Genomic DNA, 72089 nt, shown 5'->3' on the forward strand with positions numbered 1-72089 from the left:
TCCTGGGTAATTAAAACATCTGTGATAACAAAAGGGCTGTAAGAAGAAAAAGAAGAAAACTTGCCGCACTGAATAATACAGGAACACAGAACATTTATGGAATTACAGGGGGTATTCTTGTGAGGAAATTATTGAATCTCCAAGGAACAGCCCTTGTAACTTTCACTTAATAAATTTTAGTCAGGGTCAATGCAGAGAAATCGTTCTGCATGTGGTCGCTCCTCTGTGTCCTTACTGCCTGCCTTCGGGTGCTTGGTCAGCTGACTCATATGCGGCATGCAAAAGCCACAACTGTCTCTGCCACTGTAATGCTTGCAGTCGTGAACATTGCAACATCTGCTTGTGACAAGTAAATCAGATGGCTGTTGGAGCAGGCAGCCACCACATGCACCAATTTCCACACACATGTGCACACACGCAAACAAACACATACACAGTGTGCCTCACAAGCATGGTAGTCTTAAGTTCATGTAATAACAAGACATGTTGGGAAATAGATTCTCCACCCCCCGCCCTCCCGGGGGAAAAATGGAGATGTACTGAGCCACTTCAGAATGGATTCAAGGAGAATTTGTCTATACCCAGCTTGCTTTCCCTTCTCTCATTAAGTGTGGCATGGAGACAGTGGATGGGGAGACATTTTTCTTCCTTTTTCATAACACTAGAACCTGGAGCCATCCAAAGAAGGTGACTGGTGGAATATTTAGGACAGATGAACAAATATGCTTCTTCACACAGCACATAGTGGAATCAGCTGAGGAATCCACCATCACAAGAAGTTATGATGACCAGGGAGATAAGATTCAGCAAAAGTCTAGTTTTCAGAAGTTCACTTTGAAGCTCATTCCAAACCATGGTTGATATCAGATCACAACAGTTGATACCAGTCATGCATATTTTCATGCATGCTTTTTCAAAAGTATATATCAATATGTGCATTTATGTAATGTTCACTTTTTATTAAATTATCTGCACATATTTTTCAAATATATTTCAAACACATTTTTATACTAACCAATGCCATAGTTCTTTGGACAGTTCATAAAATTTTAAACCCCATATGCAACATAATGAAAACAATAAAATATTTAATAAAAATTAAAGCAATTTAAAACTGATAAAAGCAATGAACAAAAGTATAAAGACCTGATCAACAATGAGAAAAGCTATCCTATGGGAGGAAAGGAAGAGAGAATCCATGGCACAGACTCATGTGTCTGTGGCCAACTTTCTTTTTTCAGTTGACTTTCTTGTTGGTTTTGATCAGCTATCACACCAACTCCAGGGCAAGCATCATGTTTTCCCCATTATGCGGGCATAACTGGAGAGCAAGAGGCTTTGAATCCACCATTTTTAAAGTTTTTGTCTGATACTGCTGTCTGAGCAGCAGCCATGACAGAGACTGTCACAGCAACATTCAGGAGACAACTGGGGACCTCTTCCTCCATCTGTAGACCTCCTTTTTCCTTCCTCCTTCTCTGTTACTTAGCTGCACAGAAACTTAGGACTCCATGAATGAGATTCAAAGCCACTCAGCTCACCCACAGATGGCCACACAGCTACAAAAGCTTCTGTTGCCATTATGAAATATACCCAAAACCTTAACTAAAGCTACCGTTCTCTTAGCCGGGCTTTTGGCATGTAATACTTCTTGATGCAACATAAAAATTAAAGGGATAGCAACAATCATAATTAAAATAGGAAGTTCCAGCTTTTGGAATAATTGCCAAAAGGTCAAGAAGAAAAGCTTTCTTGGCACAAAGCCTTAATAGCTTCTAATCCAACCCAAGTTCATAGGTTTGATGCAAGGATGCAATTGTGGGGAATCTATTCAGTACAAGAAGTAGCATTTCCCTCATCTTTTAACAACCTCCTATGGCCTCAAAATAAGATAAAATTGTTTTAAAAGTTGGGCCAAGTCTGGAAGTTATGACTTTTAATCTTCTGGTCATCAGCCAACAGTGTATCAATCTTAATAAGGCTGAGTTCTCACTAGCTGGCAGCAGTCCAACACATATGAAGGGGCACTAGGTTGGAGAAGACTGATTTAGGCAGCAAGTGGGGGCTCATATGATCGAATGCTTCTCTCTAAGAAACACAACAAAAACAAACATGTCAGGATCAAGAAAAGACTAGGATCAAGAAAAGACACAGGAATGCTGTTCTGTGATGGACACAGGAACATACGGAAAATATTTATTTATTTATATTCCCCCCCCCCTTCTTTTTTTGGTAGAAAATCAAGACAACTTACACAGTCCTCTTGTGAGTAGGTTAGGCTTAGGGTCAACAATTGGCCCAAAGTCAGTGAGCTTCATGACGAAGCAGGGGCCATAACATGGATTTCTCAAGTCCCAGTCCAACATTCTAATCTCCTTTCCACAATGGTAAATTCCACCAGCAGTCTGAAATAGTACAGCCCAGAAGACAGCTTACGAGAGCTGGGATGGGCAAAAAGCAGATCATCAAATGTTTTGGCCTTCAGCTTAGACCATTCATGACCTTTTCTCATGCTGACAAAGGTTTCCGGGAGTTGAAGTCCAATATTTCAGGACATCAGGTTTTTGCCCAGCACTACAACAGAACTCTCATCAGCCTGGCAAGCTGGTGCCTCTCCCCATCTCCATTTTTGTTCCTGTTGACAATGACATCACATTTCTATCTGCTGCTCTCAGTGTCTGTTTTACATGCAGAGTGGCATCATTACGAATATCTCTGGTAACCTCCTGAGTGGACTATTGTAACACACTTTATGTGGAGCTGTCCTTGAAGATGATCCATATACTTCAGTTGGTTCTCAATAGAGCAGCCAGGAAGTTCACAGGGACTGGTAGATGCTCATATGACACTGGTCCTTTATCATCTGCACTGGCTACCAATTGAAAATCAGGCCCAATTTAAGGTGTCGGTGATGGCTGTTGTTCAGTTTAGGACCTTTGCATCTCCATCCTTATATGCCTGCCCATCCCCTAAGATCTGGGTCAGAGGTCCTTCTTTGGGAGCCCTCTTTGAAGGAGATCATGAATATGGAATATGCTCCCCAGAGAGATTTAATTGTTGTTTTAATTGGATTTTATTTGATGATGTAATGCGGTGCTTTTTACTGTACTACTGTCCTGTGACTTCTGTGAGAGGATGGATAAAAAGCATTTAATAAAATTTAATAATAAATATTTTAATTGTCCTTATTTTGAATCATATCCTTGTTTAACACAGTCCAATACTGTGTCTATGGTGTGGCAGTGACTCTGCAAGAGCTCATCTTTCTCAACCTTGGTACTCAGGAACCATCAACTCGTATGCCCACTGGCGATTCAACCAGATTTTGCATTCAAAGCATGAGATATGGATCCTAATGTAGTTAACAAACATGTCAAACCTGTATACTTTTAAAATAAATACTAAAAAGATGGACTGAACACAAAATGCGTAGGATATTGGTCATCCATTACGAGTTACTGGCCTTAGCTCTAGATGGCCAAAAATTGGCCATCAGAAAAATGCAGATCATACACTCTCCACACATTCCTTATAACTAAACAGGCATCTGTTATTGAGTCATTTGTATAGAAATTCCAGTTTTTAGACTTCCCAATGTCATGCCTTCCATGTGTTTGGACTACAGTTTCAGCATTCCTGGCCACTGGCCATGCTGACATGGCACTGATGAAACATCTGGGGTCATGATGGAAGAGCAAGACTGCTTTATAATCTTTATTGGATCCACATTCAGAAGAGTTCTGTGATATTATCCCCATTTTCTATATCATGGACTAAGAATGAGAAATTGGGATCTGTCCAAGATCACATAATGTGCTCAGTGGCAGAGGACAAATGTACACCCTTCTATCCTTCTACATAACCACATTGCTTCTAGTCCAACATAAATTAAATGCTTGTTATGACCATTTCTGCAAATCTACGGCTTGGCTGATCATTGGCTTCTGTTAATCCATACCTAACTATCCAATGAGTTCTGCACTGCAGTTTGCTTGTCTGTTGTTTGTGCAACAATGCACAACTAAACCAGACTTCTCAATGGCACAATCACCACTGCTGATTCCAACATCTGCATGAAGTGCATTGCTGGGAGTCAAGAGATCCGTGAACATCCAGCGTTGCTGTGGCACATGACTAGATGTGAACATGGCAAGAGCAGACACTCACTGGTGCCATAGTTCCAGTGCATCTGTTGTCTTTGCTGTGAGCTAAGCCTCTACTGCAACAAAAGCAGAGGGCAGCCAGAACCCGAAGACAGACAGCTCTGAAAGATGAAGCAGGAAAACCTCTGAAAGAACTCCAGCCTATGGAGACCCCAACTTATGGAGGAGGCAAAGCCTAGGGAGGGGTATGTGGATAGCCAGAGGAGTGTTCACCCCTTTTTTAGGGTAAATCCTCTAGGAGCATTCCACTAGAGGGCACTCCTGTACGAGTCTTTAAATGTCTCACTGGGGCCTGGGCAAAGATAAGGTGAGACTTCCCTGTCCCTGTCCAGACTCTGAAACAGTCTTCAGAGCTCTACTGTATAAAAATAGCATACCAACCACGCAGGCTGACCTGTGCAACATATGCAGTGTTGACAAAATCAAAGACTCTTGGAATCATTGTACTGTTCCTCTTTTTCACTTTAAAAAGAGCACTTCTCAAAGCTACAAGATATCATAATAATAGCAGCAGGAAGTAAGGAGGAGCAGGAGTACTGAGACCACTGGAAACAAAAAGAACAATAACAACCATCACAAACAACAACATAGAAAAAATGGGAAAGTGGCAAATAGAAAGGAAAAAAATCATCTAGATCCTAATATACCTTTTATCAAAATACTATATTTTCTTCTATTTACAATCTGTATATTTTACCGAGTGGCCATTCTCCTTTTTGCCATTAGAAGGGAATGCAAGTTGTCATGAGGAATTTGAAGCAAGTAGCATTGTCTTTGCAGTAGTGCAGCCACTAATCTAATAACAATCATGAGGACTAAAAATGTGAGTGATAAAACAGGAAACTAAGGTTGCAGGAAGCAAAATTTTCCATGATTGTGCTTTTGTAGCAAATCTGCATACAAGGAAAATCCGCACCGTGTTTATAATCCCAGATAAATCCTTCAAAACAGATGAATGAAGAATGATGTGGGAAGGCCAGAACCTGATGTCAGAGACCATGAACTTTTTCTTTCACCCTGTAATAATACTGGCCAAGACCAATGTTGCTGTTTAACAATACATGAGCAGGCCTGTACTTTTGATGATAAAGCAATTGCCAAGTGCAAGCTGGTTTATTTATAGTAAGGCAGAATCTGCCACCAAAGTCTGGATGAATGATTTCAGATTTTCAATGTGATGTTGCTCCACCATGAACAATTGCATTTTTACAGGGGCTATATTTTCAAGTCCATTTCAGAATCATTCTCAAGTGCTGTAATTCAGGTTGCTACACCAAACAGAGTGAATTCTGCTTGCTGTGAAAGAAACAATGGTTAGCTACTGTAGAAAAAGCCAAGAAGAAATCTCATAGAAAAGAAAATGCAGATCTTTCATTAAACAGCTGTCCTTCCTGCTCAAGTGTTTCTTGATCAAGCTTCACTCCTCTCACTACTAAATAGCTTAAATGCAACACTTCAGTCACTACATCAAAAACTATCTCAACAACTTAAATTTCCCCAAACTACCAAGAAGTCTTTAAAAACATCAATATACTCTTACTGAGTGATGAAACAAATTGTATAAAAAGGTTTGCCATTTGCCAGCTTTTACTCAGGATACATACATATTTAAATATGATTTGATGTGCAGATTTTCTTTAGAAAAAATAGGTAGAACAGACATATCAAAGAAGACATGTGCAACTGACAGGGGCCAGAACTACATAGCTATTAAATTATGTATCCTCCAAAAGTAGCAAGGACATTTACCCCTTGGGACCTTTACAATTGGTATTATTGTACTCTACATTGCTGATATATGCACAAATAGACTACTGCAAGGAACAGAGCAACATGACTAGATGTAACCATACATGCATTTGTATTGCACTACTCTTTGTGTGATGCTTTGCTGCTGCACATTACCTGCAGGTTAGTGAGACACCACACAAAAAGCATCTTGATGCTTTGCCTTTTCCAGAGTTTTTCCAGTTCCTGGCTCAGTCTTTTATCCATTGCCGCACTGTGATTTACCGATCCATAAAGGAAGTAGTTGGCTGAATTGGGAGAACAACTAGATTTGCCATATTTTGCTAAACTTGTGAAAGGTTGCATTATTTTCATGTTCTATCCAAAGGTATTTAAATAGGAGGCATACACTTCTGTGGACAACTGGTATTTTCAATAATATTCTCCTACAAGTTAGTATCAGCTCTATGAGAATATATTAAATGTATGGATTATAGGGACTAGAATGCCCCAGTTCATAACTACAATTAACCACTATTAATTAAAGGCTGAAAGATAAATGAGCCATGAGATCCATTTATTCCTAGACTGGGAATATTTAAATTCACAGTAGGATGCTAGCCCATTTTTCACTGCACTGAAGGGCTGACACTGCAAGAGATGATGGCAGAACAGCAGGGATCACATTTTCAGTTATTGGAATTAGCAAAGAGCTGCAAGTGTGATGTAGCCTTCACATTTAGAATAATTTGATTGTTTGGGCATGCAGCTTCACAAGTTTTTACTAATGTAGTTTATCTTAGCTACCTCATTTTTCTCCTTCTTCAATCACAATCATCCTGAAAATAGCTTACCATGTTTTACAGAAAATGCATAACTGAGATCCAAAGAGCTAAACTGGCTGAATGCTGGGTATTGTAGTCAAACACATCCAGGTCAGTATGCAGTGTTTACGCTGCTACTAATTCCTTGCAGGAGCCCAAAATCAAGTAAAAATGCTCATTGCTCATTGCTGGAATGCCAGTAGCCATTGGATAAAACCCGCTGAACAGAGGGCAGAATAACCAGCTGAAACACCCTCTGAATAGTTAAACCATGTAGGGAGTCAAGATGTTGAATTTGGTTTCATTTTTGCTTGCTTTCTTTACCTGTTTTAGTCACAGCAAAAAGATGCATGTAATTATATGAGATGAAGGTCTGCCTTAAACCTTGTAGTTCTCTTCTCTCTAAAGTATGGTCAGATGCACTCACTTTGCAACAAATATGGCACCTTCCAGTAATGGTACTGTTATGTAATATTTGAAAATTCTTGCCACGCATGTAAGCCATGCTTATCTACATTGTGCTGCCTTTGTCTTTTCTTTATCTACAGACAGAGGACTACATCAGTGCCACTTGCATTTATTGCACTAACTACACCACCGAATGATCTGAATACACTAAAGCTATTTTAAAAAATAAAAGAATCAGGACCCTGTTTGGTCAAGACAAGTGCAGGCTGGAGCGATGAACGGTTCCTAAAACATAACAGAGATATAAGAGCTATGATGACTTAAGGGACATGGAAAAGAGGTACCTAGGGAGTTTGTGAGAAGGCACAACTCATGGAGATCTGAGCCCTCAACCAACTTCCACCAGTGAGGGCTTTTGTTGTGTTTGTTTGTTGTTTCATTTTAATGTTTGTTTCATTTTCATTGTAGGGTGTCTTTATAGGGTTGCAACAGAGGATCAAAACCTATTTGAATCTGATGCATGTTGCATGCATCTTCAAATGCTAATTCCTCCCATTCTCAACAACTCCCATCATCTCCATGGCTTGTTACTTTCTTATTCTATTCTTTCTTAGATCCAAGAATAAATAAAACCAAGTAGTTATTTTGTGCCAGACCTAGAAACTTTCGTTGGATTGGTGGTCCTGCCAATATTTAAGGAGGTGCCTTGAGTGATGTACGTTCTGAAGTTGTTGTTGTTTTAAGAATGCCTAGAATATTTGGGTGTGGATTCAGAGAATCCTGAAACCTTTTATATTCCTTTATGAACTGGTATAATTTATTAACTAGAACTAATGAAATGCATTTCTACCCCACTGGTTCTTCAAGAGGTCAACATCTGGATGTAAGTGTTGATAGGCCTTTCAACCTCCACTAGAAAGAAAGGCACATGGTTGTCAGAGAAGACAGCAGCAGCAGATGTTTGGAGGACGGCAGTGAAAGCAAATAGATGCAGCTGCAATATCCAGCACTGGCAGCCTTGTACTGGACCACACATCATCCCCCTGCCTTTTTCTTTTTTATCACTACTTTGGATAGATTTGCTGCTCAGGTAACTTGCCATACCCACCACCTTAACCCTAGAGGTACACTGAAGAAATTAAGCTAGTGGAAATGTCTACATCCTTGGCAGCAGACACTTCAGTGCGCCATACACCATTTGGTTTAAATCACTCCCTCTCCCTCTCTCTCTCTCTCTGAGTGTGTATTTAAAGATGACCACTTCCAACACTGTTGCAAGGAAAGTTGTGGCTCTGGGGAGGGGGGAGAGGGAGTGGGATAAACAGCACATGGGCAAAGAAGAGAGCAATAGACCATAGTTCAGGGAAACAGGGCAGTGCCAGAGAGGGAAGTCTTGGGAAACCATTTAGGCTTGGCAAATTCACTGGCAAGATAGCCCTCAACAACTAAAGCTGGCCTATCCATTGACCACTTCTTCTGCTTACTGTCAATGGAACAGTGCAATGAGGTAAACTATTCTATACGGAGAACTCCAGTGGATGGAAAGCAGTGAGGGCATGTCTTCTCGAATGATGGCTTTTCATCACCAGTGTTGCTGTGTTATTTTTAACAGCATGAGCTAGCATAATTACAGCCATCAGCTAAAGGAGAACAAGGGTCATTGGCTCAGAGTGAGAAAAGGACCACTTTGAGCATATGGGCCCTGTAGTGGAGCATATGGATCCATCCCCCAAATATGTGGCCATCCATATGCTTGTAAATCCCACTCAAAAGAAAATCCTTTTCCTTCTTCCCTGTGGCTTTGACTAGGTCATGAATCAGCTGCTGTCCAACATCTTGTGCCATTGGGCACATTTGCTTTTAATTAATACTGTGAGTTTCAACACAGTGTGTGGAGAATTCCAGGTAGAAGCTGGACAGATGGCTGTTCCCAGTTAGTCAGGTAGTGACTGAAGCCGGGTGTCCTTCTTCTTGTCCTTCTTCAGTCTGGAACAGACACTTTGCCTCATATCAGCTGCATTGCTCTACCTTCCATGGCTTTCACTTCCATAGGAAACATAGTGCTTCATTCTCTTGACCTATGGTGTTGACCTGCAAGCCCTGCAGGGAACATCAACAAGCTGTTAACATTGCCTGGATGTGGCATCCAACCAGCTAGCAGAGCGCCTTTACCCTCTTCCTACTACAGCCCCTCTCTTATGCTTCATCAGCCTTGACTGACCCCATCTGCCCACAGATACCTAGCATATGTTACAGGCCTGCTGCTTCCCTGCTAGAGATGGTTCCTTGCAGCTCTTTTTCTGCCATACAAGAGCAGGCTGGTTAGAAGCCAGAGACTTTTGATCACTGAAGTGTAGACAAGAGCATAAGATAAAAGAGTGGCAGAAAGCTTTCTGTCTTCTCTGCTGCACTTGATTATTTCTTGGTTTAAGAAAAGTATTAGAAAACTAAGGCATTGCACTAGGGTGTGATCATAAACCCAATTGGACTTGATCTTCCCCTCTCTTTTACAACTTCTAAGTGTGTGAGTTGATACAACTGCAGTCCACATTTTTGCATCCTTGCAAGTGGCAGTAACAGAGTGGAAAGAAGCCTGGGGCCTGAAGACATTACACTGAGCATTTTGTAACAGTAGAAGTTACAGGATAGGGAAGAGCAGATTCAGGGTTTCTGTCTTCAGGTCAGCCAGCAATACATCATCTTAGTCTCATTGAAATAAATGAGTAAGTATGGTTTGTTGGCTGAGCGTAGCGTGCCTAGCTACAGCATGAATGTGGCGAGGCAGGGATGAATTCCCACATTGGTTATGATATGGCAGCTTTCCAAACTCTGTAAGAGCAGGGGTTTGCAGTGGCAACCAAATTAGTCCCAGGGCAAAAGAAATCTTGGTGACTACTCCCTTTCAACCAGGTCTTCTGTTTGCCAGAGTAGGATTCTGGATTCTGCAGGCATTTGGAAGGGGTCCCTTCTGAGTGAAAGCAATAGTGAAGTGGTGAAATGAAGTAGTGCAGAGAGGACATGGCTGGCTGGCTGAACACTGAACAGGAGCACTACAACATTTTGCTGCAGGTTCCACAGTTCTTTTCAATAGTATCTGTCTTTCATATGTACCAGATGGAACATAATACTTTGTAAAGCATTTGCAGAACACACCTTACTACCTCTAGGTCCAACGTCCTTACTGAAACTAAGCCTAAACTTAGTATGAACTTAGAAGAAGTATATATCTTTTCCCTATTTATCATCAGCACCTTTGTATAGGCGCCTCTGAGTCAAATTTTATATTGTATTCAACTTGTGGCAGGTTCTATGTACCTTGATTAGGGATTGAATAAGGTAAAGATCCAAATATAGCCAGGACATGCATCTGCTTACCAGCTATGTCTCTACCAGGCAACATCTCAAAAATATCAAAAGTCAGCATCTCAAAAATAGAAAAATACTTTTCAGCTTGCCTGTGATGGTTTGCATCCCCCCACCTTTAAAAAAATATATAAGTAAACTCTAATGCACCCAGGACTAGTTACTATACTGGACAAGATGGAGTGGATGGATCATTCATATGATTCAGTAAATCAGTTACTATATTACTATGTTTTGAACATGTTCATTCTGTTTCCAAGAAAACTACAGATAAGGGGAGGAAGATAAATCTGTTTTAAAAAATGGAAAGGGACCAAGAAAAACAAAATTTCCCTAGTCTTTCAGCAAAAGACTGGTGAGGCTGTAAAGGGAGCAGACCCAGTGGCTCCCTGAAGTCTAAGCACTTCTCCAAGCTTTACTGATGTTTTCTGTTGTTCTCCCTCCCACGCCCTCATCCACACACACAAGATTTCCTCAAGTGAGACTAAGAAACTTAGCTTCCCCGAGATTGTCTTCATGATGCAGCATTGTCATAAAGCCAACCAGAATGAGGATAATGTATCTTTCCCTCAGTAAAGGGCAGAGTGAGCAACTTGCATAGGATCAGAGGCCATTTTCAGCTGAGGAGCCCCAGTGCAGATTGTAGTCCACACAACACTGTAGGGTGCTCTCTAAACACATCTGACTGCCACCAAATTTTGATGGCAAACTGCTACACTACAGAGGTTAAATTTAGCTTGTTTTCAAATTTAATGCAACCCTTTGAGTGCTCTGTTGTGGCTATGAAGTGCCCAAAGGACCAAGTTTCCAAGCAAATTAAATTTGGCCATTTGGATACTCCTTAGCCACTACATACAACATTTTGTGGGGGGCAATGGGGCAGCAGGAGAGGGCAGGAGTACATGCATCCCACAGAACACTTGTTGCCACCCCCTGATGTGGGGCAAAGAGAGGCTCCATCAAGTGCTATAGCTTCCACAGGAGGCCTGTGAAACAAACGGTGGCAGTGAAAAATAGCAGGGTTGAGGCAGGGAAACCATCCCTCTGCAAAACTCACCAAAGGGAAAAAAATCAACTGGTTTTGGACTTTTAAGATATATTTTTGTTTTCCATGTTGTCTGCAACATGAGTTGCAGAAAAGCAAGCTAAAAATTCTCAGAGAAATAAAAGTTGTTTCGAGAAGGGTTGTTTAACATTGAACCTGGAAGAATTCAGAATGATGACAGCTGGTAACTCAAAAGCAGAACAATACTCTTCTCATTGTAACTGAATTCAGTGGTGATTTTTATACATCATTCCCATAAACCACATTGCCATCCTTCTGCATCAGGTAACTTCAGAATACAATTGACTTCTGCTAAATCTCAGTGTGAACCAGTTTGCCTTTGTAATATACCACGAAGCTAGCAGAAATCGAATCAGAGATATTGCACAGGTACCATACTGTTAGGAGCAAGTGACTTATTTGCTATCTAGCGGCAGGGTGGGTGAGACTAGTTTTTTCTCTCCCACCAGGCATTGTAACTTGAGAGGAACATTCCACAGCTATGTGCACAAGTACATGCATAGAATATATATAATATCCTTCATTAGCAGGTGACTAGGGAAATATTGTCAGCCTTACCTTATTTTATAAGAGTCAAACATCTACATACTGAAATAGCTTAATGATTACATTGTATTTCCTGACTTATGGGAAGTATCAAGAGTAGCAGTTCCCCTCACCCTGACAGCTAGTCAATTGAATTGCATATGCTTCTGTGAAAAGAACATGCCTGCTAGAAGACTCGTATTATTCTGCACTTTGGACACAGTCTGTAATATCAATCACAATCCATTACCAGTCAGAAAGCATGACAATGCCAAGGACTTCTATTTAAGGAAGAGGGTGAGGAAGATTGCCAATAGCTGGCTATTTCCATTTCCCCAGTTAGAGGCTGAACAGAGGGTTACTGAGCAGTGATATGCACAAGCAAGTTAAGATGAACTCTCGGATTTAGCTGATGGAGTGGGAAGGAATTCATCTTTTGTTCTAGGTGCATAAAATGGTATTGGTGAGCCTGAATTCATGTGGAGCTGAGTTTAACACACAGCTTGCAACTAAATCTGCGTATATTGTCTGTATGTTCACTTAAGGTTCAATTCCCTTCAAATTCATTTTTATTAAGAATGGCAGTTAGATACATAGAAGATGCGCACTTCCAATGAGGACTTGGAATGGGTCTTCCAAATCCAGTGTGCCAACCAGGTCTTTTCTATATGCAGTCATGCTGGCATTTTGCAACATTTTTGCATCCTTAACTTTAGAAAAGGTAACCATTCATATTTCTATAGTCTTCCAGGTCAATGCCAATATATGTAGCCATATCAGATAACCCCATTACATTAGTTTTCTTCTCCATCTAGTACAGCCTTCCCCAACCTGATGCCTTATATGATTTTATAACAGTTGTTTTAACTTTCTCAGTGAGCTGCTCAGAGAAACTTCAGGCTATGGGGCAGCATACAACTGTAACAAACAAACAAACAAACTTTCTAGATCGCAAGTCCTTTAGCATGCTAGTTGGTGATTATGGGAGTCGTGGTCCAACACTGCTGGAAAGCACATGGTTGTCAAGGAATGCATAAATTAGAATGCAAAAATTCTGTGCATTCTAGAATGCATAAATTAATACAGGCCTCTTACCTAAAGCCTAACTGGGTATGTTTTATTAACTTGCCCTGATGCATGTTTACTCAAAAGCAAGTCCTACTGAGATCAACAGAACTTATGTCCAGTAATAGAACATATTGCTTGCCCTTTTTGCTCCCTGCTCCTGGAACACTCATTTGTCAGGTGTGGGCTGCTCTGTAGGGCATGTTTTGGGTTTAGTGGATCTTGCTGTCAAGTGTATTCAAGAAAAAGTATGAGCTGTGAAATTCAACCAGTCATATCTGTGCACCCCCAAGGCAAGCTGGCCTTTATAATAGTTCACCCTATTAAGTCCTTGGATCACTTAATCCTGCTCTCTGTGTCTGAAAGACAAGCCCCCTCCCTACAGTCCTCTCCTCTACCCAAGGCCAAAACAAAAATACCAACTAAATGTTATGCCAAAAATGGAAAGGGGGGAGGAAGAAAAAAAATGACCAGTTCAGCGTCACCACTTTTAGAAGATTCTAATTAGGAAGCTGCCAGTGCCAGCCTCATGGCAGGAAGCCCATATAATTAACGCTGGCACAGTGCAAAAGCTTTCTCCAAAGCGGTAGGAGAGGCTGCTGAACTGGCACAGTGTTCCCTCCAGTTTTTGGTGGAGGAGCCAGAACAGATGTCTAAAGGTTTTCTCTCCCTCTCCCTCCTCCTCACTCTCTCAGCCCCCTCACTGTTGCATGACATTATGCCAGAAGGCGACAAGTGCCAAGGCAAAGGTTACAGAAGGGTCAAAGAAACATTCTTGATGGGAGAAAACATTGCTTCAGTATGATGCTTAGCTGGGATCTGGAATGGTCGAAGGTGGTGAGAGTGAGAAAAACACAAGAGATGGCCTTATACAACGTCTGTTCATTGGTCTATCCAGCTCAGCATTGTCAATATTGGATGTCACTGGCTCTTTCCTAGCTGTGAGGTCAAAGCTGGTACTGTTAGTCTTGAGATGGGTACATCTCTCCCAGGCTGTGAAAATGCCATTTCTCTTGCATTCTCTCTTATAGAAACAGAACTGAAAGCAAATTCTCACCCATGGGGCATTTTTAAGTTTTATAGTGTTGCGAAAATCCCTCCATCCCTTATGCATTTCCCCCCATGGACCCCCCAGTGTCCTTTTAATTCTGCTTATTCCTGGTTTACATTTGGGGAAAACAAAATACAAGTTATATACTGTTTGCATTCTGCTCTAGGCTGTGTGATTTAGGATTTGCCATTTTGTTTTAAGCAAAAGCTTATTCTTAGGAGATGAAAGGCTTTTAAGTCCTTATGTGCACACCAGGACAGAGGTTTGGGATACATGGGAAAATGAAAGGGTTTCTAGGATGTTGGATGACATTTTGACCAAGAGCAACAGGGCAGACCCTGTCTACCTAGTTATTCTAAAGGGTGAGTCCTACTTACCTAGCTATTATTATATTGGGGTCTCTCAAGCCCAAATGGAGGGGAAGAACATACTGAAAATAAATGTGTGTTTTTAATTATAACTCCTGTTTCTAGAATATAATAGTACTAAAGTCAGACACTCCATTTCCCATTTGGCTGCCCTGCTGAGGCTCTTCTCCATTCCCAGAAGCCCTGACTTTTGTGGTAGGAAGTTCAGGGTCCTGGATGGAAGAAGGCCTTGGCTCAGGGAAGTCTTTTATTATTTTGGACTGGTTAGTCAGAGCTGTAAAAGAGTTACATTATCAGTGTGTGCATATGGTGGGCGGGGGAGCGCTGTGTCCTCTGCAGCCATCCACTAAATGGATCTGAACTGTCCACTCCACTCCACCATCCCAGACTCATGCTTATTAACTTATTTGCCCCCATGAAGTTGAAGTGGAACAGAGCACAATTCCTCCAGATCTGTTTCTCATTCACTTAGAGAAGAGCTCAGGAAGAACCACACTCCACTTCAGTTAACAGAATGAATATTTTTATTTCTCCACCATCACCACCATTTCTTTCTTTTCTCAAGCCAAGATTCAAGCAGGAAGCCGTCAACGAGCCCACTTTCCACTGAGGGCAGCCTGCGTCATGAGCCACCTCAGTTGGCTTCAGCAATCATGTTTCCAGGATCTGAAAGATGTTGCTGCAGCCCACCCACATCCTCACAGAAGCTCAGTCTCTCCTGAGGCTCTCTAGCCAGTCCTGGGGAGCATGCAGCAGGGCAGATGTGGGTGGGCCTTTGTGTTCTGGACCCCTCTGAATTAAGGAAATAGAACTTCAAAAGAGAAACAGCTGAGGCACCCTTGGAGGCTGCCTAGTTTGGTGGAAAAGATGGTTAGTGGCTTCTTGCACTCTCTCTCATTTCTTTTTTAAGAGGTATTGATTTTGGATGCAGGGGAGGAACTCTCTCAACCTCTATCCTGCCCACGGGTACCCACAGGGGTCAAGGGAGCCAAAAATAAGCCACAAAAGAACTCCCAATAGCAGACCTCTGGAGACCCAGCAACCATGCAAGGCTCCAGAGCCATAGGATTAATTATAACAATAATATAGGATAGAAACTTCTTTGTGTTGAGTTAAAGCATTTACCTTTTGCAGGGAAATAGATCAGAAATAGCCCCAGTTCAGAGTCTGGTCAACCTCAGAACACAAATCAGAGCTCCTGTTAAACAGTGTGCCACATTCGTTGTGATAGTGAAGCTCACTGCATGTCTGCAAAGGCATACATAGGTATCCCTTGAAATTAGTGGGAAAGATGTTGTAGAAACCACAAATGTAAAGGATCATCACTGAAGCAGTTCATAGATCTCCTGAAGTGAGTATGATAGGGATAAGTTATTGTGAAAATTGTTTTTTCCATCCTTGCGCATTTTCTTTATTTTTAGTTCATTATTTTCATATGGCTGATTTTGGCAATTATCCAAATTTGGCCAAGATTCAGGATTCTTCTGTGTTCCATCCCTTAGAAATGAAAGAAAGGAACACCTAAGTATTTTGCTTCATTTCAGTAATATCGCTGCAGGGAATATGCTGAAGGTAAACACAATGTAATCATTAATGCAGTCCTGCTCTAGCAAAATTAGGGCTGCCCCCAAAATCTGAGGATTGTTCAGAGATTGCTTCAATAGAGTTCACCTGTTTGGGAGATGCTGACCTTGATAAGAGCACCAACTAGCCAAAGCTGATTGACGCCTAGCTTTGCGACTTCACTGCATTCACTATGAGTTCACTGATTAGTTAGTATCACATATAAAATGAATCTAAGCAGTGTTGCCCTCAAGGTGATATTGTGAAGCTATTATACTTCACAAATGTGCCACAAACAATCTGGTGACTATATTTGTTTAGTATCAAGAGCATAGAGCCATTCTGGATCCTATCAGGGGCCAGTCTTGTCCATGGGAAACCCACAAGCAGGACATGAGTACATATATTCGCCATATATTTAGCGAAACTGTATGCTTTGCTTTGTCCCCAAGGCACCTGCATCTTGAATATCATGCTGCATGAGTAGCACTTGCACTCTCCCTTATTCAAGGTGCAGTTGACACAAGAAATACAATGTTTTGTTCTTGTAAATGTGGCCATTTGTGCTCTAGGCCTGGTATACAGCATTTGTGCTCTAGGCCTGGTATACAGCAGTGAAAAATGCAAATTCTGTTTTGGGAACTATTAGGAAATAAAGCGAAAGTAAAACTAGAAGTGCTGTCTACATTTCTGGTCACTGCCAGGAAACTGGAAGTGCTGTCTACATTTCTGGTCACTGCCCCTTAAAAGAGGTGCTAAGAACCATTTTGCTTGATAAAACAGGAGGGTACAAATGAAATAAATAAATAAATAAATATTGTGGAGCTAGAAAAGGTGCAAGCAGAGGGCAACAAAATGGTCACAGGGCTGGAGCAATGTCCAGTGAGAACAGATTAACAAGCTCTGCAACATTTTGCTCAAAAAATGGTGGCTAAGTATGAAAAATGACAGAAGTGTATAAAATTATGTATGGTATAGATAGGGAAACTTTTCTTCTTCACATATACTAAAAACTGGGATCATCCAGTGAACTGAATGGTGAGAGATTCAGGATAGATAAAAGGAAGTAATTCCTCACACAGCATGTAGTTAAACTATGGAATTCACTTCCACAGGTTGTAGTGATGGCTGCCAATCTGAACAGCTTGAAGAGGGGATTAGACAATTTCATGGAGGCTCAGAGTATCGGTGCTATAAATTATGATAGCTATAGATTACCTCCAGTATCAGAGGCAGGATGTCTGAATGCCAATACTGGGGAACATGACCAGGATGGTGCGCTACTGCAGTCGGGTCCTGCTGATGAACTTCTCATGTGCATCTGAGCAAGATGAGCCTTTGACTGATGCAGCACATTTCTTCTTACATGCTTAGGTAGAGCTGCATCCACTGTGTAGCACAACTGCTCAGAAAGATTAAAGATGGCAGTGTCCTTCAGGCTGCATTCCCATCATGCCACGAAGCTGCAAAGTAGTGTCAGCACTGGGTAGCTGAAGGATGGCAGTTTCATCCTGTCCAGATGCCTAACCTATTATAATTCAAGGATTGAGGAATACAGAGTTTTGCCATGTGCAAAAGAAGAATGTCTTGCATCAAAGCCCAAATTTAATAAATCACTACCCATTCTTGCCAATGGCTAGCAATTTGAGGTTACTTTCCATGTAGTAACTAGGGCAGCATCCGTGACTCAGGAGGTGGTGCACTGATGACTCAGCGAATTTGGCAGTGCTCCTGCTTCTGACTACACCAATTCCCCTGTCTAGAATCAACTGACGGCATTGGGTAATGCTTTCCAATCAGGCTAATAGGCTAGCCATTGGTGTGTGTGGAGGGGCAGGGCTGATCACTGAATGACTATGGGCACATTTTTTTCAAGAGCTGACAGCTGCCAGAAAGTTAAACTGTTTGGGTTCATATAAAAAGCCAAGGGGTAGATCATAAACATTCCTATGATTTACTTATTTCCCCTGCTGGAATGAAACATCCTTCTGACTTATGCCAGCAAGGCCTGTGAGATGAAAAATAAGCATTCCTAAATTGATTTGAATTTATAGATATAGACAGATGACCATGGAAGGGGCCAGTCATCTACTGAGTCCTTATCTAGTAGTAAAGGCCATCCCGAGTCATCTTATCAACGTAGTCCCCTGCATCCAGGGAGCCACAGCACAGTTCAGATTCCCAGGTCAGAAACAAAGCTCCAAGTTCAGAGCTGGGCATCCGCTCTCCAATCCTGCTCCACCCACCTTCACAGTCACCACAGGAAGAACCACTCTGGCTGCTTCTCTGAGGTTGGAAGATTGACTTCAGAGAGGCAAATGAGAGAGAAGGAGACTGGGGCCACCAGAATATGATGTACTCTGAGGGTGCTCCAGCTTCCTTCCTTCCTGTTCCAAAGTGCCTCAGATAGGTGGCCATAGCCAGCTGCCTAGCTGAATTGCAGAACTGGACAAGCAGAAAGCAGAGTTGCATCTGCCATTTTCCATACTCTGCTCTGGATGCATGTCATCTTCCAAGTTTGGAGAGTTACAGTCATCAAGGGCATAATCAATAGGACTGTATCTTTACAGTGCTGTAGTTTTTAATGTTTACACTGCCCTGGTGCCATTTTAAGAAATAAAGTGGTGTATACATGTTGACAGTAAATAAATAGAACACTACATTGCAAAGCATCAGAATGGCAACAAGCCAAATGTCAGTACTTGGTGAAGTAGCTTAGGATCCTGAGCCTGTTGGCCTCACACTTTGTCAACTTATATGCTGCCTCGAGCGATTCCCATTGGAAAGGCATCTTACAAATATAAGAGGGAAGGAGGGAGGGAGATAGGAAAAATATTGCAGCCATTCAGTCAGAGGAAATTCAAAACCCTAAAGGAACACTGTGGTGAAGGTTAGAACAGCATCGTACAAGAGAGTCTGTGATCTCAACTTCTCTTTGTGTTTGAACAGATTGTTCCTGTTTCCCCATATCATGTAATGAGGAAGAGGAGGAGATACAACGTAAGCACAGGAGAAGAGCAATTTATAAAAATGTTGGTAGAATGGCTCCATGCCTACCTGGAGAGCAAACAAACTTCCAGCCAAAGCTGGGAGCCTCATGATTAAGACAGCAGAAATTATCACTTCTGGCTGAGCCTAATAAAAGTGCAGTACTGTGACTAATGGCAATATTTCTTACCCGAAGAACTTGTATTATCTATGCCAGATTATGCTAGGGAGTCAGGTGACCTCTCTTCTGCTCCTGGTACTGTTATCAAGCTGATGCAACACACCAAACAAGCAGAATGATTAAGCTTTGCCAAAATGCTATTTTTTATTTAGTTTAAGGGATTAAAATAACATTTTGCACAAATTATATGGATATTGTGAAGCTTTTCAAACACTGGGCATATTTTTGAATGTGTGTGTAACCCATAGTGTAATAAGCAGGATAAATGTTATCAATGAAGGTGAAGCAGGAGTCATCAGCAAGACAAATCAGACATGCCCTTCACACAAACACACAGACATGCACAAACACACCAGTACTTAAATTCCTGAAGAGGAGAGGCCAGAGAGAGCAGGGGAGGAGGCAGAGGCCCCTAAAATAAGCTGTCTTCTGATTGCCCCTCCAAATTTTAACAAATTATGAGTAAAGAAAGGAGTTAAAATTAATAGGGTAAGTTAGACATGACTAGCTTAAGTCCTACTTATGTCAATGGAACCAAAACTAGCTTAGCCGACCCATACCTTCTACTGCATCATGCAAATAAAACACTATAGCTAAAGGGGCAAAGAAAAAGGATAAAGGGACTATGCACTCTCTACCCTGCTGTAATTCAAGCAGCCAGAGAGAACAAGAGAGCAAGAAAGAGAGCATGAGAACCATTCCATGTGGTATGAATCTGTATCCTCCTGGGGCAAAGAACAATTATCTAGTGGCAAAGACCCATGGAATCAGCCCACCCACATAGTTGTAATATTCAGTGACATGGGACCACACCATAAGTGAGGCAGCTTCAGATGGCATGTGGTGTCTGGTAGGGTGGTGCTATGGCTCTTTGGTGTCAAGGTCATCAGACCATGCAACCTCAACATACAGAACTAAAGGACTGAGAATAAGGAGGTTTTACCATACTGACGGTAGGCAGCTATACCCATGTATTAGTAGTAACAAGCATGTAGTTAAGTGCATGGAAGATTGGGTAGTGCTGTGCACAGATCTGGATCCAGTGGGTGAGGAGTACAGTCATCTCCCAGCAAATAATTTACACACATGGCAGGTGAAATGATAGATAACTAGATAGTGATGAAGATGATAATGATGGTGGTGGTGGTGATGATGATGGATATGGATATCCTATGCCTGACACTGCATATATGAATAGGCAACTTTAGTATAATTGCATCTCAGAAACTGGCCTAAAGCAATGGTTCTTTTTCTCTTATTTTTAGCCTGTGTGTATTTAGTTCATAGGATATTTCACTACTGTCTCGCTGTTCTTCTTGCAATCACAAACATTAGTCAAGGTCAAAGCAGCCTGAGTAATCATTTCACATCCACTTAAGCACTAGATTCTGCATTTTCTTTTTTCATATGAGGTTTGCACAATCAGTCTGTAGTAAAGAGCAGAGCACTTTTAAATCACCCTGCTTTCAGGTTTCAGATTAGAAACCCATTGGTTTCAAATGTTCCAGGCTTAACCCCATTAAAGTAACGGGACTTAAACCTACCAAGCATCTTGGGGGACTGCTCCTCCCCAGGCTCACATTTTATTAAGAATGTCTACAATCTAGTCTTCTAGGATATTGTCACCTGCATAGCGGTAAATGATGTCCTCAAATTTCAGCCACCTGCCTTTTACAGTTTTCCTTCTACAAACCAAAACATGCCTAGGATGTAAAGCATCCCAGGAATCTGATTATTTTTGCCATTTAGTTATTTTTGTTACACCGCACAGTGTAAATGCACCAGGGTACAAAATGCCCCATGCTGTTTTCAGGTTACCACAGGCCATCTGTTCTGAGTTCCAGGACTTCTGAAACCTGAAATCCATCATTACACTGATTGGAAGCTGATGTGAGGAAGAGTCAAGTCAAATCATAGCCTTTCATAGGAACATTTCCATCATTAGAAATAGTTTTGTCTATGGGGAAAAAATGATCCCCAAAACAAACAATGATAGTATTCCAAAGTACGTATGTGTTTGCTTCTAGATCATACCAGTCAGTGTTGCTGTTCAGCTTATTTGGTTCAAAAATATTCTTTTTATCAGAATTTTTTTAAATGTCATCGGAAGATAAAGAAATGTTGCTGGTTACTTGATAAGCAAACATGTTGATTTAATGTGTATTCAAAACAAATATTTGCACCTTAAGGATTATGTTTTTTCTGGATGTTTGGGTAATTTAAAAATACTTTGTCATGAGGGAGAAACACAAGTAAAAGTGGCATTGTGGGATATTTTATGCCCCACTCCCAAATTGTTTAAATTCGGGCTGGATCCTGAACTACCCAATCCTAACTAGGTTTTGCCAAAACGGGATGAGAGTTAAGCCTGTTTTGAACATCCTCTTTGACTCCTAGGGAAGGAACAGGAGAAACAAAACATGGAATGAAATGGCTAACCTGAGCTCTAAAAGCCATACAGGAAGGTGGGGGGGGGGGGGGAGACCAACCTTTTCTTTAGCAAGAGTTGTATGATTGCCTTGAGCCAGTTGGCAAGTTGCTTCCAGCTGACTAAGGAACAACATCTTCCAATACTGCAAAAATATTATCTTAGCTTGTGTATTTTTATCTAGTTCAGCTGGTTTGCTAGGCAAAAATGTTGCTATTCCTTCAAAGGGATGTAAAGTCATGTCCTTATCTTTTGGCAGTGACAAGCGGTTATTGAGGAAGGGTTAGTGAAAGAGCATGGTAAATAAGAGGATATTCACGCATGCTGATAATTTGCCCTTGCACTGAGTAGTTGCCTAAAGGTCAAAGGGTACTGAATTTATTCAGCGCAAGGACCAAATTCCATTTTGAAGAAGCCCTTGGGGACAATTCCACTAGTGGACATGGCAGAAGGTAAAAAGGACCAAGGTCAATATACTAATATACAGCATATTTCAGTTGTAAAAATCTCACTGCCAATAGAATAGAAGCATTTCAACTATTTTTCAGAATTGCAGAAGCACTGCCCAAAAGCTGGGGAACCAGATGAAACGCACTCAGGGATAAGAACATGGGCTAAGGGAAGGACATCTGGTCAGCTGGTCTACCATCATGAGCTTTTGGACCCCTGCCTTAGTTGCCCTGGAAAAAATTGATATCCCCTGAGATATTTGTTTGTCTTCTTAAAGCTCATTCAGTTTCCTCTGGTTGCTCAGATGTTTTCACCCAAGGAACTGAATTTTATGCAAGAAAAAAAAATCATGGCAACTCCATGGAGCAGCATGGTTTTTTGCCCCAAGAAATGGATCCAGTCATTCAACCAAGTTTCACTCCTGAGTGCCAAAAGCACCACCCTTACAGGCATGTCAGAGACCTGCCATTCCTGCTGCTGCAGGGATGAATTTTAACTCAGTATTGATCCCAGGAATTTTAAAATCAATTTTAATTAAATGAAACATTTCTATCTTGCCTTCTTTTGTGTGGAACACAAACTGAACCACATGCATTTATATATGTACGTGCAGTGTCTGATCAGGCAAAATGGATCTTGGTTTCAATGCTCATGGGTCTCATTTGGAATGGCAGTGAGGAGAGAATACGGAACAGCACAGGTGAAAGGAACACCATGTGTTCCAGCCATTATCTTGGTTTCCTTCAATTTGCTCTCAATTGTTCCCCAAGTGCAGAATAATCACCTCTGCCTTTTCTTAACTGTGTGCATACAGTTTGAATAAAAGCTGATACTGACAAGACAAACTCCCTGCTGCAAAACAACTAACAAGAAATGGAAAGTTACACAGGGAGATATACTCATCTATTTAAAAAATAATCCTTCTTGAGATATGAAAGAGGGGATAAGTACCCAGGCATGGGTCTAACAGTAGTCTCATTTCCACTCAAAATACACCCATAAATATCAGCACACACTGGAAAATCTGCTTTTGCAGAACACAATGCTGCTACCTCACCTCCAATTGTTCATATTGCAAAAGAGGACATATTAGAAGTAAATACAATTTTATGCTGTTTACACCATTGCACTAACTGCCAGATGTAACATGCTGGATGTTCATAGTACATGTGATCCTGGTTCATTGCGTAACACAGTTCAGCAGGACATTCACAGAAGTGTTAATGTGTGCAAAGAGGTCATTGTGCAGGCTACTTTTTTAGCCTGAGGGCTCATTACATAAATGTCACTTTATTGGGCCTGGTTACCTGAAGGAGCTTCTGCTTCCATACGAGCCTACCTTCGCCTTAAGCTCTGGGACAGAGGCCCTACTCCAGGTGTCCTTCCTGAAGGAGATTAGGAGGCTGACTACCCAGAGAAGGGCCTTCTCTTTGGTGGCACCCCAATTGTGGAATTTGCTCCACATAGAGGTTCGCCTGGCACCATCACTTTATTTTTTTTTTTTTTTTTTTTTTTTGAGCCAGGCTAAAGCCTTTTTTATTTTCCTAATGTTTTCAGATCTGATACTTTTATTTGGGGTTTTCTTGTCACTTGGAAGTTTTAGGATGCTGTGTTTTGTTTTACATTGTTGTATTGTTAAACCATCCTGAGACTTTGGTAAGGGACAATCTAGAAAAGTTTTAAATAAACAAACACTACCTGCTGCCATTGGCCCATTTCAGCCATTCGTGTTCTCCATGCATTCAGTAAATGCATGCATACAGGAAGTTGGATCAAACCATTGGTTTGCCTAGCTCACTATTTTTCAGGCAGGGCATTTTCCGGTGCTATCTGGAGATGTCTGGACCTTCTGTATACAGACAGGTGTTCCAACATGGTGCTGCAGCCTCTCTGTAAGGGGGAAGGTAGCATCATAGCAGGAGCTTTCCACCAGCATTGCCATACACATATTTGCTAGAATGTCTTCTGGATTCCAAATTACATGGAATATGCAGATGCATGTGACATTTTAGGCATATGTATGACTGTCTATAACAGTGAGGGAGCCTATAACCCCACATATACTCTTCATGTTTTCTGGAGGAATGCCAAAATTTCTGTAAAGAAATTTGTTCAGGGACATTTCCAAACCTTCTTATTGAGATCTCAAGCAGTTGTCATCAGGAAAAACTTTCAGGCTACATCCAGATGCAGATTCTCATTCTTGGATTTCAATCCTAAACCCATAACATTTGATGAAGACCTCTTTAGGCTGAGATTAAATAGATAGTGAAGAGTGATTTGTTTTGTAAATGAAAGAGAAATGTGGATTCTTGGATTTATTTTGAGGCTGAAGTTTAGAGACCCATTATTTCATTTCCAGCTAGCTGTTCACAATAGTAACAGCTGCACAAATTAAGGCAAACCATGGTATCATTTTACAGTGCTGTGATGTAGGCTACTTCATGTGAGCTAAACAGCAGTATAAGGATTGTCTGAATGCTCCACTATATAGCCATGTTACAATTTAGCCGGTCACCACCACAAACCACCTCAAAGAGTCTTGAGAAATATTAAAAAATGACCGTTCCCATGAATTCTACCGAACCAGTAATTCACATGCTCACCATGCTGAAAGGGATGCATGAAAATGTCACTTAACATGGAATATTAATAATCAGTGTATAGGACATGAATTTATTTTAATCGTTTAACAATATTATAACAATCGTTATTGTAGGTGTTATGGTCTATTCATAAGAGTTTAAAAGATTGTTATACATTGCAAAAGTGGTAGAATGAGTATTATCCTTCCCATGTATTTGGGGAAACATGACTGAGAAGTGGGGTAATTCTCATAGGAATATGATAAGAGAACAAAGGTAGCAGGGCAGTTTTTGATGATACTTTTGTAAGAATCAACATATCAGTGGAGTAACATTGGATTAGTGTGGAATCAAGCTTTTCTGCAGGAGTCATCCCTAAATGGTTTGTGTAAATTTCACCCCTAGGATCTTTTGTTCTAAAACATTCCCCCAAATACACAGCTCCTTAAGTCAATGACATGGCATGCCTAAAATACAGTACTTTAACAAGTGGTAGGCTTTGTTTCCATAGTGGTTAGAACTAAGTTGGTCAAAAAAATTCACAGAGCAGCAGAACACATAAAATATCAAGCATCCAAGAGGCTAAATGACTCTTTCAGGGTATGGTATTCATCATCTCTTTAAATGTTTTTTAAAAACCAAACAAGTTTGCAATACACTGCATATTCCACTGTAGTTTTGACAAGTTAAGATTCTGTAAACTAGACCATGATTGGCTATGCTGTCATTCCTGAAGATGATGTTTTGAAAACAAAACCTACCCACCATGGAAAAAGGGATAAAAGGTTATGCTTTTCCCGGTGGAGCCATAAATAAGAAGAGATAAGGGTATAAAAGATGCTGAAAACATGCTCTTTTTGGGGGAACAACATGGTCTGTTTATTGTCCTGTCCTCCAAGGGCTCAGTCATGTGCCACTGACTCACAGGATGCTGATGCTGATGAGAATTAAGATGGGATTAGCATCCCCTCTCCCACTGTTTTTCCTCCCCTACTCCTATTTGTATTCTTTAATCACAAGAAAAATCCCGAGACTGATTACTGTGAATTTCTAACTCACGGATGACAGTGAGTTTCTAGTTTAGTTCACTTTGATGTGTTTGTAAAATCCTTGACTATTACAATCTCACAACCTGATTTAGATTTCCCCTAAATCACTCTCACCAGAAAAAAATCAGTTAAATTTACATTGCTTTGTTGTTTAATTTAGAGAGCAGTCAGGACAGGCCTGATCAGGAGAGATAGGCCTGATCAGAAGCACAGTCATATTATGAATGGAGGAGAATTTCAACATTATCAAATAATGTGGATAAGTATTACTGATAGCATGAGATGAATCTGTCAGTTTCAGCTGCTTATTTTTCCAGTCTTTATTTTGTTCATCCCAAACTTTGAACATCCACAAGCATTTTTGTGCACATTACTCCACATTCATGCATTTTTCTATGCTTTTTCATCTAATATATCTATTTTTGTATAGAGTTTTGGCTCCATGCATTTCAGTGGAAATTAAGTTCAACTCACTTCTAGCTAGATCAGACCCTACAGGTTAGGAAAGGCTTCAAAGTAATGTATAACATCATGCTGTTAAACAGCAGCTACAGCTTTTTTAAAGGTTAACTACTGAATAAATGTATTTTTCACTGGTCCAGTCATACAATTCCTTCAAAACCCACCTTTTCCATTAAATCTTTGGCACAACCTCCTGCGTCTTGTGCCTATCTGTAACTCAGCTTGTTTCTACTCCTATGTATGGATAGCTAAAACAATATATTGCTTCCCTGTTTATCACTTTCTCTGTCATTTCTTCTGTGCTGAGTTTTAGATTGTAAACTCTAGGGACAGGGACTCATCATCCTTTACTCTGTAAAGTTCTCTGCATACTTAATGGTTGTGCCATTTCTTGCAACACAGAGTATTGGCAGAGTCTCAGCCATTTAACCTTGATATATAAGCAATATGGAATCCCCAGTCCTTTTCCTGCTCTCTTTCATTAAGTATAGACAGACCAGAATAGTGATGCTTGCCATTTGTAACCAAGATTCTTATTGGAAAATGGGCAACAGGAACATTGCAATCTATGTCCACCTTTTCAGTTGCCACTAGACTAGCAAATCCCCTTTGGAGGAAGAAACTGCAAAGATGGAAGGACACAGGGCATACATGGGGCTGGAGCCATGGCTTGATTCCAGAACCAAATCCAGATGTGGTTTGGCAAGATCATGGCTACAGAATTTGCCCTGGTAAAGAGAGCTGTGATTGTGATTTTGGAGCTTCAGCGTACTTCTCTGATACCATTGCTGTTTAGTTTAAATGAACATTTACGAAAACAAATACCTTGTAAATGTGTGTGATTTAAACCTGTGGTTTCCACACAAGTTTACACAATCATAGCTTAAACCATGGCATGTTGTGAATAAATCATTACGCCAACACAGTGGGAGGTTTACTTGCCAAATAGTGTTAGGGTTGGCTAAGGCAATATTATCCAGAGATACTGTGGCCAACAATTAGGTTTTGTTCAAATAAGCTGTTTCCAAAACTTAAGGACATGAGGAATATGGTCCCAAAATTACTCTCTCTCTCTCTCTCTCTCTGTGTGTGTGTGTGTGTAATGAATAGTGCTTGACATTAAGGGATTACATTACCATAGGAAAATGAAATGCATTGGAAACTGGCTAAGGACAAACATGAAACATGAAATTTGCTAGGTTTATACTGGCTGGGCTGATTGAAAGTTGTGGGGAGGGGAAGAAGATATAAATATGAATGGAAAAAACCCCACAAATAGGATAGGATTTAAAACAAACATTGGGGAATACCTAAAAAAAGCAATCAAAAAGCAAATCAGCATGAGTTAAGCAAGTTAAAGGCAAACTCAACAGAAAGTGAAAAAGCAGTAAAGGCAAAAGACAGCAAACTTATAAAATGCAGAACTGGCTATTAAACACTGAAAAACACTTGACACTTCCTGTGTTTCCTACTAGTGATCTGACCTGGTTTTGCGCAAGTTAGAATAGCCCTTACTTTAATAAAGTGAAGATATCAGCAAACTTACACAGTTTTCAGAGAAGGTCACATTGTGCTCTGTATGAATGACGCTGTTCTCCCAGCACCAGCCTCTGCCATTGGTCCTTATTAGAGGGATGATCTCAGAAGATGGGGCTGAGATCCTGATGGTCTTGTTCAAAGCTGTGCCTATGGTGTCTCTCAGAACGCAATTTTATCCCTCATACTATTAAGCATATGCATGAAACTCCAGCAAGAGATAGTCTGGACTGCTGAGTTGCAATGCCAACAATATGCTAATGGCATCTAGCTCGCTCCATCCAAATCCAAGGAAGATTTCCCATTCCTATACTGGTGACACACCAGAGACAGACAAACGAATTCAAACTTAAGCTGGTTGTGAAAAGGCAGATGAGGCAACAAGGATTCAAATGGTGCAGAATGGGGCTGAACTTCCCCTGAAGACTCAGGCTACAGTTTGAGTGTACTCCTGGACTCAGTCTTGAACCTGGTTGTCCTCATCTTGGAAGTGGCCAGGAGTCCATCTGTACAGCTCAGTCTGAGACCACCACCCTCAGGGGCACCCTTGGTGGTGACATAAAGCAGGACCCTCCCAATGGCCCCTTCCAGGCTGTGCAACTCCTTGATGAAGAAGGCCAGGTTCATTTTCCCTTGGCTGAGTTTCTGCCAGAAAGAAAAGGGTTTTTTTTAATGATTATTATTTCAAGCAGGTGTGTTATGTGTAAGCATATCTGTTGGGTTGGATACAATTTTTATTCTATTGTTGTGTTTAAATTTGTATTTATCTTATTGTTTTAATCATTATGTATCCATCTGCACCAAGGTGAATGAATTTTTTCTTGGGAGAAAGATGGTGTACAAATTCTTACTATTATTTCATTACATTTCTATACCCCCTGTAGCTGAAGTTCTCTGGGCAATTCACAACATTTAAGTCACCTGTTCAGATTTCATCCCGACCCAACCCCACTTAGCTTCCAAGATTAGGCAGGATCGGTCATTTCAGGAAATACAGAAGCTATAAAGAAATAGATCAATATTAATGGGTTTTCAAAATTGGCACACCTTAGGATCCCCTTAATATGCATGCCAAGTTTCAGGTGTCATAGTTTCATGAAGTTAGCACTATAATATTGATGCACAGAAGGAGAGAGAGAGACATATCTTCTTTCATTATTATACATTTATTATACCTATAGTCACTGACTGTACCTGCAGTCAAATCTGGCTGTAGACACCATACATCAAAACCACATAGTAGCCATTCTCATACAATAGCATTGCTGCATGGAGGGTGGTGGTGGGCTGTGAATGACCGTTTAGTATATACTGGTGGGTCCTACTCAAAAACCTGAACTCCTCCAATAAACATGCTTTGGAATAAACACACATAACAGAAACCTATCCCTGTCCACTCAAAAGGAAATTCCATTTACACTGATTCCACTAAATAAGTGTAATAAATGAGACTTACTGCCATGTAAGTGCAAATAGCACCAGACTAGGGCTGCCTGCCAATGTAAGTGTAAGAACTATGGATCAGGCTCATAGTAGTAGCTCTCTTCCCTCTGCCATCTCTTTCTCTCTTGGTACTCCAGGAAGGATCCCAGGAGACACCACATGGAGGAAAGAGGCTCATTTCTTGGACAGCTACAATCACAACCCAACTTTGGCTTGCTGTGGTGGTCATGAAAACTGGCCAAACTGGTAGCGCAAACTGGTCTTGTGTTCTGAAGCACAGCAGAGAGGACAACAAAGCTAATCAGGCTTCCTCAACTCCTGCCTCAGCAGAGACCACTGAAGTAGGATTGGGTGCCTGGTCCATGCTCATGCTAAAGAGGGAGAGGTGAACTTTATAGCACTGAGGAGAGGAGCAGCAGGGCTCAGCTTATTCTCTTGCTGCAATTGCTCCTGAGGGGAAGCCCCTCACATATGCCAGTGGGAGAGTGTCAGTGAGCTGAATTCCAGTGCTGGCTTTGGGACACAGTCAGTCAGCTGCTCCCACTGCACCACCTATGCCCATGTGCTTGAGCGAAGCCCCTCATGCATGCAACCAGGGGAGCTGAGCTTCAGCTGGGTTGCAGTGCCAGCTTGGGGACAGTGTTGCAGTGCTGATTCCTCCTCTGCCCAACTCCACACAACAAGCCAGCTGATTCTTGCCCCACCTACTTATAGGAGGGCTTTCCTCAGGTATTGCGGTGGGGAGGGGGTCAGCTGAGAATCACATGCTACAGTTTCAAATAAGATCTTTAGGGCAGGGGACAAATAGAGCAGGGACACCTCTAAGAAAGGCTCAAAACACAGCTGCTAGTAGTGCTGTCTGGAGAGCCACTTCGTAGAAGCAGCAAAAGGCTCCTTTTGCCAAGTAACCTCTGGTTCTTGCCTTGATACCGTGATGACTTTTGCTTCCTAGGTTTGGATTGTTGTTTCTAAGGACATACCATGCTGAAATACGGTGATGGGGTTTGGATAACACAACAGACCAACAATGTTTTAAAAACCAACCATGGCTTGTTGTGTCTTATGAACCTGCCCAACCATTTTGAATATTGTTAGATGGTATATGGATCAGGCATATTCAGATCTAAACAACTAAGGATTCTAGCTAGATAGAAAAGAGAAGCTGGGAAAGGACAACTAAGGAGTCGACAGTTAAGCAGTTAGCTGGTAGAAAGAGAGGGAAAAGGTCTGCTGGTTGATGAGTGGTGTTATAGAAGAACCAGGAGAAAGCTGAGGAGAAAGGTTACTCCTTCAAGTAATGGGATAACCACAGGTGCTGGTGAAGATTTTGCCAGAAGAAAATTAAAGTTAAAACAGCACAGGGATAAAATGTTCAAGACTAAGAGCCAGAAATGCAATAAGAAGAACCTGGGAAGTCAGAAGACTGTGAGTATATCTGGCTGGGGTGGAGATTTAGAAAATTTGATCTGATATAAAATAATTAAACAAGATGCTTATAATGACAAAAGTATCTCTTGCATCCTTAAGAATTAGCACCAAGCAGTTTTAGAAAACCTCAAAATAAATATTGCTTAATGTATAAAATATTCCTTTAATAAATTAGCTTGCTTAATTGTTTGACTTCTCTAGGTTGGTGCCTATCTCATGTCTAAGCCTTTAGGCTACTAGGTGGTTTTAAAGTATTCTAAGATAATTAGTTGGAACAGAAAATGGCGGGGTTGTAGAATTCTGAGTTATAGTGGTAGAGAGTGCCTTGGGCTTGGAAATATAAACATCTGCTAAAAGTAAAAACCACAGGTGAGATAGTGCACTGAAGAAGTGGTTTCTTCATGGATAGTAGCAAAGCTGTGATAAAGAACCCACCACCACCGCACACACTCACTCACACACACTATTTTATTTATTTATTTATTTATTAAAGCATTTTTATGCCGCCCCATTCGCCAAAGCCTCGGGGCGGCTTACAACAATACATGCACAGGCTTGTGTTGCTAGTAGTATATTCTTCGGAATGCAGCCATAATTACTAGTGGAGCCCTTTAAGATCTTCTTGTGATCCTTGTCCAACTCCTTCTATTGCTAGGGTAATAATGAAGTTGTGTGGGACCTCTCAGTAGTGATAGAGAAATTATACAAGAACAAAACCCCCCTTCTTACAACTCTTTGAATAAAGGGCTAAGGTAGTGGATTTTCAGTTCTCAAGAGTTGGTACATTGTAGTTTTCTGTCCCTATTACTTTTCCTGTAAGGTTTTGCTGTTGCTTTTTATCTTGATTTTCATTATTATTTACTTGCATATTCTGTATTTTAAAACTGTGTTAAATACTACTTTGTATATGTTTTAAACCAAAATATGGGCTGCAATCACTCAAATAAGAAAAATAATTAACATTAATCTTAGGTAGACAGGATGATAACTAATCATCCTGGGTACCGGAGTGGATATGAGGACTAAAACTAGATATGACAGTGTCAGACATATTCATTATTTGTGTTTTCTCACTATTCACACATAAAGCAGGATGTTGAAATTAAAGGTAGTGAGAAAATGAGAATGATTCCATTTGCACGTCCTTATTTATGCATTGTTGAATCACTGTACAAACCAAACCTCGGTTATTCTTTTAAATTCACACTTCTCCAAATTTTTGCTGTGGGATTCTTCAATTTCAAAAAGTATACAAAAATGTACATGGTATGGTGCAATTCTAGGGATGTTTAGATAGAATAAAGGCCTCCAACTTCCAGCAAGGTATGGTGGGAGTTTAATGTCATTTTTTTCTTTTTAAATATGCATAGCATTGCACTCTTAATGAACATAATATTCAAAAAATATATTACATTAGGACAACTGCTTGCAAAAATGTCTATATTAGGCCAGGATGCATACAAAATTGTATGTATTAGGGAAAAGTGGGAAAATATATGAATATTCATGTGGATTTTAACAACCGATGCTCAAAGTTCAGGATGACTGAACTTAAAACTGAAAAAAATTCTCAAAGCTCAAGATGAATGAAATGTAAGTTTGGAATAATAAGAAAATAAGATAAACCAGCACTGACACATCCATCCATCCTTAATGGAAATCTGATGGTACATCAAAAGGAGAACAGAGGTGATGAGAGTCCAGGTCTATCCAAGCCCATTTTATATGGATACAGTGAAAATATGTGAACAACTATCACTGACCCAGTCACATCTGGTTTGCCCCTTAGTGGCCAAGATATGGATCAGATGCCAAAATATTTCTGTTTCCATTTTTTATTCTCCCAGTCCCTGAGAAAATGTTGACATGTGTGCAGTATTTTCCCTTAGCCAATGCCCTGAGACCAGTAGCTCATTGTTATGATAGGGAACTTTTGTAGCCACACTCTGAGGCACTCCAGGTCAGGGATACGGATTGACTGCCGAGGAGGAAGAACTTGCACTGTCAACTCTGTGGGTGGAAAATAAACGGGCTCGAACCCATTTGACTTCAAGCTGGGTCATAGCCTTGTAATTTCTGAGAAAAGTGCCATATATTAAGTGATTGCCAAAGTTCTTTCAGGACCAAATCTCTTCTGGATAGCTGCTTCATTTTTAAGTAGCTTGCTTGGAGTTTGTTTATTCTTCAACTTTGGCTGATTTAAAACAATCAAGAGTAGCACTGGGCTGTTATTGCTCTACCTTCGGTGCGTTTTATACCAGTACATTCTGGAGACAATTTTCAAAGCTCCTACACAGACAGAGATAAGTGTGTCTCTCAGTGAGACCACAGGCCCATTTAGTCAGCCCTCCCTCCGCCAGGATTTCATATGGCCAGGGTTGTCAAGACAGGCAAAGAAAGGTCAAGAAACTCCTCAGCTGCAAGTTAGTTTGTCAAACCTTCTTTATGGCAGCATGACTTTACATGTTAATGTGAGTGTTTGCCACTGTGTCAATAGCCCCTATTGTGAACATTTGTAACACAAGATTTATAGTAAAGTTTGCAACATTTTTTCCCAGGCATAATGAGCATTTATTCACCATTCCAAGTCTATAAGCAAAAGCTGTGACAAGTAATTATTGACACATTGTGTGGAAATAAAAGTGGTGGGCGAGCTGCTTTTTTCTGAATGCCAGCGTGGGTAGGGGGGAGGGTGGGCCTGCGTCAAAAGAGTGACAGCCTTGGTGCCCAACACTGTCAAAAGCAATGCTGAATTGCACCATTCCGTGCATCTGACTGTATTTATGCTCCCTGTCACCAGGTTATGACATGCCAAAACAGAAATTGTGCACCTTTTCTCATGCTAATACCTTGTAATGACAGCTTGTGGATCTGCAGGGCTGGGTTAGCACTCAAGTCAAGGTGTGACAGGTACTAGACCCCATTGTCTCTCTCCTCCACTAGCCAAGGGTTTGATATGCAGTGCTACTTATGAGAAGATTGCCATGCCAACCTCAAAAATATGGCAGATTCACACAATCCCTTTGGTGCATCAGTGAAGGACTCAAGGAAATCCAGTTTGGTTATGGTGAAGTAATCTTTGTATGCTTCACCATGTAGTCAGATTGAAACTTAGTCAGCATACTATTGAATATCTTCCAAAATAGAGCAGAGGAGGTCATGCATATGTACAATCTATCCTCACTTTGAACAAAACAGCAGCCTAGGTCATTGCTTAAAGCACTTTCAGATATCCTAAAAGGATTGTATGAATTAGTCCAATTAGCTCATAATTATTCAGATAACCTAACACAGTGACTCTGATGCACATAAAGGTGTTCTGAAATATACATGGATCATGAAGGGTTTTCTCCTCAGTCTTTTCCTCACTTCCTCTCTTGTGTAGAGTAACGAAAACTTCACTGACTGCCTTAAATAAGAACTCCTGATTACACCTAAATGCAATTAATTCCTGTGCAATGTGGTGTTACAGTATAATATCAGGGCCAGGGGCTAAATCTGGCCCTCCTAGTTTCCTCAGATGACCATGGCACCTTGCCCCAGCTGCACCCCTTCCTCCTAACTACTAATGTTTGGTAGTTTTCCAGCTTTGATCAAGGCTTTCTTTCCATTATGAATGAAGGTATAATGGAAGAAGAGCCATGCTAGATCTGACCAAGGGCCTATCTAGTCCAGCAGTGTGTTCAAATATGGGCCAACCAGCTGCCCATGGGAAACCCACAGGAGTGCTACAGTGGCTCCAACCCATGTTTCCCAGTATCTGTGTCCTGTGATCATCAAGGCTAATAGCTCTTGCTAGCCTTAATTCCTCCAATATTCTGTTAAAGCAGTCCAGATTGGTAGTCATTACTATGTCTTATAGAACTTAATTCCATACTTTAACTATATATTAAAGTTAAATCATATTGTGTGATGTAAAGAAGCTGAATCTCCTTGAAATTTTCACCAAAGAGCTTCATGGGTTGACCCAAGGTTCTAAAATTATAAAAGAAAAAGAAAAATGTCTTCCTATCTACTTTAAACATGCCATGCATAATTCTGTATGCTTACATCATGTCTTCCCAGATTTGCCTTTTTCCCCAACCCAAAAATAGGTTGAAACGTCTCTTGGTGGCTTAGTTACTGGTAGTAAGAACCTTAAGGTAATTATTGCTTCTTCTTTTTTCTTGAAGGTCCAACCCCCTGCTCAGTGCAAGACTCCATGTTGAACCATCCCTCTCTGATGGCTCTCCTTTAGTTTGGTTTAGCAGTCACTTATCTCTAAATCTTGAATGCTTCCAAATAACTAGACCAGAGTTAGTAACAAAGAAAAAGCAAACTGCAGAATGTATTATGGAAAAGAAAAGGAGCAGATTATCTAAGTAAACATTGGGAAAGTGCATTTGATTTGACATTTCACATAACAAAGTAACATGTTCATATTTATGACTTTGTTGTTTGTGTTTTCTACACATTATTTCACATGTTAGAGTGATATACATGTCTGTGTCAGTAAAAGTTTTCTAGTAAACAATTGCTTCTTGAAGATGCTAAAATTCCATTTATATTACACTAAGTATAAATAAGTTACTTCAGAACTCAATCTTGTGCACCATTTGGTTGCTGTTGCTGCTTCTGCTGCTGCTGCTGTTTTGGAAAAACAGAAAGTAATACAGATCAAAAACAAGGATTTGATGACAGAATTATATTGAGGAAACTTGCAAAAACAACTTTTTCTTTTTGTCAGCCTGTTTCAAGAGCACCATGTTAATTTCAAATTTAAACCATTCATCTTGTGTTCCTTGTACTTACATACATATATTGCTGAGAAACAGGAGTAGAAAAGTATTCCAGGGCATTTATTGCACCTACAGTTTACCCATCTAAGGCTGACTACACTTGGAGAAGGTTACAAGTCCAGCTACTTGCCTGAACCCATTTCAAGCAGTCCAGATTTCAAAGGTCAGCAGAAGCAGCACAGTAATCTTCCAAAAGTATCTTTTGCCTGATTTGTTGAACCTCCATCTTCCCTTTCTGTGGCAAAACCAGGAGGTCAGTTTGAATGCAATTTCTTTGGGTTTTGTTTCAGAAATATAATTCCTATTCCAAAACAGTTAGCCCATAATAAATATAATTTTCCTTCACTACCAACTCCATTTTTCTCAAAAAACTGTGGACTCTTAAAAAATAATAATTGCCCTCAGAAGGCATCAGAATTGCCCAGCCTCAAGACATCAGAATCATGAAAGACACAACAAACAAGTAGGGCAAGAGTGAAACCAATATGAAAAGAGTAGGTAAATGCTAACAAGTTCATAGTTCTAGGCTTAGAATGAGTTTTTCCATTTGATTTTGTCTTATTTATGCATTCTTAATCATTGGAGAATAAATACATTATCCATATGTGCTTCATATGCTAATCAGTTATTTAATCATGGTCTTAGATCTTCAATCTGGAGAATATAAAGAAACACAACCTGATCAAAACCAAAATGAACAAAAGTGTCCTATATATCTCTAGCCCAGCCACTGAGATAGATGTTCAGGGAGTGAAAGCAAAATCAGAACACAATCCTGTGAACTGTGCCTTCAATGCTTGCTAAGGCCCTGGACTCTGAGGCTTATTGGAATCCTATGTAATCCAGTTGAGATGCCTGCAAACCTGTTAGAACACCTCCCCTGACCACAATTTACTCAGAACTTGCTCTAACGTTGGGGCCTTCCTCTGAATGACAACTCCAAAGGGAGAGCTTTCTCTGTGGTGCCCCGCTACCTTTGGAACAACCTTCCCACTGTGGTCCACCTGGCTCCAATTTGTCATTTTTGGTGCCAGGTTAAGATGGCCCTTTATGCTGAGTCTTTTAATTATGTATTTGAATATCCAGGGGTGTTATGGGGATTACCTATCCCAGGTGTTTTATAGAGTCATTCTTTGTTATTGTTTTAGCTGTTAACAAACTTTTAAAATGTTGACATATTGTATTGTATTGTACTGTGCTGTTTTATGGTTTGGTGAAAACCATAAATAGCTTCAACTATCGAGTAGTATAAAAATTAAAATAAGTAAATAATAATAACAACGATAATGATGATGAAGAAGAACTACCTGTGGACTTGGAGGGTTACAGGCTTCCTGTGTAGGATACCAAGAGTGAGCTCTACCTACCCACAGCTCCTGTTCTATATTTCAACTTTCTAGCTAGGGCACCTCATAGCGTGAAAAGGGAGGCTGCAGAAGGCAGGACAGCTTGTATCATAGCCTTTTCAGTCTCTTTCCCCCACCCCAACCTCTTTAATGAAACTCTGAGGCTGAGTTCCCAACCACTTAGGGGCAGCTGTCTTTCCATGCTGGCTGTGAGGTGGAGAGAGGAGCTGTGGGAATCTGAAGCATCCTATGCCTCTTCCATTCCACCAAAGATGTGTAGGAACCATAGAATCAAGGTCAGTGAAAGGTTGATGATAAGGTTGAACAGAATAGGAAGGTAAGTCTTTTCATTAATATTACTCCAGGGTCCTAGCTTATGATGTTTGCCTTTCTCCAAATATTTGTTGGGTAAATACCTTTTACAATTTTTAAAGCCCTAAAATGTACTTTAGCATTCCTTTTGAACTTATTGAGGACTACGAAGTTGTATCACCATGATGAAAAATGTTCTGAGTGTCCCTATACCTTGGATAGGAGTGCAGTGGGGGAGCTGCCAATAAAATTGCTGTAAAGCACAGCAGCAACAATACCAGTAGTGCTAGCTAAGCCCCATCAAAAATTCAAGATTCTGTAAGTCTCCAACAAGTAATCAATGGACTGATATAAATCAGCTTTCGGCAGTTCTGAATTGCTCTCCTAAATAGCCCTCTTATTAAGTATTCATTTTACAATTCCAATAAGCATCCACTCTGCATTTAAAGCTGCCAGGGCCTCTATTCTCCCCTAAATGGAAGGAGGGAAACAGCATTGCTGTAAGAAGTAGTATTTGGAATTAGCTTTCAAAACTTGAAACTGAGCCTATGGCCAGTGTTTGTTAAATCAGTGGCATGACCCATTTCACCACAAACAAACCAAGGATCTTTGCCAAAGTTAGGCTTTTAAACCCCCTAAAAAGTCCCAAAAGAATGCCCAGCCAATTTGACTTTAAATAGTAATGTATTAGCAAGTTTGTTAAGATTACAACACAACCTACTGGAGTAGGGGTCGCCAACTCTGGCCCTGGAGATTGTCAAAAGGATGGTGTCATGAGGTTGTCACTTTTCACCCAGCTGCCTTACTGCCAACACAATTGCATATGGTAATTAAGGACATTTGTCTCCAAGGAGATTTGTCCATCCCGCCCACATCCATCTTTTCAATGCCAAATATGACGGCAGTTTCCTTTTTGCTCAGAGGCTTTTGGAGCTTCTCAGTCCTGGCTTCCCTCTCCCGGAACCCAGTTAAAAACGATGATATTGATGGATGGGAAAGGTCCCAGAAATGGCAGACATGAGATACACAAACACAGAGCTGAAGGACATCCCGCTTGTAATGTCTCTGCAGTAGGACAAATGCTTGGAGTCTATTGTTGAAGAAGATTGCTTTTCATCAAGCTGACAGGGTGCAGCTGCTTGGCTGCTTGGAAGCTGTTCTATTTCCTCTTGGACACAGTCTCTCCAGGGGGTTCCTGCATGCTGATCTGACATCGATAGCTGCACAGACTTAAGGCCAAGCAACATGCTTTCCAATTAATGGAGGGTTTTTTTCACATAATTATGACAAATGTGTCTATCTATTGTCAGTGACATCAATGGAGCTGGAGCAGTAAGAACCAGTCCAGCAGGAGACTGTCATTGTTAGCCAGAGTGATGGATGAGAATGACTTCTGGGTAGTAGCTAGCTATATTGCAAACTCAGTAGGGCTAGGGCCATTGCAGAGCCTAGGGAAAGAGGGGTAAGTGTGGAGGGAATGGGCAGAGCTATTCGTATTTGAAGAGCTGCCTCCTAGACAAAAAGCAGAGTCTGTCAGTATCTTGGTGAGCGGGAGCTACGTTTGCTATTGCCTTTTGATAAACTAAGTTGATATTTTACAGTAGCATTCAACTGCCTACACTCGTAGACATTCCATAAACGATTTTTTAATGGATTGTGCAAATGACTACTAGGCTAGTACAAAATATATGTTTATACAGTTTTTATTTACTTGAGATGTGTAGACATGCACAAGCACCCATAATTCTGCATTGCAGTCATTACAACTTCTGGTGCAACTGATGTGATGTTCTCTTCACTGTCTCCATGTATATGTTTTGTTGGGGGATCCCATATTTCCCTGGAACATTAGAAGCTGCCCCATTTCTAAGGCACTGCCTGCCTTGGGAGGTCAGGCAGTTCCCAACACTGTGCTGTTTTCAGCACCCGATAAAGACAATCATATTCTAAGAAGCCTTTTTCTGGCTGACCACCCACAGTCTCGAAATTATTTTGTTTTAAAATGCTTGAAAATATTGCTTTTTATTCTTTTATTTGTTTTAACCCTATACTGGCCTCTGTTCCAGAATCTGTTTGGATGGAAGTAAAATAGAAACACTGTAAATAAATAAAAATAAGTAAATACCAGGTCAGACTACTTTTTCTACCTAACCCAGAGCAGCAGTTTCCCAGGGTCTTAGGCAGAGGCCTTTCCCATTATCTTCTGCCTAATCCTCATATTTGGCATCTTCTGAGTGCATGGCCTGTATAACAACATTGAACTATGGTCCTTCTGTTGCTTTTATTTAGTATGCACTTTTTAATGATTTCCTTTTGTTGTGCATCTTGAAGCCAATCTGTACCCTCCTACCTGTCCATCTCCCCAGTTCCATTTTCCATGTTCCCATTGCTACTTCACGCCCAATGTTGTGCCTATGGAACACTCACAAGCACTTCGCTTTGGACAGTTGGCCATGCTGGAAAACAAAGCCCTGGCCTCCACTCCCTATCTTCTTCCTTTCTTTACTGCATGGGCCCAGAGGCATTTCTAAGGACAGACGTCCATGTGGTTCTGGTTTGGATTCTCTTTTAGAAGCACCTGTAATCATCACTGTACATATACCAAGATTGCTTCAGCTGATTGTTTGCAGGAAAGTGTATGGTCTTTTGCAAAGGATTCTAATTTATGCAAAGGCAATGGCAAAAAATGTACTTATCCAACCTATGGACATTTTTCACACTCCCAGTGATGTGCCACAGCATCTAATTAGATTTACCTGAAGCATCCATATAGAGGGTACCCATTGGACCTGTCGTTTTATCCTCAGCATTGTTAAAATATTATCATGCATCAGTTCCTCATACAGAAATTGTGAGAAAAGAAAAAAGTCCAAAATTCACAGTCAAGAAATTACCTTTCAAAGAAGAAGTGCTCTGTTCTGTTGGGTCATCAGAATGAGATCTCTAAAGCCTAGTGTTTACTGAGGAGTATAGTTAAAATACTTCAGCCTGATGGTGCACTGAATCAAGGTTAGCCCTTTTAGAAGATTAAAACAGAGACAGGTCAGTTAAGGGTTAACAACATCAAAGTTTGTGCACCTCTTTATGACTGCAAAACCAGTACAAAGCAAAGGAGGAGCAGAGAAAACAAAGGCTTCAAGGTGTCAGCAAAATAATAAAGGAACAACAACCAAATGAGGAGGATCAAAGATTCCCAACCCACAGCCCAGGCAAGGCACAAGGACATGCTTTGCTCAGCTCCATAGGATCACTCTTGAAAAAGTTCCCTTTGATGGTTGTGGGGGGAGGAATCAGGGGCACAACAGCAGCAGAATTCGAATGAGAGCCATTCCACCCTCTCAACTACCACTTCCTTGGAAGAAGGACGTTGAGCTATATGGAGTGGTTGGGAGACTTGGGCTTTTTAAGCAAATTCCGTGCATTGATTTCCCCCACTTCCTGCCTTTGCAGCAGTTTTCTGCACAGCTGTTTGGCTGCAGGGTGTCATTGTTCATTTGCTTTTTCTATTTTGAAAGGGTCGAGAAAGAGGATGAGACTAAGATCCCAAAACTGTAAGGAGTTAAGAATAATTGCTCCTTTGCACAGGACCCTCCATTTAGCTCCTTCTCTGCAGAGCATGCCTGACTTTTGTTTTGTGAAAACAGTCCCTGCATGTTGTCTGACATGTGCGATAGTCTGGGGGGCAGGAGGTCCCCTTAGGGGTATTGTATGCATTTTCAGCCTTCTTCAGCAACATCCAGTCCAGTTCTAACAACTGGAACTAGTGGCACATCCAGGCAAGGTACATCCAGCCAAGTTCCATGAGGACTAAATGAGTGTCAAAATGTGGATGTAGATATAGACCAGCATTTTCTCCTTGAGCTTTCTGTGCAGAAAGTCCTCTTCAACATGTGAACTGGCCTTGTGGGATTGAGGTCCAAATCTCAGCAGTGGTCAAGGCAGGGTAAAGCCACTGCCCCAGCCTGTAGATGCCAGGGAGTAGACGCAGCTCCTCAGAACAACCATTTCTTTTGAGACCTCCACGCTAGCCTTTCTTCCCACCTTAAGCTGGTCTGCTGATATGATGGGGGAAGCTGTTCTATCACCCTCTCTTAATGATTCACTTACTGGTCTCATTGGATTCTATTGGTGGAATGGGAAGATGCCATCTTGCCCTTCACCTCAGGGGACAGAATGTCTTGAACGAGCCCTGGCTTGAGCAATTTTTACTTAAGCAATTTTATTTAATGTTTTGAAGTTCCCCTGTTTCAAACATGTTTAATATACTAAATATATAACTAAGCATAGTTTATCATTTGGTATAAGTTCATATAAGACACACACATGGTATATTTGGAAAATATTGTGTAGTTTTTTGGACTGTGGCCATTATCTATCAAATATATATCAATATTGACTCTTTTGGCGATGCTGATGATTATAGGAAGAAATGGCTTTTCAAGGACTTTCATTTCTTGACAGTCTTCCTATTTTATCACATGTAGGGAGACAGGCCAAGAAAATGGATGCCAACTGGCTACTGAACAAACAAACAACAAAACTCAGTCTGGCCTGCCTTTGTCTCTTTAACCAAGGTTTGATCTCCAGAAATCAGCCAATTAAGCTTTTCGTGAACAAACATGGTTATCTGCCAGATCTTGTAGCTCAAACTGCTGTTAGCTTAGCTACAACAGGCTGTTGAAAAGCTGGCATGTTCAGCCAGGAGTGGGCTATTTTCTGTAAACTTCCAGTGCTTCTGTCCCCGCACCTGGAAGAAAGAAAGCTGAAGCGAAAAGGAAAAGAAAGAGATATTGGACAGTAACAATGCCAGGCAGTGGTGGGAAATACCCCTCCTCCCCTCCATCCCACCCACCCCACACCCATCTTATTTTATCCTTCATTTGTCTGCATTGCCCTCCTACTGATGGAGACTTCACTCCCCTGTTTCCTCTTTCTCCTCACCCTTCCACCCACACACACGCGCGCACACAGACACACAGATTTTGCCCTCTGAACTGAGGCAATGATCCATTCCCTGTGATTAAATTAGCGTAAGTAATAAGATATCATAGAACTGATTGATTTCTGCAGCAATGGTTATTAACCAGCTCAATTCAAGGCAAGCAGGGCCATTATTCTAAGCATTGATTCCAGAAGAGGACTGTGGGAGAGCTTTCAGACACTGCAAAGAACCAGAACGCAAATCTCTGTGTAAGCCTCAAGCACAGGTTGGCCCTCCTATCTCCATAAGAACATCAAAGGACAAAAGTTATTACATTTTCTTTATTATTAGACTTCAGGGTCAGTAAAGGGCAGTCCACAAGAACCCTAGCAAATTCAGGATGGTGACTTAAGTTCCATCAATCAGCTGATTCTGAGGTTGAACCAGCACACCTGTGATGCTAGAAACAGTGCAAAAGTCACACTTAAATGTACAAGCATTTGATACCTCAGAAGAGGAAGAGAGATCACAGGAAAGTCAACATGGTTTCTGTGAGTACAAGAGGATGTGTCAGAATCCTTGAGATGGGGAAATAAATGTAAACATAAGCCTAGTGATTACTGTCCTTGAGGTTTGTTTATTCCCCTTCCTTTAAGCTTCTTATATTTCTAACTTCCTTTGTGGCTATGTATGTCCAGCTATAGTGAGAATGAGTGATTTCATGAAAGTGCTGCAGTAATTTGAAGAGCAACCATTTTGAGATTTGCTTACCCCAAAATTGTCCAATGCCATTACACATAATAATTTTAGCAATTGAGCAACACGTTTACTTGAGAGTAAGTTCCAGTTAATTCAGTAGTGCTGACTTCTAATTAGACAGGCATAGCACTATACTTTTAATAACTATTCTACCTGAAATAGAGAGAATGAAGGCCATACATTGAAGTAATTACATACTCTTAAGTAGTAATACATTTCCCTAGCTGGGCATTTGTAGTTCCATCAGCTGTCATTGCCTTCCCATCCAATATCAGTCTCTTTTCCCTTCCCTACCCATTCCAGAATTCTAAATGAAATGCATTATGCTTTAAAAAAATCTTTGAGAGTATGTGCGTGCCTATGGGACTTTTTCAAGTCACTTATTTGTCTGAATGCCATTGATTTTCCTCCTAATTGATATTCACTATGCTAATTTCCCTCACAAATCTCACACACTATTGATCAAAAAGTAATAAACTCTCCAGCAAACAAAACAAGCATTATTGCAATGTTGGGAAAACATCATTTAATATCAATACCATATTTACAATTATCTTTAACCCAAATTTCACCTGTGATACAATACATAATCAAAATCAGAGTGCTATAGGCATAAATGGAGTGGGGAGTACATTTTTAAAAGAATTCCCTCTGGAATATTTCATAGTGCTGCTCCCCACATATGCAACACAACCACGATCTTATGCCCCAGCATTACAAGGACAAAGCTCTGTATTACTTCATTTTGAGTTTAACTGCCATAACTCTGGTCACAGGGTTTGAAACATGATAAAGATGGTCCACAACCCAGGAGACTGATGGTTTTCAGGGATCTCCCCATCACCCCTAGAGGTGATTCTGTCAAAACCCCTTGTCAACCTCAGGAATGGAAAAAATGTTCCAGGAAACTGACCGGATTATTCCCAAGCATGCTTTCCTGCTTAGTATAATCAAACACTTCCTGGTTCTCTGGGGAGCTTGGGATAATAAAATGAGCAGAATAACAGCTCAAACCATGTTGGCAGAAAAATTAGGATAAATCTGACAGAGGACAGACTGGAGCATATTTAGAGCATATTTGGTGGCAGTAATTGGGGAGGGGTTGGGCGGGGGCAGAGAGAGAGAATATTGTTCTTTTTTGTCATCATTGTGTCTGCATAGAGTGACCCAGTGGAGATTTTTCAGGTGGTAAATGGGTCAATCTGCATCCACAAGATGGTAAGTGGGACTACTTGATAGCTCATTGGAACAAATGGTGGGATTTCTCCCATTCAGGTTGCAGATGCAGGGCCTTAGTTCAGGAGTAAGGAAATAGAAGAGACAGAGTTCCATGCTATGTCATTTGGCCCTTGGATGACAACTAAAGTTGGTGCTTGGGCTTGACAACCCAAGCCATTAAGAAAGCAATTCCATGCTTCCTGCCTGAGGGTCCTGGGGACAGCAGGATTGCCCAGATTCCCTTCTCAATAGCCTGAGACAGTATTCATACCTCAGAACTAGGAACCGGAGAGCTGATACCATATCTGCCCCAACTACCTTTCCAGGTTCAGGAAGCTGACCTAGAAGAGGCATGTCATGAGTGGAGCTGGCTGCAGCTGGGGGTCAAACTAGATGGCCCTGGAGGCCCTTCTGACTTGCTCTGTTTCTATATTTCTAAGATGGGGAAAAGGAGTGTCCTGGTGGGTGAGGAGGGTAAACATCTGAAGATACCAGGAAAAAAATTACCCAGTGCCTCCTGTATTATCCTTCCCTCCCCCTCTGATGTGCCCTCTAGCATCTAGCCAAAAATACAAAAAAATCAAAATCAAAGGAAACACCGTCACCATTCACCCTACCATGCTAACTTCAGCTTGGCAGGGCATAGGAATCTTGGAAGCCTCCAATGCAGGACTTGCAAGCAGTGAAGATACTTGCTCCCCAATATGCGAATCTGCTTTTTTTCTTCATAGTCCCATTTTGCTCTTCTGTTTCATCTATCCAAAGCTGAACACAAGCATTTATATATGAAGGGAGGCATGCAGAAAAAGATATTATATTCAAGAACACAGCATTCACAAATGCATTTGATCAGGGAAATTACTTGGAAAACATTATATAAGCTGCATGTGTGTATAAACACATTGTAAAATGTGTATAAACATGCAGTTATTAGGAGAAAACTTCACAAAAATGTATATAACTTTATATACAAACATTTTTTTCAACATTGGCGATGCTCTGAACTGAAGACAGGAATAATTTTCAGTGTTCAGCTACTGATGATTGGAAGAAAATGAACAACTGAGAGAAGTCAAAATTGACAGTTTTGCCCATCCATATAAATGTGATCTCAATAGAAAGGCCTTTTCAATGCAGGTGTCCTGGCTTTGTAATGCCCTCCCTAGGGAGAAGCAGATGACATCTCCTTTACAAAATGCAGGCACTGAGTTCAGACATTTTTATTCCCTGTTCTTTTAAAGTGCATATAATGCCTCTGCATTTTTTACATTTTTGGTACTCTATTTGATCCTTCTTGTTATGGGGTGGATGTTACTGTCTATTGTATGTAGCTCAGAATCTGATCCAATGAGTACTTTTGAGTCAATAGAAGCCATGTATGTCCTAGAGTCTTGATAGGCTGTCTGGGGGTGATAGGCTGACAGAGACACCATGGATGGCCAGTTTCTGAGTCTGAGAATCAGGCAACTTGCTGGTTCTGGACAGGGTTGCCCTCTCTCTCAAGGAGCAGGGGATTCTTACAGAATCACCAGCATCACTGGAAGACAAACAAGGAGCATCTTCTGGAAATCTTGGTTGGTGCCCCAGGTATGGCCATTCTAGGACATATCTTAGATATAGCAAAGAAAGTGAGTGGGACTGAGGTACTCATCCATCCCAACTGGCTGCTTACTGTCTGGCTGCATTGCAGTTTAGGCTGTATCTAGGGAATCATCAATACCCCATATGCTTATATAGCTCTACACTTCTGGGTGGCTTGGAAGCAGCAGCTAGTGCAGAATATAGCAGCAAGCCACTGCATTGCTGAAAGTACCGTGCTGGATGCCCATTTGTCATGGGGTCAGGATTCATATCTTGCTATTAACCTATGAATGCTCAGTTTCAGTTGAATCAATGAGAGTAAGTGGAGCTGGAGAATACAAATAGAGTGGGTGTCCAGAGAGGTGATGATCATAGGCAGAGCTTTATGGAACAAAAATGTGCAAACTGTATTTCTAAATTACTTATTGTTTTAAAAGGTATTCTGATAAGAAGTATGATCAGAATCACTGTAGGGCTGCTGAAATTTCACTATACCATGCAGCTTGTTTGTTTGTTTGTATGTATGCTTGCTTGTTCGTTTGTTTAAAACTTCTGTATCCTGGCCTTCACAATGTCTCAAGGCAGCTTGCTGCAAAAGAAGGCATTGTGAATGTGTGAACTTCAACTAATGAGCTAACTACAATATCCCAATTTTATTAATAAAAAAAATAGTGGTTCCAGATACCTGAATGAATGCTTTCCTCCATATAAATTTACATGATTCAGGTCATCATCAGTGGGGTCTCCTGGTTGGGATACATCTGCCAATGCCCCATTTCTGCGCCTTTCCAGGAAAACCCTGTCCCCAGAATTAAAATATGCACTGGCTCTGTTGCAGTTTAGGTGCATACCTTTTTAATTGTCTCAGAATTTATTGATTTATGACACCTGTCACTTGGTCTTTTGATTTTAATTTATGGCTACTGATTATATTGTTTTAGTTATCATACTATAATATCTCCTATCCACCCCCTTCCTGCAATGAATCTCCTGCCTGAGACTTCCCTTTTGGTTTTGCTTCCATTCCACCCATTCCTTCCTCATAAGTAGCCATGTCAATTTCACCTCCCTCTCTTGCTGCATCCAACTCTCCTTTCCCCTCCCACACTTCCCTTACTTCCCTTCTCACTCCGCTGATCACCTGCCTTCCCACCACTTCATCTGTCTCCCCACTCACCTCCCTCATGCTGACTCCCTCCTGCCTTGTCCAGCACAGCCCACTCACCTCTTTCATGCCATGTTCTATACCCACATCCCCACCCTAGTTGTTCAGGTAAGCTCCAGAGAGAACTCCTCCCACAATTTCTGGCTCTCAGGAAGAACCCCTTGAACTATGAATCTGAACCTGACCAGGTCTCTGAAGAGCCTTGGCAGCTACTTCTCTATCTTACACACCTTTTCAGAAAGCCCATCTGTCTACTGCTTGCTTTGGGTGAGCAGCACCTAGCAACAGCAAGTGCTCCTGAAGACAGCCCTGAAGAGGAAAGGAGGAAACCATCTGCCACTTCTTGCAGTCTGTCACCTGAGGTGGATATCAAACCCTGCATCATGGGTGGGCTGGCCTTGCCTACCACATTAAAGTCTCTCCTTTTCAAACTATTTTGGAATCGCAATCTACTTTGTTTCACATCTACAAAGTTCTGAATAGTTGTTCTCAAGTTTTCCATCCTCTACTTTCTAATGCACTTTCAAACTCACCCCCTAATTCCTCCAAATGCAACCACATTCACATTAAAAAAACACTCTGCTAGAGAGGCAGAAAAAAATACTCAAGTTACATGTCACCAAGTGCGATAAACACAGAATTCTGTGCCGTAGGTGGATTTGCGAAAGAGAAGCTATTGAGTGTGGCCTGCCATTCAACTCTGCACCTGGCAAAGAGTGAAAACAATCCCAGCTAGCCAACCAAAATAAAGGAGAAAGCAGGAGTGGAATCAGCATTCTCCAGACAACTCTCACTATTAAAGTATGGAGAAGCCCACGTACACTCAGAAGCCAGGTTTCTGTCACTATCTAAAGCAGCCAACATATGTGTGTGGCTTACTGGATGTAACTTTGCAAGTGGGAACCATAATCGCAAAGGATGTTGAAACAGGACAATTCCCTTGAAATATGAACATGGGGCAGTGTTTCTCAGATTTTATGAAATCTCACACCTCTTCCAAGTTCACAAGATATTTTATGCTCCTTCTCAATTAAAAATAGGATTCTTACTGGAGAAACATACGAATTTCATTTCCACTTGCAAAATGTTTGAACAAGCCTTGTTTGCAATCCCTAATGCAAACAAGAACATTAACATGTTTTTGGAAAAAACATTTGCAAATTTACAGACTTGTGAGCCCATTCAAAAAATGTGTATTTTTCATGCTAAGGACACAATTCTATGGGTTGCACTTTTGATACTCACAAGTCCTGGAACTCATAGGCTTACAAGTATTCCATGCAGAGTTGGAAAGGTGTTGGAAATGATCTCCACTGTCTCACTTATCCTACTCTGTATATCAGTTAGATGAATTTCAGCTACATTTCACAGGGGGAGAGAAGGCAGCTGAAATGCCACTGAGATGCTTCATACCTTAGTAAACCCAGGATCCTGCCCTCCCCACCCCTGGAATACTTCATTTACCCTTTTTCTGACCTTGGAGAAAGATAGAAACATAGAAACAGAGCGAGTCAGAAGGAACCTCCCGCACCAGCCGGCTCCGCTCATGACATGCCCACCATGTGGATGTCCAGCCTATCCTTGAACACCCGCACCGATGGGGCCTCAACGACCTCTCATGGAACCCCTTTCTACACCCTTGGGATCCTGACTGTCAGGAAGTGCTTTCTGGCATCCAAATGGAACCTTGGGCTCCCTGAGCTTTGCTCCGTTGGAGCATGTCCTGCCTTCCTCTGCAGGGGAGAACAGGTCTCTACCTATCTCCATGTGACATCCCCTCACATACCTGTATGTCGCCAACATATCCCCTCTGAGTCTCCTCTTCTCCAGATCTGGCATGATGGTTTTTTTTCCCCTTTCCCCAGCAATAACGGCAAGGAGAGGAGGGATCTAAGTGCAGATCTCCAGTTCTGAGGTTAGAGCTCTGTTTCCAACCTCAGATCTTAGAATCTGGGTAATTCCATGGCTTCATAAACACTGTCTAGGGAGCCATTACATCGCTCTGACTTCAGTATGGAAAAATTCCAGGTTTTGGATGCACATTTTCCTAAGTGCGAAACATTCTCCCATCCTGACTTCTTTTATGCCCTGCACTGTTCCTTACTTGTCCACCACCAGTTCTTACAGCCTTGCCGCATTGCTTTTCTCTGCATCCAGCAGAACTCCTTCCTGAGATGACTGGTGCTCTTGAAAAAACTTACACAATACTTATGCCTCCTTTTCAATGACCTTAAGGAGTATCAATGGCATCACTGGGTGATCCTCCCACCCACCTTCCAAAAAACCAGACAAAATGATCCATGTGTTTCCATCACTGATATTCCATGCTTTCCAATCCAACAGGATCAAAACTGACTGATGTAAGGGTTGCCTCCATGCCTAATTTCCAAAGTGTAAGGGGTATTCAAGGGGATGGTCAAGCTTGCTATAGATTTAGTTATGTCATCATTAACTTAGACATCCAATCAACACTTTGACATTGCTGCATCTTCCTGAAGTGAAATGCTTCAGCTTGAAATGTCACACGTGAAAGGCTGTATTTTGCCTTGTACACCTTAATGCTTGTTACCTAAACATCTAAAAGACACCACATGATTGTTGAGCATTCAGTGCAGGGTGGCAGGGCAAGGAAACAAGGCAGGTTGGCAGAGAAATATCATTGACTGTAGGATTATCTCCTGGCCAAAGGAGAGAAGACTAGAGGTTTGATGGTCCTGCCTTAATGATGGGTTAGATAATTTTTTGATAACTGCCAGCTCGAGGACATGAGTGTATAAAGGCTGAAATTATGGTCTTAGCTTGTCCTGGCTGAACATGAAGGGCTAAATCCAATGTGAGACACATCATGGAATGGAAACTTCCCTTTCCCTCCTCTCCCTGCACCTCCCAATTCCATAGCTGCTCCGGAAGGTCCTCCAGCCCTGTACAGCAGATGGCAGGGGCCATGTGTGGGTCTGCATCAAAAAGGAGAGACAATTCACTCTTCCAGCAATGCACATTCCACTAATGGGAGGGCACCACTGGATACAAGACAAAATATGTATTTCTGCTTTTTGTTCAGTTATTGCTTTTGTTGGTGGAAGTTGTTTGATAAACAAGTTGAAAACTGCCTATGTACCAAACAGTTAGCTTTGCCACTTAAATCTGCAGGGAGCATCTTCATACAATGGCTATAAGAGGATGGACAGATGGACAGATGGATGGACGGATGGATATCAATTGATCTGAGGACCATTTATCTTTTCCTTAAGATGTAGATTACACTGTTAAGCTAGTTTAGGTGCTTGGCACTTAACTAGAATGTTAACTTCAGTGCCATTTATTGCCAATATCATATTCCCCTTATACAAATCTATGGTTCAACCACCATAAATTCTAACACACTTAGAATAGTTGCACAGTTCTAGTCTCTACACCTAAGAAATTGCAGAACTGGAAAAAAGTACAGAAAATAACAACTAAGATGATGATCAAGGGGCTGGAGCAAAAGGTTCCAACTTCTGGGATTGAATAGTTCAGAAAAAAGTGATGACTAAGGGCAGACATGATAGAAGTGTACAAGATTATGTACTGAGTGGGAAAAGTTGACAGTGAGACATTTCTCACTTCCGTAAGATGTAGTGGTAGCTTTAAAGGGGCATTCAACAAATTAACATAGCATAAGGTTATCAAGGGCTACTAGTACTGATGGCTTTATGCAACCTTCAGTATCAGGCAGTATGTTCTGGTATACCATTTGCTGGGAGACATGGGCAGAGAGGTTCTACTTATGGATTTCCCACAGGGAACTGGGGACTAGAGTACTCCGCTAGCTGGGCTCCTGCTCAGATCCAGCATGGCTCCTCTTACATTCTTATGCACTTGGTTGAATAGGACCAAATGTTCTGAAATCTCAGCTGAAGTTACAAAGACTGCCTACTATTATTTCGTTCTTAACATGCTAGGAAATGAAGTGTGTGGGGTTTGGATTCTAGGATCCAGACCATCTGCTAAACCTATTGGAGGGATTTTGTGAATTCTAATTTACTGTTGATTTAAAAATAGCCCCAACATTACCCTGTCATTTTCTGTAAATTATATATTATTTTGCTTGCCATTTCTAAATATTATAGCTCTTCTTCTCTGGTTTAATTTAGACTCCTTATCAAAAGCACCGATACAACTCCCCCATTGTAGAAACCAATATTTTTCTCTCTCCCTGCACTCTCCTATTGTGTGTTAATAGCTATTCAACACCTAATGCACTTGGAACTTAGCTAAAAGGAAGGGGGAGCAGCTACTCTGTTAAGACTGAACAAGAAGTGCTTAGAAAATATTTGAAACTTGGCCATAATCTGCAAACCACTTGCTCTGGCACAGGCCAATTGCAGTTGAAGAGGGTGCTCCAGGATAAGTGATTTGATGATTGTAGTTCCTACGGTATTGCAGAAAGGCCATGTTTAAACCAAAGAGGGTGGCATAAGTTAATTGCTCAATTTTCCCATGATAGCATGCCATCATTTGGCATATTGCTGCTGTACTATCCAAGCAGAGAACCCTTTTGCAGATATAAAAGAAATACGCATTATAATGAGGTTGCAGCAATTAACATGCTGCAGTCTCTCTTGGTGCCAGATGCATATCCTTGCCGGTCAGCAGGAAGCAAACGCTTGAACAAAATGCAGCAGCCAATACTATCAGTCAGCCAAATGTGAGACTGTTGGTTTTAGCGGTCATATACTCCTGAAGCCATGGACATTGGATGGTATCAATGTGGTGAGATTGGTGCACTTAGGAATGATGGGGAGCCCATTTTCTGCCTCTTCTGGAGGTTTTAGAATATACGTGAAAATGGAAGCAGCCATAATTCTGGCCATCTTACAAATCTTAGATCCATCGAAAGGCAATTACTTTATACCAGTTTGGTTAGGGAATAACATGAGAAAGGGGGATGGATGTCCTTGCACCCCCTTCTTGGGCCAGTGGATATCTTGAAATGTGGCCATACTCCCTGACATATTTTGGTTCCCAGCTAACACATTGGGTGGATTATCCACCTGGCACATCACCCTGACCTTGCTTCAATGAGCATGGTATTTCCCCCTCTGGGGAAGGCTCCCACACAGTGAAGCAACAGCTGGAGGAGTCACAATGTGTGGCCGAGATGGTGGTGCCAGGAGGAGGGTTTCCGATTTGTGCACTGGGAAACATTTTGGGACAAGCTGAGCTTGTACAGGAGAGACAGGCTCCACTTGAACCAAAATGGAACAGGACTTCTGGTGCATAATGAAGGCAGAGAATCCTTTAAACTGAAGCCTGCAGGAAAGCTGACAGAAGCTGAAAACATCTGGTTTGGTTTAAGTTATCCCTGATTGCCCAAAAGTAGGAGGGGAAGAAATAAGCCACAAACCTGTGGCAAGACAACTAAGCGCCAAAACACACGCTGAAAGCTTCTGGGGATAGCGCTGGCATTTAGGTGTTTCTTATGCAAATGACAGAAGCCTTGGGCTAAAATGGGAGGGCTGGAGACCCTGGGTTTAAAAGAGAAAATAGATAGCATGGAAATGATAGAAATCTGGTGGAATGGAGAAAACCAGCAGACTACAGTAGGGCTCTGGAGAGAAACTGTATAGGAAGGAGAGGGGAGGCAGTGTTGTCCTTTGCATTAAAGAGGACTTAGAATCCAACAGACGTGATCATCTAAAGTGTGAGAACTCTTCAACAGAAGCACTGTGGCTGACAATACCTGGCTCTAAAGCTATTTTAGTCATAAGACTATGCTATCACCCTCCAGGCCAGAATGCTCAAGGTGATCTTGAGATGGAAAATGAAATCAGGCAAGCCTCAGCAAAGGCAGTACTGCAATAATGGGTGATTTCAACTACCCACACATTGACCAGATAAATTCCTGTTCCTGTTCTGGCAGACAGGATATATTCTCAATATCCTAAATGACTGTGAACTAGAACAGTTGGTCATGGAACCAACCAGAGGGAAGAAACCCCTGAATTTAATCATAGTGTGATTGCCAAGGACATTATATGGGATGTAGATGTTATTGAACCAATTGGAAAGTGTCCATAGTACTCCACATTTAATATAGAGTTAGGGTGGAACATGGCTAAAGGATCCAACACATTTGTGCTTAACTTCAAAAGGGCATACTTCCTAACATGAGGAAAGTGGTAAAAAAGCCAAAAGGGAGATTTAAGAGGTCTAAATCATTTTAAAATGCTTGGAGATTAATCAGAACTGGTGCAGATAATATTGGTGCAGACTGTATGCATACAGCATTGTAGGAAAGGTGGCACAAGGTCCAAGAAGGCACCAGCGAGGTTAACAAGTAGAGTCAAGGAAGCTAGTAGAGAGAAGAAGGCTTTCTTCAGGAGCTGAGAATCTTGTCCTATTCAGGGAAACAAAAGGGAACACATGCTTGCACGAGGGAGTTGCAAATAGACAAAAGAATAAAAGGAACATTTTGAGGAGCATATTGCTAATATCAAGACCAACAATAAATTATTAATATATCAAAAGAAAGAAACCGGCTAAAGATGCAGCTGAACCACTGTATGATAATGGAATTAACGGAGCACTAAAGAGGGTAAGGAAATTGAAGAGAGACTGAATTATTATTTTTTCATCAGTCTTCACAGCAGAAGATGTGGAGCAGATAACTATTCCTGATCTTATGAATTCAAAAAGGAAGTCTGAGGAATAAAGGCAGGGAGTAGTGGCAAAAGATGGCATTCTCAACATTGACAAACTGAAAGTTAATAAATTACCAGACATAAATGGTATCCATCCTAGAGCTATTAAAGAGCTCAAATATGAGAATGTTGACCTTCTTAGGGATATATTTAATATGTCCTTAAGATCAGCCTTTTTTTTATGAAGGGCTTCAGGGGAGATCCAGGGAATTGTAGGCCAGTTAGCTTAACATTTCTTCTGGATAAATTGGTTGAAAATGTTATTAAAGATAGAATCAGAAAACACATACATAGAGGGACAAACCCTACTGAAAATTAATCAACATGGCTTCTGCAAAGGTAAGTCCTATCTTATTATCCTACTATACTCATTTCTGAGTGTCCGTAAGCACGTGGAGAGGGGCAATCCAGCAGACACGGTTTTATTTTTAAATTTGATAATTCAGTACATAATCCTTAATGTAAGCATATTTTCCATTCTTTTCGAACTTGTTTTAAATGGCAACAGTTGAAATTATAGATTATTTATAACAATTCTATAGGTTCTCTGTTTCACTCTCAAATATTCACACACACACACGCTTTCCATTTGTTCTTAAATTCTTCAATCAAACTTCTATTTATATAGCTGGTTAATTTTGCCATTACTGCATATTCAGCTGGTTGATTTTTCCAATCGTAGCTAGATGGGCAAACTTCAGCTTTCCATTTTGTTGCAGTAGTGACACTAGCTGCTGTTGTCATATATTTAAACAATTCTACCATGTTTCATTGGGAAAATTCTGGCATGATGCTCAATGGCCTATTCTTAGCATTCATAGGAAAATTAACTTTATTTTATTTTATTTTATTTTATTTTGTATTTCAACATGTATTACTTTCCAAAAAATTTTAATCTTTTTACATGTCCACCACAAATGGTAAAAATTCCTATTCACTTCCTTGCATTTCCAACAGTTTCCTTTATAATTCTTGTCCATTTTCACAATATGTTTTGGAACAGTCCAGTAGACGTTATTTACTTGGCTTCCAAAATGCTTTTGACAAAGTCCATCACCATAGACTCCTGAGCAAACTTAGCAGTCATGGAATAAAGGAACAGGAGGGGCCATCTTACGGATCAGTAACCTGTTAAAGAACAGAAAGAAGAAAGTGGAAATAAATGGCAATTTCCTGAAATAGAGAGCTGTGAACACTAGGGCTGCAAAGGGTTATGTATTAGGACAAATGCTTTCAATTCATTCATAAATGGTCCGGAATTAGGAGTAAGTAGTGAAGTGGCCAAGTTTGCTGCTGACACAAAACTATTTCGGGTGATTGAAACCATAAGGGATTCTGAGGTGCTCCAAAGTTGGAGAATGGGCATCAAAATGGCAAATGCAATTCAATGTAAAATAGTGTAAAGTAATGCTGGTTGGGTCCAATATATATATATTGACCCTATATACATCCAGCTTCAAGTATAGGCTGAAGGGATCTGAGCTAGCAATGACTGATCAAGAAAGGGATCTTGGAATGTGGTGTACATAAAAATGTCAACCCAGTGTGCAGCTTCTGTGAAAAAAAACAAACTTACGTCAGGCATAATTAGGAGAGGAACTTAAAATAAAACTACCATACTTCATTATACAAATCTTTGGTGCCCGAAGAATATTGGGTACAGTCCTGATCACTGTATCTGAAAAAGTACATCATTGTGTTGGAAAAGGTATAGAGAAGGACAACAAAAATGATCAAGGAGCTGGAGCAAGTCCCCCATGAAAAGTGATTCCACCACGGCCTTATACATAAGTAAGACGTGTTACTAAAACCTACACATTTCAGAATTTTACTTTTTGTAAAATTATCTTCACGATTTGTTTTCAGCAATTTTCCCTCGATTCATGAACAAATTCCAACTGCTGGTTTACTTTGAACTATCTTACTTCATTAAACCTACCTTCAAATTGCATTGCAAATAAAGGTCATAACCTTATTTTTGTCCACAGCAAAGATAAGATCGAGAAATTTTAATCTGAATTGTGCTAAATCTAAAAACACACCTAAGTCAGCATTGCACACAGGTAGGGTGTCATATATAAGAATATGGATAAAATTAGGGCAGGATATACAGCATTCCTGCACTAAGCTAGAGAGAGAGTGTGCCTGTCACACCTTAGAGGTGTGACAGAAATTCGTCCAGTTTATATTTTAATATGAAATTGCCCCTTATGCAAACTGAAGCTCAGTGTTCCTTAAAGATATTCTTTTCACTGAATTTTGCAGTAAAGTTTTCCAATAAAAATGTACACAAAAATGTGTATGTTGGTGGGGACAAATTGCTAAAAGTTCATTATACCAGACTCATTATAAAAGTTCATTATGCATTGCAAAAAAATTGTCTATTTGGCATATGCAGAGAAATACATACAAAAAATGCACTTAGGAATTTTCAAGTAAACTTTAACAACTGGAAGAATCTCAATGTAAGGATATTAAGACTGGATAAATTTTCACAATTGGAAATAAACTGAATTTGGAAAAACGAGAAAATGAATGCTTCCAAAATTGGCAGATGTTTACAACACTAAGTGCTTAGCCCCATATCTCTCTTGCGTCACTCTTTTCAGATTTTCACAGCACAGTATTAGTTGTATACAATCTGAGGAGTGTGGCCATCTCTGGATAGTGTGTATACAGGATATAAAATCATCCAAAATTATAGTTAATCCAGAGAGTTGAAATTTTGAGAGTGAGTAAAGATGCAAACACTTGAAGACAATGTACTTATTTTCCAGCTGTATCACAGCCTGTGCCTTTTGCTTCTGAACTCTGCTGCCCTGGAGTGTTCTTACTTGCTCCATCTAAACAAACACTGCATGGGTTCTATTTACAGGGCAATCAAGAATTCATGTCTTGTGGCTGCATAGCCATTCAACTTCTTAGAGCAGTCTATGGAGGCCTGCATAGTTTCCAACCACCAATAATACAAATAAGACTCTTAGTATATTTTAAAGCCCTGAATAATAAATACTAAAGTCTAATATTTAAGTCTAATAGATATTTTATTTACATTATGATATCTCCCTACCCCATTCAGAACTGGGTAAGACTAAAGAGAAAAAAGAAAATTATTTATGTGAATCATGATCACATTCCTTTAAAGGATGGATTATATACATCTCGGTGGAGGTGGTTACACAGAAGACTTAGCCCATTATCTATTGTTCAGTCCATTGTATGTTTCTCACAGAATACAGATTCCACATTATAATGTGTCAGTCAATAGGTTGCGTTAATTGTATAGAATGCAGCTGAGGACAATATTTTTTTTAAAAAAAAACTCAAATTGGTGCACGCAACTCCAATTTTGGTTCAGGATGGGGAGCAAAGGATTAAGGTATGCCCACACCATTTTGTCTTTCCCCAAATGCCCTTGGGTCCTTGCCCAGGAGCAGGAGTGAGTTCCATTGATTGCAAATGGACATTGTTCAAACCCTCTGCCACATTGGGTGCATCTGGGGGAACCTAGCCCCCATTGCACTGAGTGGCCAACCAATGATACCGTTGCACGCTGAGATAGAAATGTATGCCCTATCATGTATTATTTGTAATACAGCCTAAGAAACTTCGAAGAAATATTCTGAAGAAAATGTTAATGGACTGCCATAATGAATCTCTAAGCTGAGTTATTAAGCTAATTACCAGACATTTTTAGAAAGGATATGTTTTACTTATGATTTTTATGTTAAATGAGAACTCAGAAGCCAAATTATTCCTGTTTTATGTATACAATAGGGAGGGGGGTTAATTGATCAGCCGCAGCAAGCATGGTCATTGGTAACACATGCTAGGAATTGTACTCCAAAACACTAAAGGAGATCAGGATGCAGAAGACAAGCAGGGTATGGGGACACCTTTCTCTATAGTAAATTATAAAGAAGTAATTTTTTCTACTCTACTGCAAAGAACTTAGAAGAATATGTCTACCATATTTGCTAAACATTAGGAACATTGGAAGCTGTCTTACACTGAATCAGATCATTGAACCAGCAGCTCTCCAGGTTTTCAAGCAGAATTCCATCCATGCTGTCCCTGCAGGCCTGAACTGTGGTGCCTTTTCATACAAAGCATGTGCTCCACAAATGAGCTGGAACAGACAGGATCTCAATATGCATCAAGCCTTCCCTTTCTTTCTAAAACAGGTTGCCAGTGATGAGTTCTGCCTGTAAGGATGCTTTTTGAAACCTAGAATCCATCTTTGCAACCCAAGATCGATGTCTAACTCTGACTATTCCAGGGGAAAAGCAGTACACACATGAGACACTGCATGAAACATTATTTCATATATCATCAAGTCTGAGGCCAAATTCAAAACGAGTCCTGGAACCACCACATTTTAATCCCTGGCTGCACTGGTGGCCCTGCACAAGAGATTCCAGAATTCTTAAAGTGACCTGAGACTAAAATCTCCTCTGTTTTGTTTACAATAACAACATCCTTTAGAAATTTCAACATGTGTGAGTTAGGAGGTTGTTTGATGTGGGTTACTGAGAACCACCAAAGTCTAAAACAACATAGCATGCCCACAGCCTTGATAGAGCAATAGTGGACTCTAGTGGGCAGTAGAACCTAACAATTAGACTGACTTAAAACCTTCACTGGAGACAGCCCTACACAAACTCAGTCCCACGCTCCCCTTAGCCAGACTTCCATTGTCCCACTGAAGTAAGAGTGAAAACAGAAAGGTGGAAGTACAGGATTGACTAATTTTAGACTTGAATATAACTTTAAAGGAATATTTGGTCACTTTAGGCTTTCTTGGTAGCTTAGCACCAAAAACTGGCAACAAACAAGCATGCCTGTATGCTGGTGCCCCAGAAAGTGGAGGAGCAAAATGCAAAGAGGGGGGAATTCCTGGACTCCCTCTGGTTGCTAATGCCTACTTTAGAACATTGATAAAATTTCATGTATTACTGTAGTGAACTGATCTTCTCCCCTTCCTTCCAAGTAGATCAGTTCAAAGGCTTTCTAACTAAAAGTGTTTATACAGATCGGATCAGTTAGACTGGTTTCATGATACAAAAGAAGTTAATGTGGAAGTCAATAACCAAAGACACAAAGTTAGAATACTGGCCATCAACTGATGCTCCTCAGTTGCTCTGGCCTCTTAACCTGACACTGTATGTTCAGACTAATAATATTAGGTGTGGTGTGGTGGTTGAGATCATGGGATTGGGACTCAGGCGATCTGGGTTCTAGTCCCCATTTGGCCATGGGTGACTTTGGACCAGTTACAGTCTCTCAGTCCAATCAATCTTGTGGGTATAAGATTGAAAACAGGAAGAAAAAAATGATGTGAGCCACCTTGAGTTCTTCAAAAAAAGGAAAAGGTAGGATATAAATCTAAATAAGTAAATAAAGTTCATGCCCATCTGACTCAGCTTGCTCACTAGAATTTCCCACAAAACTTGAAACTGTCCTGTTCTCAGCAACTGCCTGGCTTATCACTGGGTCCATCAGCCTTGGCATTTTAGTGGTGAATTCCCATCTCTTATGGAGGAATAGACCCAAACCCTACAATCACCCCTTGGTGTGGGGTGTTCTGTGGGTTGGGGAGGAAAGAGATTAATGACATCAAGAATGACATACCCTGGTGGTATCTTATGACCTTTCTCTCCTTCTCCAAAATGCCACATTTAAACAGCTGAAATGAAGCATCTAAGTGCTTCTCAGGGCAGACCTTTGTGTTTGACCATTTCCTTGTTTTGTTGCCTTGCCTTTTGGTTTTCCTCATAGTTGTTCTGATGTTGAGTCTGATTCTGGATGAAGCAGGACATATTGTATGTGTCAGTGTGAGTGTGCATGTGCATGTGTGTCAGAGAGAAAGAGAGAGAGAGATTGGCACTGACAAAGAGAGAGACTCTGACAAAGAAATGAAAGGATTAGTTTGATCTTCTGTGCTGGAATGGCGAGGATGATAGTTTGGTGAGATAATCCAGAGAGATATATAATTGTGGCTTTGAATGTATGAGTTTCTGTTCATTTATTGCCATATACTCCAGATCTTAGACTAGTTACTTGACTTTTAGGCTCTCTGGTTTGCTTTTTTGTGAAATGGGGTTCTGTATGAGCAGAAGATAGTGGGCTCAGGAATGGTTTGGTTTAGGGCTCAAGCCTGTGCCTCATCTTCAGGTACTTAGGCAAGTAAATTGCCTTTTGGTCTCATTGGTTTGCCTTTCTGTGAGGATATGTTTTGTGACTGGCTTTGTCACCAGCCTCCATTTCATGGCTTGACTTCCCCATGGCAGCATTTTTGACAGTATGCATGATACATGCTCAGATTCAGAAAGTGCCTATCAGTTGGACAAGTCTGGAGACATCAGCCTCACTTAGAAGTATGAATGAAAACTCCTGCCCCTTGTTTTTGTTTTTCTTGCTGTTGCTTTCCCTTGCCAATGTGTTATTGTGGAGGGATATTTGTGGGGCTGTTTCAGTAGACTTGCTCTTTCTTAGAGAATGTTGTGGAAAGTTTCCAGTTACAGGTACAGGCTGTGGACATATGCCCCCTCAATAGATTACCTATTAGGGAGTATAAGATTTGACCCAAAGGAGTTGCCGAATTCTGTCTTAAATGGTCAAAAAGAGGGGTGCAATGTTTATTACAGGCTCCATTTCAAGAGCAGAGTTGGGACTAGACTGATGTTTGTTTGTTTGTTTATTTATTTATTTTATTTTATTTAAGGCATTTCTAACCATCCTTGGCCTAAGCCTCAGGACAGCTTACAAAACCTCAGGACGGCTTACCACATTGACCTATCTCTCACACACTGTTACACCAAGAGCAACTTTAAGCTTTGGTTAGATTCTTCCATTGCATGAGACACAGATACCCGTAACCTTCACTAACAGAATATTTAGAGGGGAGGGTGTTGCTACCCTCAAAAGGGATTTTCATACTCTCCTATCATCAACCCCTCCAAGCAAACAGGCCTCTAAAGTGATTCCTAAAAATATTTGGTTTGCTAAACTTAAACTATAGCTTGGAACTTAACAGTCTCAGTAAGTAAGTGGCGTTTGGCAAGCCACTCTGCGATAAACGCCGTATGCCGTAGCTGCTCCAGTTTGGGTTATGCTACATACCTGTACGAGATCCAACCACTGCCCTGTCCTCATTCTTGCGGTGGTGTCTGTTTAATGTCAGAGGCAGACATGAGAAACTTGTGCCAACACGTGGTTAAGGGCCCACAGCAGACTCTTCAAAACCATAACTGTGCATTAAGGCTGTGTTTTGGCTAGACTCTCTCTCGGGTGGCTTATTTTTACTACTTTTTAATTACTCTAATTGAAGAGGAGAATATTTCCCTCTGTTTCTCTTGTTCACTCACTTCTCTATATTTTTCCCCTCCTTTTTGAGCAAAATGGCTGCAAAAACCTTCCAGCTTGTCACATAACCACATAATGTTGGGGGTTGGTTGGGGTTTTTCTTCTCCTTTTTCTTCTCCTTCCCTTCCCCCTTCCAGCTGGAAGGTGGAAGCACATGAATTTCATTAGTGAGGTTGGCTCTGAAGTTGACACACCCTACAGCACATAAACAGAAGGGTTGGCTTGCTCTCTTTTAATAAACACAGGCCTTTAAAAATATATGTCCCTTGCCATATTTGTTTAAGGAATTTAATGTTTACAAAGGGAGAGGGGGACCCATGTGAGAAGAACAAGCCTACCATTTAGCTGCAATTGGGGTGGAGGAGTAGCAGGGGAGGAAAGGGATCAAGCTAGTGGGAGGAGAACTTCCATTCCCTACTGCTTAAAATGCAGAAGTTCACCCTCCTATGCAAAAGACAGACTGACTGACTGACAGACAGACAGTGAAAACCGAACCAGAGTATTTGTAATCAGCTTCTCTAGATACAAAGCCCTTTGTAGCAAAGGCCCAAGCTACAATTGGTCTGGAGGCATGTGGGGTGGTTGGAGATGGGGGCACAACTACAGACAATAGGCTTAGATAAAGCCCAGCATTCTTGAGAATGAATCCCAGCAAACAAAGCTGCTGGGATCAGGCAACACATTTGAAAAGCTGAGACAGATGTGTTAGAGTCTCTCTGCATGCATACTTCTTTGCCTATGTCCTTGTCCAGGCTGCTCACTTTCCCTAGCACAAGGCAAAGTTGCTTTCTGTGCCTTCTGCCGCTGCACTAACTCTTCTGCTCTGCTTCGGAAGTTGAGTGTCTTTTCTCCTGAGTTTACACATGTTGTATTTGTCTTTTCTCTGTTCCATAACCTGTCATATGCTAACAGAGGTTACTTTCATTGGCCCTCGTTATTTTCTCTTTCAAAATATTTGACCTTTGATGCACTGCTTTATTCAGAAACAGACTCACCTGAGAGAAAGAGAAGCTATACCAAGGGGGTAAGAGGGCATGTTGGCACAAGGGCAGAACAAGCTCTGCTCAAAGTCATGCTGTGTGATAATGGCCCATACCGCCGCATGTTTATCTGCCTTCTGTTCCAGAACATCTTTACCTGTGGAGACAGGAAGGATATTATCAGAAGGCTGAAAAGCAGGTAATGAACTGTGCTTGGGACTCTGACAGACTGTACTTTCTCCCAGGGCAAAGACCCTTCACCTAAACGCTGCATATGAGAATAGCTGAGCACTGATTTGCCCTGCTTGAGGAAAACATCTGCGTCTCTGTGACACCAACAATCAATTATGCTAATCCTTACTCTCATCTCAGAACCACACACTTGTCATGCTGAGAAAAGATATAAATAACTGGTGGGCTTAACAGGCCAGGAAAGATCAAGTATGAAGCGTCAGTTATGGTGCAGATCAACAAGGACCATCAAACTGCTTATCCCATTTCTCTGGAGTATTTGGGGAGTTCAGAATAGGAATCAGAACAGAGTGATTCCAGAAGCACATCTTCTGTTAAGATTCTGTTGGGCCCAAACTATACAGTCTTCAATCCAACATCCATCCTATTCAGATTAGGTTCATTGAAATGGCTTAATAGTCTTGAGTAATAAGTAATTTAAGTCCTATTCATTATGAGGGATCTACTCTAAGTAAAAAGGTTGCATTAAACTGAAATGTTCCAATATTGTTCAGCTCATAAAACTGATGTATGTAAAAAAATGACGAAACTGAAGTTATACTTCAGGCACATCATGAGAAGGTGATACTAGAAAAGACAATAATGCTAGGAAAGCTGAAGAAAGGGAAGACCATCTATGAGATAGCTTGACTCCACAAAGAAGCTACAGCCTTGATTTTCCATGAGCTGAGCAGGACTGTGAAGAACAGGATGGTTTGGAGGGCTTTCATTCATGGGGTCACCATAAAACAGAGATAATTTGACAGCAGCATAACAACAACATGAACCTGAAACACAATCAAAACCATTTTTCCCAATGTTAGCTGCTTTCTTCTACTACCACCCAAAGTTTATTTTTAAATTATCCTCTAGTTCTTCTCCCGCAGTATTCTTTTCAATAGTATATCTTGTCAGAACTTTGGTGTCAATGCATTCTATTGTGTATGAGTATATATTCTATGTGAGTGTGCATGTGACTAATTGCTGAAAAATAACAATTTTGATATATTTCTTTGAAATGTTCTCTGCTGCCCCATGTGGCCACTTGTGATAAACATTCCCTTAAAGAGTCCCAGCCTAGAAGGAGCTGTTTCTTCATTTTTCCTTCCCCCCACCTCTCTCCACAGCAATCAATCAGTGCCTTCACTTCTATAGCACCCTTCATGTGCATATCTCAGAGCGCTTAGCAGTCATTAAAATCAAATGAAATAAAAGGACATAAATTACAAAGGAAGGCAAATTTAAATAATTCTTTAAAGTCTTGATTTAAAACACAAACAAACATGCTGAGAACGAATGCCAGCAGCAGCAGGTTCAAACATGTCATTACCAGATATAAACTACAGTTTTCTTCAGGTTGACATCCTAGATGTAGGAATATGCAAAACAGTTATTAGGCTTACCTTTCACCTCAGCCAGTCTGAAGTCAAAATGTTGCGCAGCTGCGAAACAAATGGAAATTAAAGAACTATGCACAATAATTAGGAAACATTTGTCCATGCAAACGACTGCTGTGCTTGCCAACTACTGGTGAGACACTGGAAGGATTTATTAAAAAAAAAAAAGTTGGGAGCTCTCCCTGCACAGCTGGACTCACTGTGGAGGCATCTTTTTGTACTTTCACAGCCAAAGAGAGATTTGATGTCTGTGTATTCTGCATGATATGATTATATCCAGAATGACTCAAAAAGAAATTCCTACAGGCAAAGTTCATTTAGGGCCTGATGCAGTGCCAGCTGAAGTCAATGCAGAGAATCGCCACTGACTGTTGCAGATGCAGACACTTAGGAAAAGGATTACATTCCTTCAGGGCTGGATTAACTGTTAGGATAAGTACTCTATGGCACAAGATCACAACTAAATTGGAGCCTATGGCTTAATTACCTACACATTTTCACTGTGGACAGTACACATATCCTTCTTTCCTGCATTTTATTACATTAAATTCTCCATGGCCCAGGAGAGAGGTGGTGGCTCATTTTTCACGAAGGAGCGATGGCCCTGTGCCCAGTCAAAGGGAATTGCATTTTTTGGTATCATGCCTACTACAAAGAACAGTAGGTACTGGTTGCTTAGCATGGATTTCAGGTGAGAAGTCTTGGACGTGGGTTTTCAGAAACCGACCACTACCACCCCTTCAGCAGTGAGATGAGGAAGATTGTGCATACATATAAATCAAATACAATTATACATATTTATATATCCCCAATGGGCACTTGTGATATACACACAATTAAGTTTTAAAAAATAAAATGAATAAAACTAATGCCATCATAACAAATGCTAAATCACCCAGTGACATTAAAATCATTGAGAGTGTAGAACTCAATTAATTACAATTCTTTATTGTATTGGCTGTCACACCTCTTTCAGGCTGCGGGCCAAGGGCAATTTCAGAGATGCTCTCAAGGGCCACAGACTGAAAGTGGGTGGGACTAAAGGCAGAAGATCAAAGGGAAGGGTAAAGCTGAAAGCAAAAGGACGTGTGTCAACATACCAAAATGCCTGCATATTGTAGTATAAGGATCTTAATGCCAGTAACTAAAGCTTAGGACAGGTTCTCCAGCATTTCAGAACATGCAGAAAAAGATGCAGAAGGCAGAAAGCCAGCAACAACTGGCAGTTGAAGGAAAGTGGGTGGGACCAGGAAAGGGGATATGGCAGCTGAAGATTGGGATCCCAGTTGGCCCAGAGTGGGCCTATGGGTCTGAGAGTCAACTTCTCTGCTTTATTGGATTGTGGCTTCTTTTTGCCTGGGCCAGTTGACAGCAGAGATAGTGGTTCATGAGCAGCCACTGAGAACCTGAAGCTGTCATGGGCTGGGACTCTTTGAGAGAGTGCAGAGAAGCAGCAAGAGAACTGAGGCAAGGGAAGGAGTACCTCTTGCAACAAAGACATATGGTACTTGGCTAGACAAATCAAGCATCATCTTAATCTGGGGATTAGATTTGTTCATATACTGCAGGGATGAGAATACTGTGACCCCCCCCCACCCCATTGTTTAACTCCATCAGCCATCAGCCCCATACAGCAGGGCCAATAATCATGGATGACGAAAGCTGTAGTCCAACAACACCTGGAGGGCCACAGATTGCCATGCCCTATGTTATAAGCCATCCTGAGATGTTTGTTAAGGGCAGGGTAAAAATACTGTAAATAGAAGTAAATAAATAAGCTCAATGGGTCAGAACTGTATAGGGTTTTTATGATTTCTGTGATAGTATAAAAATGAATGCAAATTGTTTTTAGGTGGAAGGGGGAAGTACCTAGTTTTTGCAGAGTCAATTCACACATATTTGTGGCATGACACCACACACACACAAAATCACACACAGTGGCTATGTGGGCATTCCGTAATGCAATCGTTATTGGACTGACCTTTTGCTTCTGCCAAGCTGAAGTCAAAATGTTACTTAGCTGTAAAGGAAAGGCAAATGAGCAGAGAACTGGGGGAAACATTTGCCCATGCAAAAGACTCCCGATCATGGAAAGCAGTTGGTGGAAAATAATTTCTCTCATGCAGGAAGCAGTAGATTTGTATGTGTGTAACATTTAATATCTCTACCAGGGTGCCAATATATACCTTGGGCCATCTCTAAGTCCAGCTCTGTTCCTTGGCACTGTTTGCTGCACACAATATTAAATGAAGCTGCTTGAGATTAACATAAATGGGATTTTTCCACTGTGCGGCCAGTTGTATGTCTTATTAGGCAAGAGTTCCAGAATGACAGAGTTGGAAACATTAGTAAGGCCATCAATTTCTTCTGCAAGGATATTGGAAAAACAGCAAACAGCAGAGGGAGGTTAAAGCGGGGGGTGGGAGGGCTACAGTCTGGTGTCATACAAAATGGGCAACATTTAAAGAAAGATGAAATCCTCATACTGGTCAATGGGGGACCTGTGAAATTTCAAGGAAGGTGATTGAGTCAAGAGTGAGGATGTCCTCAGAGCCCAGTTAGCACCCTATCTTGCACTGTTTTACATAGCAAAGGGAAAATCCAGCCAGGGACTAAGTCCTCTGCATTCCTTTAAAGCAGGGGCTCAGAATCTCTAGCCAAATCCAGGGTGCTTGTGGTCCCAGACCTCCACTTCCATGGATTCCCCAGAGAGTAATACCACCCACTTTCCCTGGCATTTATGCAGCTTCCCCCGAAATTTTCAACAGTTGAAATGCTTCCCTGTAGTTTATTATCGGCAGTAAGAGCTTTAAATTGAAATGTGCTGGCATTAGAGGGATTTTGGCCCTGCCTTTCTTATGGGACCACTGAAATCAACCCCCACCACCACCCCGCAAGCTTCTCCTACTGGTATTTCAGGCTTGGGCTGAAAGAGGCTTGACACCTGCTGCTTTAAATTGTGAAAGGAAAGTCACCCACACTTTAAAGGAGCATTTGGGACAGGCAAGACGTGTGCAATGCGACACATACCTTCTGAGTGCAACTGTGGTACCCTCATTCAAATGTACCATTTAGGCAGGCCCCAGTAGGAAAGGAAGTGCCGTGAAATGCTTGCTTCCCTTCAGTGATTCATCCCTCCTCATTTGAGAGTTCACACCTATGTGGCAGCTCAGCAGCTGGAAACATTTCCAGACGGTATAAGGTTTCAGTTCATATGGAAGCCATGGCTGATTCAAGCTTTGAGGCTAGGTGTAATGGGCCATGCTCCAGCACAATGACTTTTTTTTTTTTGAAAAATCTGGGGGCTGCACCATTTCCTTCCCACTCCCCTCCATTTAGATGTCCCCATGTGAACACTCTAATTTAATAATACAAGGAATGATGCAGAGATAATGTTTTACCTATGATGCATATGCTTGTGCAACATGTAGTAATTATTTTGGTCAGCCGTAGCATTAAGTATTCCTATACAGGCAATAATATCAAATAGCAGAAAATAACCAAGCAATAATTATTTCCAGATTTTTTGTCTTTGCTTTTTGGTAAAGGTAAAATTGACAGTGTTAGTTTTCTTAATGTCATATTGAGCATTAACTTTGCATTCAACTTAACTTGGCTATAACTAGGGTAATATAAAGCTAGCAACCTTATTGAATCTTACTTAAATGTGTGGAGATAATCCAACCCCTTTCCACATCAGCATACAGGCTATTTTTCAGTACATAACAGCACCCCTACCATCCATATCCTGCTAAAATTTTGCAAGCTGTCCTCCATGAACTCTCCAAAAGTAACATCCCTGTAAACAAGCAACTTTGCTGTGGCTCACATTGCAAGGCTTACCTGCATTATGTCTGCCATGCAGGGGACCATTTCCACTTTATTCCATTCCCCCATAAAGAGCTAAATTATTTAAAAAAGAAAAGAAACATTTTCTTGAGTGGTTGCAGGTCACTCTGGATCAGCAAGGTTTAACTTTAGTGTGTTGCAATAAAATATTAATACTGAGTCAGTGTGTTTATTTCTCCAAGCGTCTGGAGCCCCCGAGTGTTTATGTGCTGAGATTAGTCAAAAGTGTGCTCATGCATAGCTGTGTTGTACATAAAGAGTCTGAGATTTCAGGACTCAGAGGGTGACCATGGGAAATCAACAGCACACCAATCTTTGCATTATCCTCAGCTGTTTGGTCAAGAATTCTCATTGGAGGATTTTATCCCACACGAAAATGCAGTTTGCTATCAAGCCACTAAATCACAGTGATAGAAAAGCAAATTATGACCAGTTCACACAATCCAACCTCATTCCTGGGCACATGTACCCATAAGTGAGCCTCAGTGAACTCAGTGAGGATGAATTTTGGGTAGGCATGTATGGGATTGCACTGTAAATTGGACATATTGTGAATGTAGGTCGAATGGATCCCTGCAGAATTTAACACATTCTTAGTGGTTTCTGCCATATGCCCAGCTTCAAGTTTTATTTTGTGCAGCAGAATATCACTACCCCAAGAGTCTATCTAGCAGCAGCATGGGCAGTGAGCTGGGTTACTCAATCAAATGGGCACATTGACTTTTTGCACAGATGGAAGTCTGCACAAACACAAAAAGAACAATTCTACACACTAGCTGGTTCTATAAATTGTCCTTCAGTCACTCTTCTAAGTATCGGCGATGGGTTCAGGTAGATAGACTGTGTCTGCCCCTGAAGCTTTTAACTTCTGGCCTGTACATTCTGGGAGCCAAGCTACATGATCCACACTTGAGGGGTCAAATGTTTGAATGTTCCTTCTGTTAAAAAATATAACAATGCACATACAGTATTGGCACAAATGCTAGCGTGCCAAAAAGAATGGGAGCTGGGACAAAAGGATTTCAAAGGATATTTCTCTTAAAAAAATGATGTGAGGTTGTTATTTTTATTACCCACTCTCCCTTAGAAAAAGGACGCTTTACAGAATTTGGTTTAAATTGCCAGAACTGTTGTGTTCCACTGTCCAAGAATACCAGGCCCAGGATATTAGGAAGAATGAAGAACAGTGGTTAACCTACCAACACAGTTACTGTGGCCGCTGCATGCAGTAGTAGCAGCAACATAAAAGGCCTTCTAGAGGGTGGGGGAAAGAAGAGGCTGTGCTACTGTGGTTGCTAATGGTCAGTGGAACCAGTTGCCTAAAGAGGTGGTGGACTCTTCCATACTGGAAACATTCAAAAAGAATGGACAGCCATCTGAGTGGGATGGTGTAACGAGGTGCCCTACAACAGCAGGGGGCTGGACTCGATGGCCTTCCAACTCCTACTATTCTATGATTCTATAGACTTGGTCAGTGTTGAGGAAAGTTTGCCTGGAGGCCCACTGGGATGATGTATGCTTTGTGAAGCCAGGGATTACTTTGCCTTGGCTAGTGGAGGCTACTCCTCCCACTAGCCAAATCCCTGTCTCCATGTTGAGAGAGGTGTGGAACTCTGTGCTTCGGTCAACAAGAAGAAAGGCAAAATGGGGACTGATGCCATCAATAGGCATGGACAGACCCAGCAATGCCATATGTCCTGCAGAGGGCCTGCTGGGAAGGATTCAAACCACCAGCACCCCCACACACATCAGTTGGTTCACTTGGAGTGACAGATGACAGTAAGCAGCAACTGCAGACAAAAGCTAAGTAGCAGTGCCACCTCTGCCTTCCTGAGAAGACATTTTGGCAGGTAGGGAGGAAGAAGTGGGAGATGGACACAGTGGCAGGCAGCCAAAATGGAGGATGAGGAAGCAGCTGCAGTCAATGAGGAAAAGAAGGGGGGGTGAGGAGAGGTCAAGGGACACCTTGGTAGGACCATGCCTGAGGAGGTCCCTCTGGAGCCTGCCACTGGCCCTTCTTCACAGTGATTATTTCATTTGCACAGACAATTTTCAGAAAAAAACAGTACACGTTTCATGTTATCAGAGCAATACTTTAAATTATCCATCCCAGGAAGAAAGAAAAGCAATCGAACATATACAATATCAACATGAGAAATAGAAGTATGATAGCCAATAGGGAGATGGAATTGAAAGCCTGGCAAGCTTGCTTGTTTAATAGAGATAAAAGGGTTGATACTGCTGGCACAATCAGAATCGGATCTACCTTATTCACACACCCAGTCTAGCCTGGCTAACTCAGCAAGTGTCCAGACTTTAAGAACAGGAAGCAATGTGCTCTTTGCATTCCAGGGGTCAGCAGAGGAAGGACAAGCGAAGCAGCCCAGGGAACTTAAGCGGAAAAAGGATACTGCAATGACCTTCAGCCCAGCTTGTGAGGAGGTCCGTTTCCCCTGTTCTCATCCAAGTGGAAAGAGTCCTTGCCTCTTGGCTACGAATGTCTCTCACATGCCATGTGCCTTGGTACCATCCCAGTTTAATTGTTCTTTGCTACTAGCATTCTCCAAAAGGATGAGTCACAAAAGTAAGACCCTGGCCCTGCTGCATGTACTGTCTGTCTGGATTTCCTTGTTATGCTTTTCCATCTGGCAGAGATAATCAAGTGCTAAAAGAGTGAGTGCTGCTTGAAAAGAAACTCACGCTACTGGACCGATTTGGCCTTGCTGCCTGTAGGAAACACTTCACAGCATGGAGCATTTTTCCACCCACAGTGGATTTAATCTTAACAGCGCTAAATCCAAAATAGAAGGAAGACAGAAAAGGATTAAGAATGGACTCCTACAAAACATTTTTTCCAAGTGCATCAGTACCAAACATCATTTTGCCTCCTGCTGAGAAAAGACAAACATGGTCCAGGATACGCTTGCTTTGCTGTCAAATGTACTACGAATCATCCCTTCCCGGTTTGAATAGCATGAGCTCATTAGTTGCCCTTAGGCAAGGCACTCTCAGCCTCAGTTCCCCCTTCTGCAATATGGGGAAATAATAATGTATCACTCTATGTAATAACTCTTTCTTAGACTTACAGGATTATGGTAAGAATTACAAATGCATATGAAGCACTTAGAAGGCTTGAAAGTGAAGCTGAGCAGATCCCTGCTTTGAGCCACGCCACCATTGGAGGGGCCAGGCAAACAGAAAGTGCCCCCAAAGATTGGGGGCACACAAATTTCTAAGAAGTCTTAAGGGAATGGTTTATCTGATTTGAGGCAAGGTGGCTGAGGGATTGTTTGCATCTTTTCTGGAAGGTAAGCAAGTTGAGGAGGGGTGAATGGCACTCAAAAGGGAGGTTTTGGAGGTGCAAGCCTTGATGATAAGTAAGGTGGGGAAGCAGAGGAGAGCGCCACCATGGATGCGAAAGGAGGTGGTTAGAGGGATTAGATGAAAGAGGAACCTCCATAGGAAATGGGTACTGGGGCAAATAGACAAAAGGGTATACCGGGAGGAGGAGGCCCGTTGCAGAAGGATTCTTCGCAAGGCTAAGGCTGATTATGAGCTGAGACTTGCCAAGAATATCAAGAGCAACAAAAAGGGCTTCTTTCAGCATGTAAATAGGAAGAAAAAGGGGAGACAAGTGGTGGGACCACTAAATAAGGAGGAGGAAGATCCAGTGACTGATATGAGGGAACAGGCACAGATGCTAAATGACTATTTTTCTCCCCAAAGCAGGACAGGAGATATCCCCATAGGAGATTAGATGAGGCTGGGACTTAGGGGCACAGATTAGAGTCACCCCTCTTGAATTCAAGGGGCTTCTCAGGGCATTGGACACTACAAAGGCACCAGGCCCTGATGGGTTATGCCCAAGAGTACTTAGAGAGTTGGCAGGGGTTCTCTCACGCCCACTGGCCTCCATTTTTGAGGTCTTGTGGAGAACAGGTGAAGTTCCAGAGGACTGGAGGGTGGCATCAGTGGTTCCAATTTTCAAAAAGGGTAGTAGAAGGGACATGGGGAATTACAGACCTGTTAGCCTTACGTCCATTGTAGGAAAAACAATGGAAAGGCTCATAATAGAGAGAGATCTAGTGATGCTAGATAGGGAAGGGAGACTGACAGCCATACAACATGGCTTCCGCAAAAACAGGTCCTGCCAGACAAACCTTGTGGAATTCTATGACAAGGTTTTGCGATGGCTAGATGGAGGGGATGCAGTGGATGTGGTATACCTGGATTTCAGCAAGGCCCTTGACAAAGTGCCCCATGATATCCTGGTGGAGAAACTGAGGAGTTTTGGGATACACCAAAGCAGTGTCTGGTGGATTAGGGCATGGTTGACTGACCGAAAGCAGAGGGAAACCATTAGTGGGGAATCATCATGATGGCAGCCAGTGACAAGCGGGGTCCCCCAGGGCTCTGTCCTGGGGCCAATCCTGTTTAATCTTTTCATTAACGACATGGAAGAAGGGGTGAACAGTCTGCTGATCAAATTTGCAGATGATACTAAAACTGGAGCAGTGGCCACAACTGAGGAGCAGGTACTCCAGATCCAAAAGGATCTGGACAGACTATGGAAGTGGGCAGGAGACAACAGGATGGCGTTCAATGTGGATAAGTGCAAGGTCTTGCACTTGGGGCATAGGAATAGCTGTCATAAGTACAGGTTAGGTGACAAGTGGCTGGAGAGCAGCACTTGTGAAAGGGACCTTGGAGTGCTGGTTGACTGCAGGCTAAACATGAGTCAGCAGTGTGATGCGGTGGTCAAGAGAGCGAACGCCACCCTTGGTTGCATAGCCAGAAGTGTGGCTTCTAGCTCAAGAGAGGTATTAC

This window comes from Varanus komodoensis, unplaced genomic scaffold (assembly GCF_004798865.1).
Source record: "Varanus komodoensis strain SLA01 unplaced genomic scaffold, ASM479886v1 scaffold37, whole genome shotgun sequence".
Lineage (NCBI taxonomy): Eukaryota > Metazoa > Chordata > Lepidosauria > Squamata > Varanidae > Varanus > Varanus komodoensis.